Source organism: Palaemon carinicauda, chromosome 35 (genome assembly GCF_036898095.1).
Source record: "Palaemon carinicauda isolate YSFRI2023 chromosome 35, ASM3689809v2, whole genome shotgun sequence".
Classification (NCBI taxonomy): Eukaryota; Metazoa; Arthropoda; class Malacostraca; order Decapoda; family Palaemonidae; genus Palaemon; species Palaemon carinicauda.
This window is the reverse complement of record NC_090759.1, coordinates 19081275-19144276: the sequence shown is the minus strand read 5'-3', so window position 1 is coordinate 19144276 and position 63002 is coordinate 19081275. Positions and strand designations below refer to the sequence as shown.

At 45.7% G+C, this 63002-nt stretch overlaps 1 protein-coding gene across 1 annotated transcript; it reads left to right on the top strand.

Moving 5' to 3' along the window:
• The first annotated feature begins 18600 nt into the window (after positions 1-18600).
• LOC137627649 (uncharacterized) lies at positions 18601-24405 on the top strand. The gene is made up of 2 exons (XM_068358797.1): positions 18601-19533; positions 19600-24405. The coding sequence occupies exons 1-2, from the start codon at positions 19151-19153 to the stop codon at positions 23831-23833; spliced, it is 4617 nt and encodes a 1538-aa protein (XP_068214898.1). The 5' UTR covers positions 18601-19150; the 3' UTR covers positions 23834-24405.
• The last annotated feature ends 38597 nt before the right edge of the window (positions 24406-63002 follow it).

Sequence of the window (63002 nt, the reverse complement as noted above, 5' to 3'; positions counted from 1 at the left end):
ATATATATATATATATATATATATATATATATATATATATATATATATATATATTTGGGCTCAAGTCATGGCATCCTGATGGAAGGTTCCTTTTTGGTAGCTTCCTTGGGTATATAACTACTAAATATTCCCAGAGAATTTAACCACAGGTTATCACAGAATTCTAACTTCTGGAGCGAGTATCTTAAAGGTTTCCCTTTAAGACATCGTATATCAACAGGGGACGCATGTAATAACGCGCCACATAGCTATCTACACCCCACATAGAGTTAACACATCGATGTGTACGGGCGGAGAATAGCTGGGGAGCCGTTCCACAGCTAATCTCATTCGTGGCTACTTTTGGTACTCGAGACGTAAACAAACAGGCGCCATTGCTAAATGACGTCACGTCCTTCCTCATCCTTTGCTTAGTAGCTTGCCTTACTAGTCGGATTTTTCCCTGTGCGTATCTTATCGCCTTGCATCTTAGCCATGTCTCTACCCTCGGCCTCGGCTTCTTCTGGAAAATTGAGTACAAGGTTCCAGTATTGTTTAAATAAGCTCTGACCGTAAAGTAACTTTTACTTTTCGAGATATTTTTGTGGCAGAGCTGTGCCTCGACCGGACCCGCCATTTTATGGCGTCGCTGTTGTTTTGCATGCCTTATTTAGCTAGCCTCAACAGCGTTTTCCGGCCTCATTAACTAATCGATACTATTAGTTATTAAGTCTTCATAGCTAGGAACCTTATATATCGTGTTTTGACGCCTTGTTATCGGTCATCATCTGACCCCATACCAGTTCGCTAGCCTAGCCCCTAGGCCAGAGCGCCTAACATCAGTGTTCATGCATGATATATTTCAGTGATCCTAGGTTTAGTTATGAAGATAGTGGCATTATTTTACAATACTGTTGACTGTGATGCAAGTGTTTTCGCCTTCAGGGACCATATAGGGGATAGGTTAGATAGTGGGCCTTTCTAACCTAACCTACATGTAGGACCCCTATATGCTTCCTTCACCCCCTGCCTTAGGGCATCCCCTCTGTGTAGTCTTGCTCCCCCTACCACGTAAGGGAATCAAACTCATATCAGAGTATCTATCGCTTCTCTGTCCTCCCTAAGGGAATGATCCCCCTTAGGGTTGCGTCCGAGAATGAGGAACGGCATGTCCTTCCTCTATTGCTGGGGCTAGGTCTCCGACCTTTCCTGCAATAGCGATACGTCTTCCATCCTTCCTAGTTCAGGGTGTAACATCCCTGCTCTAGGTTAGGCTTGGGGGGAGTTAGTTCTGTGCCTTGCTGAAACGATACCCATGCACCGTTCTCAGCCAGGTTGCCTTACCTTAGGCTAGGGAGCGTCCTCCCTTCCTTGGTGGCCGCTTTGGTACAGAGCCTCCTCCACAGAAGACCCTTCTTCTTCTCCCCTCCCCACCTATCTCTCGTATGGCCTAGCCTATACTTAGGTTAGTCTATACCCATCTGTCCCCTGTCCTACAACTCCTCCTTAGGGTGGAGTGATAGGGCTACCTTGAGCTCCTGTGTGCAGTCCGCTCTGGTACATATACCCTTCATAGTGTCCTATGGGGTTAGCCTCTAGATGTGTTTTGTACGCAGGGGTTCTCCCCCCTCTTGGGTGTTCCCTAGCCCTCCCTTGGGCTACCCTGGCTCCCGGCTGTTTGCGGCCCCTGCTTCTGGGTGATAGGGCTAGCCTTTATCATGGGTACACCCACTCAGGTGGGATGTCTTTGGGTCCATGGCCGTACCCCTACATCCCTCCTTCTGTCTCTTCACTATCCTGGTGCCGGTCCCTTGCCGCCTCCCCTGTCGGTGATACCCACCTCCCACCCTTGGTGACACATTCCTTGTCCCCTGGGCCGTCAGTCCTCCGTGTGCCGGGGGACTGCCGCCTACCGTCGGCGTCCAGCCGATGACCTTCCCTCATTCCTCATAGCTTCGGTCGTTCGTCCACCGGTCCGGCCCCCGGAGTGCCGGCTTCCACTGCCGGCAGCCCGGTTCTGCTATAGCCCTTTCCTTGTCCCTGTCACCAAGCCGGCAACCTTCGGCTGCCGGAGCCCCCTCCGTTGTGCCGGCGGCCGCCATCCTGGTATCACCCCTGACTTATATATTTGTCTTCCCTAATGCCAGAAACTCTGCTGGAGCGGCCTCCGGCATGCCGTCGGTCTGCCAGAGCCTTCCGGAGGCGTCAAAGCGAGTTGCACTCCTTCTACTAGCTATCATCTCATGCTGATAGCCCTACATTGCAACCAGATGGTTTGACTACATAAATAGATAGGTATTATCTTACCGTTCTATTAATAACCATGCTGTCTTCTTGCATATCACAAATTTCCAGCATGCTGTGTGTATCTTAGCACGGCTGGTTGCCGGAAACCGTTACCCTATGGGATCTTCTACGTTCCCAATTCTATGGTCTGAGTGGCCTCAGTCCAGGTTTTATATCCTTGGCAATTCCCACTAGAATTCCCACTGCCTTCCTGGCATGCTATGAAGGATTCTGTCCTGTGCCCTCGGTCACAACAAATTGCCTATGGATAAGGTTACGGTAACCAGCCGGGCTGGTTCACGGAGTATGTGTCTATCTCCTTCCTTTCCGCCCATTCTCTGAACATCACATTGTTTATACCACTTAATATTAAGTTAAAGATTAATCCTTTAATATTTAACTTTAGAATAGAAGTCATTCTTATGACTCCCCCATACTCATGTTCTCTTTCTCTTACAGGAGGAGCACGTGAAGTGCGACCACGGCTTCTGTGGAGTTAAGCGCCCGCACTTTTATGGGCACACGGCGTGTAGGACTCACGCCCCTTGTGCCAACAAGAGAGGTGATCTGAAGTTTTGGGACCCGCAGAACTGTACGGTCTGCCAGGACCGCCTGGTCGAGGCGTTCAATAACCCTCCCTCAGCGGAGGTTAGGGACGCTTCTCGAGAGAAGCTACGCAAATGGGTGCGTGGCTTCCAGAAGAACGCCACTGGACCATACCTTGCCACTGAAGACTTGAGGGCCTTACTGTTCCAAAAGGCATCCCCAGACTCTGTGGTCCCCAAGGATCAGATCCCCACCGTCCAGATCACGGTGGAACCCGATGTTGTCATGGCCCAGTCCATGCATAGTGTCCCCTGGATACCGACAACGTGGAGCGTATGTCAGAGGCGTCGGAGACAACGGAGAGGAACCTCATGGGCGAAGAATTGGACTATGAGGAAGACCAAGTGGAATACGCTGAGTCGGAGCAAGAGGTCGCTCCGCCTTCCACCACCGCCCCAACTCCTACACCGACGGAAGTATCACTCCCGTCTACCTCCGCCACCCCGGACCCCATCCCAACCAGCGCCCAGGAGATGTTCCGTAAGCTCGAAGCTCTTATGGACAAGAAACTCCGTGAAACACACGAATACATCCGGACCATGGGAAGTTCCAAGAAGCCGAAAAGGATTTCGGTTAAGGCCTCCCGGCATGCTCGCACGCCAACCCCTGGAGGTATGATGAGCATATGCCTATCGCAACGGGCAGGATCTTCGTCAGTGAGAATGTCGGCTCGGTTGCCCTGGAAGAAGTGGAGTTCTTCCCGAGTTTTGAGGCTTATCCGGACTGTTACATCCGGCTTCGATCCGAACCTGCCTCTAAAGAAGAGACCGAACCTAAGGAGGTGATAGTGTTCGATCTCCCGAAGGCCCAGGCTATGCTGGCCAACGCTTTTAAAAGTAGGGGTTTTACCTGCTCAAAGCTTCCGGCGCTGAGCAAGAAGCACCCTACCTACGTCGCACCAGATGATGCGATCCTCCCCTTCATGGAAAAGGCCTTCGCTGCGGTACACAAGGCAGTGGAAGAAGGGAAACCTTGCCCTGCACTGGAGGAGTGCAGACCCTTCTCCCTGATTACTCCCCCCGATGTTCGACACTGGAAAGATGTCCAGCATAATTTCGTGGTGGGGAAACTAGATCCTGACGTTGCTGGACGTCAGTTTAACGAAGACCTCCCGAAACTTAATGACCATCTCCTTCGTTGGGAACAAGACACGATGGAAAGGCTCGCCGCATCCATGTCCCTCCAGGTACAGCTTGACGTCATGGCCGGTGAAACTAGAGTCCCCGACCACTACATGGTGCTTGCCAAAACGCATTTGGCGACTGTAGTTAAGGACTTGTACAGCTTCATGAAGGCTCGGAGAGCCTGTCGTGAATTCGTGTTCTCAAGTGCCATAGTGAGACACGAACCCCGGAGGCTGATTTCCTCCAACATCTGGGGTAAGCACCTCTTTCCCTCTGATCTTGTGAAAGAGATCACCGACAAGGCCGCCACGGAGAACAGGAACCTTCTCCACAAGTGGGGCATGTCGAAGAAAAGGAAATCCTCTCAGGACGACGGCCCTCAGCCTAAGAGGAAATCCTCCAAGCCGAAACCCCAGCAACGTCAACAGAGACGGCAGTTTCCGGGATCCGCTACTCCCCAAGTGGCAGCTCAGCCACAGCAGACCTTTCAGCTGGTCACCCAACCGGTCTTGTCACAGTCGCCGGTTTTCACCCCTGCTTTCGAGCAACAGTCGACTACCATTCGTTCCAAAGGTAGAGGCTCAAACAAAGGTGCAGGCAGAGACGCATCTCGCCGTCCCTCCAGAGGCAGAGGAGGAAGGGGAGCTAGCGGCCGAGGCAGTAAACCCTCGGGACACCAGAAGCAATGAAGTGCTTCCGGTGGGAGGAAGACTCCGCCAATTCCAGGATCGTTGGACCTTCGATCCCTGGGCACACAGCATCGTCAAGAAGGGTCTAGGCTGGAGTTGAACTCAACCACCCCCAACCTTCCAGCAATTTTTCCAACAATCAACTCCCCTTCTGGAAGAATATGTCCTAGATCTCTTGAACAAGAAGGTGATAAGGAGGGTAAAGTCAACCAGGTTCCAAGGGAGACTGTTTTGCGTCCCCAAGAAGGACTCTGACAAACTCAGAGTCATTCATAGCGAACAACAAGTTCAAGATGCTGACTCTCCAACAGATAAGGACCCTTCTGCCTCAAGGTTCCTACACGGTCTCCATAGATCTGGCGGATGCCTACTGGGACGTTCCAATGAACCACCACGCTTCCTCCTACTAGGATTTCGACTCCAAAGGAAAAGCTACGCCTTCAGGGCCATGCCCTTCGGCCTCAACGTGGCCCCTCGGATCTTCACAAAGCTGGCGGACGCCATGGTACAACAGCTTCGCCTCCGAGACGTCCAGGTGATGGCCTACCTCGACGACTGGCTAGTCTAGGCTCCATCGCCCGAGGATTGTTTAAGATCCTGCAACAAAGTTACCCAGTTCCTAGAACACCTGGGATTCAAGATAAATGCGAAGAAATCTCGCCTCTCTCCAGCTCAGAAGTTCCAATGGTTAGGAATCCAGTGGAACCTTCAGTCACATCGCCTTTCCATCACCCAGAAGAAAAGGAAGGAAATAGCAGGGTCTGTCAAGCGACTGCTGGAATCCAAACGGATCTCAAGACGTCAGCAGGAACGAGTTCTAGGCTCTCTACAATTCGCCTCAGTGTCAAACCCAGTGCTACGTGCACAGCTAAAGGATGCCGCAGGAGTCTGGAGACGTTCCGCATCCATCGCTCGAAGAGACCTCAAGAGACGGCTCCCAAACAGACTTCGGCTGCTCCTAAAGCCGTGGTCGGAAGCAACGGCCCTGAAAAGGTCCATCCCTCTTCAACACCCACCTCCATCACTCAACATCCACACGGACGCTTCGCTGGAGGGTTGGGGAGGTCACTCCCACCAAAAACAGGCTCAAGGAACATGGTCTTCCCTATTCAAGACGTTTCACATCAACATCTTGGAGGCCATGGCGGTCCTTCTAACTCTGAAGAAACTCTCCCCGCCTCCCTCGATCCATATTCGTCTGACCCTGGACAACTCGGTGGTAGTCCGATGTCTCAATCGACAAGGCTCAAGATCGCTCCAGATAAATCAGATGCTTCTAACAATCTTCCGTCTGGCAGAGAAGAAGAAATGGCACCTGTCTGCAGTTCACCTACAAGGATTCCGCAACGTGATGGCGGACGCTCTATCTCGAACAAGCCCGATAGAGTCGGAATGGTCTCTAGACGCAAGATCGTTCTCCTTCATCTCTCACCAAGTCCCAGAACTCCAGATCGATCTCTTCGCAACGAGCGACCACAATCAACTTCCTCGATATGTGGCCCCGTACGAGGACCCCAAGGCAGAAGCAGTGGACGCCATGTTACTGGATTGGAACAGATGGTCCAGGATCTACCTGTTCCCTCCCACCAACCTTCTGCTAAAAGTCCTCTCCAAACTGAGAACCTTCAAAGGAACAGTGGCCCTAGTGGCTCCCAAGTGGCCCCGGAGCAACTGGTACTACAACTGGAGCTACAAACCACGCTGATCCCTCTCCCGGGCCCAGTTCTCGCCCAGCAATTACAGAAGTCGACTGTCTTCGCTTCATCATCGAAAGTCAGGGACCTTCATCTCATGATTTTCTCTCCCTAGCCGTGAAGAAAAGGTTTGGGATCTCGAAGAAAAGTCTAGACTTCCTCAAGGAATACAAGACCGAATCCACTCGACGGCATTACGAATCATCCTGGAGAAAATGGGTCTCATTCGTCAAGGCAAAAAATCCTATGGAAATCACCATCGATTTTTGCATGTCCTTCTTCATTCACCTTCATGGACAGGGCTCAGCAGCCAACACGATTTCTACTTGCAAATCGGCCTTGACTAGACCACTAATGTACGCCTTCCAGATTGATCTGTCCAGCGACATCTTCAATAAACTGCCGAGGGCATGCGCTCATCTATGCCCAGCACCCCCACCAAAACCTATCTCCTGGTCTCTGGACAAGGTGCTCCATTTTGCCTCCAGTTTGGACAACGATTCGTGCCCTCTCAAGGATCTGACTCAAAAGGTTATATTTCTTTTTGCTCTTGCTTCAGGAGCCCGAGTCAGCGAAATAGTGGCATTATCAAGGGACAAGGGTCACATTCTGTTTCCAGACTCAGGAGACCTTACCCTCTTCCCGGATCCGACGTTTCTCACTAAAGACGAACTACCCACCAAAAGATGGGGCCCTTGGAGAATCTGCCCCCTGAAAGAAGATGTCTCTCTCTGTCCAGTAGAGAGCCTCAAGGTCTATCTTCGGAGAACTTCTGACTTTGGTGGAGGCCAACTCTTCAAAGGAGAAACATCGGTCAGCGACCTGTCACTGAAACAACTAAGAGCGAAGATCACCTACTTCATTCGCAGAGCGGATCCTGACAGTACACCCGCAGGTCATGATCCTAGAAAAGTCGCATCGTTTTTGAATTTCTTTCAGAGTATGGATTTCGAAAGCCTCAAGAGTTTCAGAGGATGGAAATCCTTGCGTGTTTTCTTCAAGCATTACGCGAAACAAGTGCATGAAGTCAAACATTTCGTGGTAGCCGCAGGTAGTGTTATGAAACCTGCACCTAACTCTGCATAGAACAGTGAGTTACTTGGGACTCTAACTCCTCGGGTGCCTATGTTGACCCTCACGTGATACGTAGTGAATTCAAAGACACTTAGTGTTTTTCATAGACTGTTCTTCTCTCTCAGGTGAAATGTCATAGTGGTAACATGAGTGCCGTATGCCTAGTGCATGATGTGTTTTTCTTTTAAAAGACTAATGTTCCTCTGGAACCCGTGCTTTCTAATAATTTTAAATTTCCTTTCAGATTCAAGAGCGAAGTCTTTCATTACTATGTACATTATAATTTTATTGTAAATACCTTTACATACCTTATTGCATTTATTACCATATTCTGCAATTGTGAAATAAAATTTCTATTTTATTTACTTGTGCGTCTCAATCCGCTCCTACTTATACTATGAAATACATGGTTGTCATAGTTTCATTATCCTTACCCTTTTCCTCTATAAAACAGATGAAGATAATGGGGTCAATCCCTATTATATACTCACCCTTGCTATGTAATATTCCTAACTGAATACTTACTTGCTCTATACCTTCGAGACCAGACTGTTCTCCTTATAATATACAGTGCCTAACCACCACTTGTCTGTTTTTTGAGAATGTTCTTTTACGAATAGCAACCATTCTGTCTTGTCTCCGAGCTCTTCACGTTCTCCCCGCAAGGTGGGTAGCCCTTCAAGAACCACTTTGATCCTCAGCATGGTCCGTTGGGACTTCTCTGCCAAGGGGGGCAGGGAGTTTCAGCCCCACGGTACCTCTTATCAAGATTACCATGCTTACTCTATTCAAAGCCCTCGGCACTTACACTAAAGGGGAAAAATCTACCACGATACATTGATTCTCTGGTATTCTTCCATCAGGACGCCATGGCTTGAGCTCAAAAAACGGATTTTGAGCGAAGCGAAAAATCTATTTTTGGGTGAGATAGCCATGGCGTCCTGATGGACCCTCCCTGCTACTTCGTCCAGCCTTTCAGGTCCCACCCTGTCCTGCTGTATCATGGTGATCGGCAAGCAACTGGCTTCAGGATGAGGACGGACGTGACGTCATTTAGCAATGGCGCCCGTTTGTTTACGTCTCGAGTACCAAAAGTAGCCACGGACGAGATTAGCTGTGGAACGCCTCCCCAGCTATTCTCCGCCCCTACACATCGAAGTGTTAACTGTATGCGGGGTACAGATAGCTCTGTGGCGCGTTAATACATGCGTCCCCTGTTGTTATACGATGTCTTAAAGGGAAACCTTTAGGATACTCGCTCCAGAAGTTAGAATTCTGTGATAACCTGTGGTTAAATTCTCTGGGAATATCTAGTAGTTTATATACCCAAGGAAGCTACCAAAAAGGAACCTTCCATCAGGACGCCATGGCTATCTCACCCAAAAATAGATTTTTCGCTTCGCTCAAAATCCGTTATATATGATTAGAAAGGAATTCTGCCTGTTTAATAGTTGCAGATGTCTAACAAAATTGTTATTGTAATTGCTTCGCGATAGAATCTTAAATTTTATACCCCACTGTGTATAAAGTAAGGAATTTATAGTCATTAGCCTTAAATATCCATGAAATTAAAATTATACTTATCACGGCGTAGACCATTCAATTTTTAAGTAATGGTTAAAGTGATAAAGGCACTGTAAACGGAAACTATCTAAACAAAGAAACTCCATCAAAAGTTGTTTAAAATGAAACATTGTGGGTTTTTACGTTGAAGACTAATGTGTTAATTTTTATTTGAAAAATATTTTGGATTTAACAGTTAATATTTATGAAACTTTGTAAACAAGATTTTAACATCCTTGACTCAAGGACTCTCGAATGTGTTGTCAAATTCGTCAACAGTCGTGATTGCTAGAGCAGTAGAATCATGTTACTTGAAATTATAAGACAGTGAATTATATTTACTTACAAAGGACGGTCTCTAGGGGAATAGCAGGTGAACATTGGAATTAAAGTATGTGTATGTATTGTAGATTAAAATCCGATTTGTATCCCATTGTTGTCTAATAAGTGAATGAATATGGAATGACGGAGGCAAGGGACAGTGACAATGCCCAAGTAAGGAGGACAATACCCTAAAGACTGACAACATAATCACATATTCACATGATCAGCGCCTAATCCCTCTCTACACCAGCCAAGCTAGGACCAAGCCCAAACCACCCATCATTTGCTCACAAGGATGGTGAGGTTGCAGCGACTAAAGAAACTAACGATTTTGAGAGGGATTTGAACCTCAATCTGGCATTCACCAGTCAGGAATGTTACCACATCAGCCGGTATTATTGTACTAACTTTACCCATCAGCCACCACAGCCCTGTTGTCCAATAAGTTAATGAATAACTTAGATCTAGGCCTAGCCATTGTAGAATAATAAGTGAATGAATAGCTTAGATCTCGGCTTAGCCATTGTTGACTAATAGGTTAATGAAAAACTTAAAATCTAGGCCTAGCCATTGTTGTCTAATAAGTTAATGAATAATTTAGATCTAGGCCTAGCCATTATTGTCCAATAAGTTATTGAATAGCTAAGATATATGCTTAGCCATTGTTGATTGAAGAATTACAAGTTATTTCAAAGTATAAAAATTGGTGACGCTGATGTTAGGATTGTGCCTGTTGTGAAAAATTTGGGTGTACTGATAGATTGTAATTTGTCAATGACGGATCAAATAGTGAACACAGTGAAAGTGTGTAACTATCACCTGAGAAAGATAACATTTATTAGAAAATATTTAACAGAGGGCAGTACAAAAATTTTAGTGATGAGTCACGTAATATCAAGGCTTGATTATTGCAATTCTCTGTACTATAAATTGCCCAATACACAACTAAGAAAGCTTCAAAATGTGAAAAACGGGGCGGCTAGACTGATAAAAGGCTTTAAAATTTGGGAGAGAAGAACTACATTGGTTACCTGTTAAGGCTAGAATTGAATTTAAGATTTGTTTTTGGGCTCAAGCCATGGCGTCCTGATGGAAGGTTCCTTTTTGGTAGCTTCCTTGGGTATATAACTACTAAATCTCCCCAGAGAATTTAACCACAGGTTATCACAGAATTCTAACTTCTGGAGCGAGTATCCTAAAGGTTTCCCTTTAAGACATCGTATATCAACAGGGGACGCATGTATTAACGCGCCACATAGCTATCTACACCCTACATAAAGTTAACACTTTGAAGTGTAGGGGCGGAGAATAGCTGGGGAGCCGTTCCACAGCTAATCTCGTTCGTGGCTACTTTTGGTACTCGAGACGTAAACAAACGGGCGCCATTGCTAAATGACGTCACGTCCGTCCTCATCCTTCGTTTAGTAGCTTGCCTTACTAGTCGGACTTTTCCCTGTGCGTACTTTATCGACTTGCATCTTAGCCATGTCTCTACCCTCGGCCTCGCCTTCTTCTGGAAAGTTGAGTACAAGGTTCCAGTATTGTTTAAATAAGCTCTGACCGTAAAGTAACTTTTACTTTTCGAGATATTTGATGTTTTGTGGCAGAGCTGTGCCTCGACCGGACCCGCCATTTTATGGCGTCGCTGTTGTTTTGCATGCCTTATTTAGCTAGCCTCAACAGCGTTTTCCGGCCTCATTAACTAATCGATACTATTAGTTATTTAGTCTTCATAGCTAGGAACTTTATATATCGTGTTTTGACGCCTTGTTATCGGTCATCATCTGACCCCATACCAGTTTGCTAGTCTAGCCCCTAGGCCAGAGTGCCTAACATCAGTGTTCATGCATGATATATTTCAGTGATCCTAGTTTTAATTATGAAGATAGTGGCATTATTTTACAATACTATTAACTGTGATGCAAGTGTTTTCGCCTTCAAGGACCCTATAGGGGACAGGTTAGATAGTGTGCCTTTCTAACCTAACCTACAAGTAGGACCCCTATATGCTTCCTTCATCCCCTGCCTTAGGGCATCCCCTCTGTGTAGCCTTGCTCCCCCTACCACGTAAGGGGATCAAGCTCATATCAGAGTATTTATCGCTTCTCTGTCCTCCATAAGGGAATGATCCCCCCTTAGGGTTGCGTCCGAGAATGAGGAACGGCTAGTCCTTCCTCTATTGCTGGGGCTAGGTCGGAGACTTTCCTGCAATAGCTATATGTCTTCCATCCCTCCTAGTTTAGGGTGTGTCACCCATCTGCCAGATTGGCATCTTAATTTTGTATATAGTTGTAATCTTCTTTTATTGTGGGAATGTATACAGTTCTTTCATGTACCTGTTTTTAACATCCTTGGCTGTGTCTTTAGTTATCCCGTTTTTAGAGTGCTTTGTTTTCCCCGCCTTCTTTTCAGTTTTCTTCGGACCACTTATTTCATGCATAGTTAGTCTCACCTGGTCCTCTACTGTGATAAGTGTCCTATTGGAGTAGCTGTCTTCTTATTCCTCGGTTTTTGTAATGTATTAATGTTCTTTAATATAAGTCTTGAGTGAACCTTAGTGGAATTGGTAACGTGTTTTATATTTGAAATTTAGTATATTAAGGTTATTGATTTTGTTATTTGTGCGGTGCAGGAATGTTTGAGTGTTTTCTGGGTTATTTCGGTAAGAAAGAGATTAACGTAATTATGTAAACTGTTTCATTATTAAAGTGTTAAATTTTGTTCTGTTTTGAAATTATACCTTTCATTAATTATTTTATGTGACCTATGGAACTTATTATTCTCTGAACCTTGGCCATAAAGTCGTCACATAAATTGGGGGCCTAATCCGGGAAATATCTCTTTTACCATATTGAGGATTCATTCAGTTAAACAATTGTCGCCGCAAATAGTGTTCAATATTTTTAGTTTCACTCAAGATTTATTGTAAACATTCTGAATACCTGTTATTAGGGTTAATGATATATACAGTATGTGCGCGCTGTGAAACCATTTTCGTATCATTGGTTATGGACGGTTTGCTCTTTTGGGTAATAACAACACAGTTGTATATTTTTTTCATTTTCGCCCTCACCGAGTCGACGACTCCTCGAGACTCACGAGAGCTATCCGGAAGCTCTTATCCATATTTTGTCCTTATACAATTACAACTACAACTTGTGCAGTCATTTCCCCTGGGTTAGACGATACCAGGATCGCGTAGTTTATACGATAGGTGAGGAATCGTTTAAACCTTTTATTTACTTTATTTTTTCTCTGCGCCGACGTTCAATTTTGTAAGTTGTCATTCAAGTTGTTTGGAGTAAATAACGCTTGTTTAGGACCAACGGGTTATTTCCTTAGTTCCTCCATATCAGCTTGAATCGGGAATGTAAAATTTTTCACTCCCTCGTATTCTTTATTACCTTTTGCTTTCGAATCGGGACTGTCCCTTTTCCCTTTAAACTCTAAAAATAATCGTATTACTTGTAATGTTTGTTTAATTTTGTCGGGAAACTATAAAATCACTAACATTATAATTTTGTATTGTGGATTGTAATGCAAGTACTTGAATGGCAGCAGGAACGTGTTAATCTATTATAATTGTAAAACAGGAATTCAGTTGTTTACTAAAGGAAGTTTTCTTTAAACTTTAACCATGGCTCAATTTAACGTTCAGAAGTTTGCTGCGGATCCCTCTGCTGAGTTAGCTAGTATCCCAAATGCTAAGAAACTAGAGCTTCTTGAGTTAGCTAGTCATTTGTCAATTGCAACTAGGAGTAGTATGCGGAAGAATGAAATTCGCAACTTGATTCTTGAGCATTATATGCGTGTGGGTGAACTAGGCAGTGAAGCTAGACAATATATAACTCGTGAACCAGCAGTACTAGCCCACGAGCAGCAGTTAGAATATGAGCGCATTTCCCTTGAACACGAGAAACTTGCAGTACAGAAATTAAAATCGGAGAGACAATTTGCGTGGTTGGAGAAACAAGCCGAAGAGAAAAGGTTAGAATCTGAAAGATTAGCGGAAGCTCAAAGGTTAGAATCTGAGAGATTAGCGGAAGCCCAAAGGGTAGAATATGAGAGATCAGCAGAAGCTCAAAGGTTAGAGTCAGAGAGACATATGTCGAAACTTAAATTAGAATTCGAGATAGAGAAAGCTAAACTTCAGTTAGCTTTAGATAGAGAGAAAGAAAAAATGAACTATGAATCTTTGTTAGCACTTAAATTTGAACAGGAAAAAGCAAAGCTTTCTAGAGAGAATAAGGAACATGAAATTTCGCTTTTGGAAGCTCAGGAGAAACCCTTTGATTTAGCAAAAAACATTAAATTGGTTCCCACATTTACAGATTATGATCCTGAAGATTATTTTAAGACATTTGAAGAGACTGCCTTGCATTTGGATTGGCCACGCGATCAGTGGGTTTGGCTATTAAGGCCGAAATTAACTGGGAAAGCTGCGAAAGTTTGTAGACATCTCGAAAATACGACAGATTACCAGAATGTTAAACAAGCAATTTTGGATGCGTTTTCAATCTCTGTCGAGGGATATCGTCAGACCTTTCGTAACAAAACTAAGTTCACAACTCAAACCTATGTAGAATTCGCTTCGGAGAAATTAAGGGAGTTTAGGAAATGGGTAAAATCTGCTGCAGTAAATACTTTTGCTGAATTAGAGAATTTGGTTGTACTTGAAGAGTTTAAACGAAAGCTTCCTTTGAACATTATGATGTATTTAGAGGATAGGGAAGAAAAAGACTTGTTAAAGGCAGCTTCTCTAGCAGACACTTACTCTTTAATACATAAATTTGGCAACAGTAAGAGAACCAACCAGAATGTAAAACCATTTCCAGCTAAAAACTCTGAAACTCTGACTGATATGGCAAAAGCGTCTAATGTTCGTTGTAGTTATTGTAAGAAAGACGGTCACACAATTAAAAACTGTCCAGATCCTAAATGTAAAACTTCTTTGCCTTTTCGGAACCCATTTAACCCTTTTCTTAACTTTAAAGGTAAAACGGATGGTCAGATTAAGCCTGTCTCCCATATCCATTCTGAAAAGCCTGTAAATCTATTTGATGATTTTACTTTTGATGGAACTGTAGCTTTGAACTCTGATGGGGATAAATATAAAGTCAGGATACTTCGGGACACAGGTGCTTCGCAAAGTTTACTATTGAGAAATGCTCTCCCTCATATTGAAGCTAACGTAACTAATGAACATGTTCTCGTGAAAGACCTTTCACAAATATCTAAAGTTCCCCTTGCTAATGTTCATCTTGATTGTGCTATAAAGAAGGGTAATGTGCTGGTAGGCATAAGAGATATTGAATTTCCAGTAAAAGGTGTAACTTTATTATTGGCTAATGACCTTGCAGGACGTTTGGTAGTTCCCAACGTCATTGTAATGGAAAAACCTGTAGGTGTAAACATTGAACCTGATCCTGATTGCTCTGTAAATCCTTCCTGTGTTGTCACTCATAGCCAGAAATCTAGTTCGGATGAATCTAAAGTCACTTCTGTAAATTTTGAAGCACGAAATTTCATGAGTAAAGATAACCTTTTTAAAGCTCAGAAGCACGATAACACTTTAAGTAAGCTTCATGACCAAGCAGTTTCTAGAAGTGAGATTAGCAAATCCCCATGTTTTTACTTTGAATCTGATTTGTTAATGAGGTTTTACCGTTCCCCTAAGAGATCTAGTGAAGACACATGGAGCGAAAAGCGACAAATTGTGCTGCCTCTTTCTGTTAGGAATTCTGTAATGGAAATAGCTCATGATGTCTATGGAGGACATTTAGGAATTCATAAGACCTATTGTAAGATTTTGAATAGTTTCTATTGGCCTAATATGAAAAAAGATGTAGCAGAATTTGTTCGCACTTGTCATGTATGTCAGATATCAGGAAAACCGAACCAGGTAATACCCAAGGCACCTTTACAACCGATCTTAGTCCCTGATGAACCTTTTAGTAAGATAATTATAGATAACGTTGGTCCTTTACCAAAAACCAAGAAAGGTAATCAATACTTGCTCACTTTAATATGTCCTACGACCCGATATCCTATTGCCATCCCTCTTCGTAACATTTCTGCTAAGAACATTGCTAATTCTTTACTGAAAGTTTTCACAAATTTTGGTATCCCAAAGGAAATACAAAGTGATAGAGGTTCGAATTTCACCAGTGACCTTTTTGCCCAGGTACTTAAAGAACTAAATATTAAACAAACTTTGTCTGCTGCCTATCACTCAGAGTCTCAGGGTGCCCTTGAGCATTGGCATCAAACTTTTAAGAGTATGCTTAGGAAATTTTGTGTTGAAAGTCAACTTGAGTGGGATGAGGGCATTGATTTTCTTCTGTTTGCTATCAGGGAAGTTCCCCATGAGTCCCTTGGTTTTTCACCCTACGAGATGTTGTTTGGGAGGTCAGTTAGAGGACCACTTTCAGTAATTAAAGAGGAATGGTTGAACACCCCTTCTGAGTCTAGCCAAACCATTCAACAATATATGAATAAACTTAAAAGCACATTAATGCAGGTTAGGAAAATTGCTGGGGAGAAATTAAGGGGTCAACAAATCTTAATGAAGAGAAACTATGACAAAGCTTGTAAAGTCAGAAAATTTAAACCTAATGACCTTGTGTTAGCCTACCTTCCTGTCCCTGGTTCCCCTCTTAAAGCTAAGTTTTGTGGGCCCTATCCCATCATAAAAAAATGTTAACAATAATACATACATTATCAAAACTCCAGATCGTAGAAAACTCACTCAGATCATTCATGTTAATTTACTTAAGGCTTATCACTCTAGGGAAACTGGAAATGGTTCCAGTGAGACGGTTGTTAATCTTAATTTTAAGGTAGAGACTCCAGGAGAGGACAATTCATTGGAAGACCTTATTGCTTCCTCCATGCCACAAACCAATACTGAGGTTCTAAATAACCTGGATCTATTCCTGAACCACCTCTCTCCTTGGCAGTCACAAGACTTAAAGAATGTAATCTCTAGCCATTCAACTCTCTTTAATGATTTTTCCAGGAAAAGTGATTTGCTGCTACATGACATCGAGCTGGTTCCTGGTACAGCACCCATTCGTCAGCAGTCCTATCGTGTGGGTCCTGAGAAGAAGAGCAAAATGAAGGAGGAAGTCGAATATCTTCTCCGGTATGGTCTAGCAAGACCGAGTAAATCGCCATGGGCTTCACCTTGCATCCTAGTTCCAAAAGAGGACGGTAGCTACAGATTTTGTACAGACTATAGAAAGATTAACAATGTTACCATTAAAGATTCCTACCCTTTGCCACTCATTGATGATTTAATTGATTCAGTAGGACAAGCAAAGTTTGTAACGAAGATAGACCTCTTAAAGGGCTATTATCAGGTAGGATTAACTGAAAAAGCTAAGTTAATATCTGCTTTCATTACACCCTTTGGACTTTTTCAGTACGAGGTCATGCCTTTTGGCCTTACCAACGCCCCATCTACCTTTCACCGCCTTGTAAACTTCATCATCCAAGATTTGGAAGGTGTTTATTGTTACCTTGATGATATAGTAGTCACTGGACAGACTTGGGAAGAACATGGGAATAGGCTCAAGTGTTTGTTCCGTAGGTTAGAAGAGGCTGGATTAACCATAAATCTTAAAAAATCTGTCTTTTGTAAAGCTACTGTTACCTACTTAGGCCACATTGTTGGGGATGGTAATGTTAGACCAAAAACTGCCAATGTAGAAGCTGTTCTAGAGTACCCTGTTCCAACCACCAGAAAGTCCTTACAAAGATTCTTAGGGTTAGCCTCATACTACAGGAGATTCTGCAAGAACTTCTCTTCAGTTGCTGCCCCTTTAACATCCCTAACCAGTACCAAAGTTAAATTCAGTTGGAATGAAGAATGTCAATCCTCTTTCGAAGCCTTAAAGCTGTTTCTGATAAACAACCCTGTTCTTAAATCCCCCGATTTTAAAAAGCCTTTTATCCTTCAAATAGATGCTAGCAATGCGGGAGCTGGAGGGGTGCTACTCCAAGAGTCAGATGGTATACTTCACCCAGTCAGCTACACCTCCACTAAGTTCAAGCATCACCAGAAGTCCTACAGCACCATTGAGAAGGAAGCACTTAGTTTGGTACTCACCCTGCAAAAATATGAATGCTACTTACTAGGTGCTGCTGAGGTACTAGTCTTCACCGACCACAACCCCTTGACCTTCCTCGACAAGATGAAGTCCCACAACCAACGTCTACTACGCTGGTCCATTTATCTGCAGAAGTTCCCTCTACAGATCCGCCACATCAAGGGAACAGAGAACATCATGGCAGATGCCTTATCCCGACTGCCTCCTTAACATGATACCTCCTTCTCCAGTCTAGAGTATCGTCAGACTCTCCTCATTGGCCTCTTTTTCTACGAGCCACTCTGTTGGGCTCGTCTTCTAAGGGGGAGGTGTCACCCATCTGCCAGATTGGCATCTTAATTTTGTATATAGTTGTAATCTTCTTTTATTGTGGGAATGTATACAGTTCTTTCCTGCACCTGTTTTTAACATCCTTGGCTGTGTCTTTAGTTATCCCGTTTTCAGAGTGCTTTTTTTTCCCCGCCTTCTTTTCAGTTTTCTTCGGACCACTTATTTCATGCATAGTTAGTCTCACCTGGTCTTCTACTGTGATAAGTGTCCTATTGGAGTAGCTGTCTTCTTATTCCTCGGTTTTTGTAATGTATTAATGTTCTTTAATATAAGTCTTGAGTGAACCTTAGTGGAATTGGTAACGTGTTTTATATTTGAAATTTAGTATATTAAGGTTATTGATTTTGTTATTTGTGCGGTGCAGGATTGTTTGAGTGTTTTCTGGGTTATTTCGGTAAGAAAGAGATTAACGTAATTATGTAAACTGTTTCATTATTAAAGTGTTGAATTTTGTTCTGTTTTGAAATTAAACCTTTCATTAATTATTTTATGTGACGTATGGAACTTATTATTCTCTGAACCTTGGCCATAAAGTCGTCACATAAATTGGGGGCCTAATCCGGGAAATATCTCTTTTACCATATTGAGGATTCATTCAGTTAAACAATTGTCGCCGCAAATAGTGTTCAATATTTTTAGTTTCACTCAATATTTATTGTAAACATTCTGAATACCTGTTATTAGGGTTAATGATATATACAGTATGTGCGCGCTGTGAAACCATTTTCGTATCATTGGTTATGGACGGTTTGCTCTTTTGGGTAATACCAACACAGTAGTATATTTTTTTCATTTTCGCCCTCACCGAGTCGATGACTCCTCGAGACTCACGAGAGCTATCCGGAAGCTCTTATCCATATTTTGTCCTTATACAATTACAACTACAACTTGTGCAGTCATTTCCCCTGGGTTAGACGATACCAGGATCGCGTAGTTTATACGATAGGTGAGGAATCGTTTAAACCTTTTATTTACTTTATTTTTTCTCTGCGCCGACGTTCAATTTTGTAAGTTGTCATTCAAGTTGTTTGGAGTAAATAACGCTTGTTTAGGACCAACGGGTTATTTCCTTAGTTCCTCCATATCAGCTTGAATCGGGAATGTAAAATTTTTCACTCCCTCGTATACTTTATTACCTTTTGCTTTCGAATCGGGACTGTCCCTTTTCCCTTTTAAACTCTAAAAATAATCGTATTACTTGTAATGTTTGTTTAATTTTGTCGGGAAACTATAAAATCGCTAACATTATAATTTTGTATTGTGGATTGTAATGCAAGTACTTGAATGGCAGCAGGAACGTGTTAATCTATTATAATTGTAAAACAGGAATTCAGTTGTTTACTAAAGGAAGTTTTCTTTAAACTTTAACCATGGCTCAATTTAACGTTCAGAAGTTTGCTGCGGATCCCTCTGCTGAGTTAGCTAGTATCCCAAATGCTAAGAAACTAGAGCTTCTTGAGTTAGCTAGTCATTTGTCAATTGCAACTAGGAGTAGTATGCGGAAGAATGAAATTCGCAACTTGATTCTTGAGCATTATATGCGTGTGGGTGAACTAGGCAGTGAAGCTAGACAATATATAACTCGTGAACCAGCAGTACTAGCCCACGAGCAGCAGTTAGAATATGAGCGCATTTCCCTTGAACACGAGAAACTTGCAGTACAGAAATTAAAATCGGAGAGACAATTTGCGTGGTTGGAGAAACAAGCCGAAGAGAAAAGGTTAGAATCTGAAAGATTAGCGGAAGCTCAAAGGTTAGAATCTGAGAGATTAGCGGAAGCCCAAAGGGTAGAATATGAGAGATCAGCAGAAGCTCAAAGGTTAGAGTCAGAGAGACATATGTCGAAACTTAAATTAGAATTCGAGATAGAGAAAGCTAAACTTCAGTTAGCTTTAGATAGAGAGAAAGAAAAAATGAACTATGAATCTTTGTTAGCACTTAAATTTGAACAGGAAAAAGCAAAGTTTTCTAGAGAGAATAAGGAACATGAAATTTCGCTTTTGGAAGCTCAGGAGAAACCCTTTGATTTAGCAAAAAACATTAAATTGGTTCCCACATTTACAGATTATGATCCTGAAGATTATTTTAAGACATTTGAAGAGACTGCCTTGCATTTGGATTGGCCACGCGATCAGTGGGTTTGGCTATTAAGGCCGAAATTAACTGGGAAAGCTGCGAAAGTTTGTAGACATCTCGAAAATACGACAGATTACCAGAATGTTAAACAAGCAATTTTGGATGCGTTTTCAATCTCTGTCGAGGGATATCGTCAGACCTTTCGTAACAAAACTAAGTTCACAACTCAAACCTATGTAGAATTCGCTTCGGAGAAATTAAGGGAGTTTAGGAAATGGGTAAAATCTGCTGCAGTAAATACTTTTGCTGAATTAGAGAATTTGGTTGTACTTGAAGAGTTTAAACGAAAGCTTCCTTTGAACATTATGATGTATTTAGAGGATAGGGAAGAAAAAGACTTGTTAAAGGCAGCTTCTCTAGCAGACACTTACTCTTTAATACATAAATTTGGCAACAGTAAGAGAACCAACCAGAATGTAAAACCATTTCCAGCTAAAAACTCTGAAACTCTGACTGATATGGCAAAAGCGTCTAATGTTCGTTGTAGTTATTGTAAGAAAGACGGTCACACAATTAAAAACTGTCCAGATCCTAAATGTAAAACTTCTTTGCCTTTTCGGAACCCATTTAACCCTTTTCTTAACTTTAAAGGTAAAACGGATGGTCAGATTAAGCCTGTCTCCCATATCCATTCTGAAAAGCCTGTAAATCTATTTGATGATTTTACTTTTGATGGAACTGTAGCTTTGAACTCTGATGGGGATAAATATAAAGTCAGGATACTTCGGGACACAGGTGCTTCGCAAAGTTTACTATTGAGAAATGCTCTCCCTAATATTGAAGCTAACGTAACTAATGAACATGTTCTCGTGAAAGACCTTTCACAAATATCTAAAGTTCCCCTTGCTAATGTTCATCTTGATTGTCCTATAAAGAAGGGTAATGTGCTGGTAGGCATAAGAGATATTGAATTTCCAGTAAAAGGTGTAACTTTATTATTGGCTAATGACCTTGCAGGACGTTTGGTAGTTCCCAACGTCATTGTAATGGAAAAACCTGTAGGTGTAAACATTGAACCTGATCCTGATTGTTCTGTAAATCCTTCCTGTGTTGTCACTCGTAGCCAGAAATCTAGTTCGGATGAATCTAAAGTCACTTCTGTAAATTTTGAAGCACGAAATTTCATGAGTAGAGATAACCTTATTAAAGCTCAGAAGCACGATAACACTTTAAGTAAGCTTCATGACCAAGCAGTTTCTAGAAGTGAGATTAGCAAATCCCCATGTTTTTACTTTGAATCTGATTTGTTAATGAGGTTTTACCGTTCCCCTAAGAGATCTAGTGAAGACACATGGAGCGAAAAGCGACAAATTGTGCTGCCTCTTTCTGTTAGGAATTCTGTAATGGAAATAGCTCATGATGCCTATGGAGGACATTTAGGAATTCATAAGACCTATTGTAAGATTTTGAATAGTTTCTATTGGCCTAATATGAAAAAAGATGTAGCAGAATTTGTTCGCACTTGTCATGTATGTCAGATATCAGGAAAACCGAACCAGGTAATACCCAAGGCACCTTTACAACCGATCTTAGTCCCTGATGAACCTTTTAGTAAGATAATTATAGATAACGTTGGTCCTTTACCAAAAACCAAGAAAGGTAATCAATACTTGCTCACTTTAATATGTCCTACGACCCGATATCCTATTGCCATCCCTCTTCGTAACATTTCTGCTAAGAACATTGCTAATTCTTTACTGAAAGTTTTCACAAATTTTGGTATCCCAAAGGAAATACAAAGTGATAGAGGTTCGAATTTCACCAGTGACCTTTTTGCCCAGGTACTTAAAGAACTAAATATTAAACAAACTTTGTCTGCTGCCTATCACTCAGAGTCTCAGGGTGCCCTTGAGCGTTGGCATCAAACTTTTAAGAGTATGCTTAGGAAATTTTGTGTTGAAAGTCAACTTGAGTGGGATGAGGGCATTGATTTTCTTCTGTTTGCTATCAGGGAAGTTCCCCATGAGTCCCTTGGTTTTTCACCCTACGAGATGTTGTTTGGGAGGTCAGTTAGAGGACCACTTTCAGTAATTAAAGAGGAATGGTTGAACACCCCTTCTGAGTCTAGCCAAACCATTCAACAATATATGAATAAACTTAAAAGCACATTAATGCAGGTTAGGAAAATTGCTGGGGAGAAATTAAGGGGTCAACAAATCTTAATGAAGAGAAACTATGACAAAGCTTGTAAAGTCAGAAAATTTAAACCTAATGACCTTGTGTTAGCCTACCTTCCTGTCCCTGGTTCCCCTCTTAAAGCTAAGTTTTGTGGGCCCTATCCCATCATAAAAAATGTTAACAATAATACCTACATTATCAAAACTCCAGATCGTAGAAAACTCACTCAGATCATTCATGTTAATTTACTTAAGGCTTATCACTCTAGGGAAACTGGAAATGGTTCCAGTGAGACGGTTGTTAATCTTAATTTTAAGGTAGAGACTCCAGGAGAGGACAATTCATTGGAAGACCTTATTGCTTCCTCCATGCCACAAACCAATACTGAGGCTCTAAATAACCTGGATCTATTCTTGAACCACCTCTCTCCTTGGCAGTCGCAAGACTTAAAGAATGTAATCTCTAGCCATTCAACTCTCTTTAATGATTTTCCCAGGAAAAGTGATTTGCTGCTACATGACATCGAGCTGGTTCCTGGTATAGCACCCATTCGTCAGCAGTCCTATCGTGTGGGTCCTGAGAAGAAGAGCAAAATGAAGGAGGAAGTCGAATATCTTCTCCGGTATGGTCTAGCAAGACCGAGTAAATCGCCATGGGCTTCACCTTGCATCCTAGTTCCAAAAGAGGACGGTAGCTACAGATTTTGTACAGACTGTAGAAAGATTAACAATGTTACCATTAAAGATTCCTACCCTTTGCCACTCATTGATGATTTAATTGATTCAGTAGGACAAGCAAAGTTTGTAACGAAGATAGACCTCTTAAAGGGCTATTATCAGGTAGGATTAACTGAAAAAGCTAAGTTAATATCTGCTTTCATTACACCCTTTGGACTTTTTCAGTATGAGGTCATGCCTTTTGGCCTTACCAACGCCCCATCTACCTTTCACCGCCTTGTAAACTTCATCATCCAAGATTTGGAAGGTGTTTATTGTTACCTTGATGATATAGTAGTCACTGGACAGACTTGGGAAGAACATGGGAATAGGCTCAAGTGTTTGTTCCGTAGGTTAGAAGAGGCTGGATTAACCATAAATCTTAAAAAATCTGTCTTTTGTAAAGCTACTGTTACCTACTTAGGCCACATTGTTGGGGATGGTAATGTTAGACCAAAAACTGCCAATGTAGAAGCTGTTCTAGAGTACCCTGTTCCAACCACCAGAAAGTCCTTACAAAGATTCTTAGGGTTAGCCTCATACTACAGGAGATTCTGCAAGAACTTCTCTTCAGTTGCTGCCCCTTTAACATCCCTAACCAGTACCAAAGTTAAATTCAGTTGGAATGAAGAATGTCAATCCTCTTTCGAAGCCTTAAAGCTGTTTCTGATAAACAACCCTGTTCTTAAATCCCCCGATTTTAAAAAGCCTTTTATCCTTCAAATAGATGCTAGCAATGCGGGAGCTGGAGGGGTGCTACTCCAAGAGTCAGATGGTATACTTCACCTAGTCAGCTACACCTCCACTAAGTTCAAGCATCACCAGAAGTCCTACAGCACCATTGAGAAGGAAGCACTTAGTTTGGTACTCGCCCTGCAAAAATATGAATGCTACTTACTAGGTGCTGCTGAGGTACTAGTCTTCACCGACCACAACCCCTTGACCTTCCTCGACAAGATGAAGTCCCACAACCAACGTCTACTACGCTGGTCCATTTATCTGCAGAAGTTCCCTCTACAGATCCGCCACATCAAGGGAACAGAGAACATCATGGCAGATGCCTTATCCCGACTGCCTCCTTAACATGATACCTCCTTCTCCAGTCTAGAGTATCGTCAGACTCTCCTCATTGGCCTCTTTTTCTACGAGCCACTCTGTTGGGCTCGTCTTCTAAGGGGGAGGTGTCACCCATCTGCCAGATTGGCATCTTAATTTTGTATATAGTTGTAATCTTCTTTTATTGTGGGAATGTATACAGTTCTTTCTTGTACCTGTTTTTAACATCCTTGGCTGTGTCTTTAGTTATCCCGTTTTCAGAGTGCTTTTTTTTCCCCGCCTTCTTTTCAGTTTTCTTCGGACCACTTATTTCATGCATAGTTAGTCTCACCTGGTCCTCTACTGTGATAAGTGTCCTATTGGAGTAGCTGTCTTCTTATTCCTCGGTTTTTGTAATGTATTAATGTTCTTTAATATAAGTCTTGAGTGAACCTTAGTGGAATTGGTAACGTGTTTTATATTTGAAATTTAGTATATTAAGGTTATTGATTTTGTTATTTGTGCGGTGCAGGATTGTTTGAGTGTTTTCTGGGTTATTTCGGTAAGAAAGAGATTAACGTAATTATGTAAACTGTTTCATTATTAAAGTGTTAAATTTTGTTCTGTTTTGAAATTAAACCTTTCATTAATTATTTTATGTGACCTATGGAACTTATTATTCTCTGAACCTTGGCCATAAAGTCGTCACAGGTGTAACATCCCTGCTCTAGGTTAGGTTTTTGGGGAGTTAGTTCTGTGCCTTGCTGAAACTATACCCATGCACCGTTCTCAGACAGGCTGCCTTACTTTAGGCTAGGGAGCGTCCTCCCTTCCTTGGTGGCCGCTTTGGTACAGAGCCTCCTCCATAGAAGACCCTTCTCTTCTCCCCTCTCCACCTATCTCTTGTATGGCCTAGCCTATACTTAGGTTAGTCTATACCCATTTGTCCCCTGTCCTACAACTCCTCTTTAGGGTGGAGTGATAGGGCTACCTTGAGCTCCTGTGTGCAGTCCGCTCTGGTACATATACCCTTCATAGTGTCCTATGGGGTTAGACACTGGAAGCGTTTTGTCCGCAGGGGTTCTCCCCCCACCCCCTCTTGGGTGTTCCCTAGCCCTCCCTTGGGCTACCTTGGCTCCCGGTCCTCTGCGGCCCCTGCTTCTGGGTGATAGGGCTAGCCTTTATCTTGGGTACACCCAATCAGGTGGGATGTCTTGGGGTCTGTGGCTGTACCCCTACATCCCTCCCTCTGTCTCTTTCACTATCCTGGTGCCGGTCCCTGCCGCCTCCCCTGTCGGTGATACCCACCTCCTACCTTGGTGACTTATTCCTTGCCCTCTGGGCCGCCAGTCCTCCGTGTGCCGGGGGACTGTCGCCTCCCGCCGGCGTCCAGCCAATGGCCTTCCCTCTTACCTCATAGCTTCGGTCGTCCGTCCACCGGTCCGGCCCCCGGAGTGCCGGCATCCACTGCCGGCAGTCCGGTTCTACTATAACCATCCTTGTCCCTGTCACCAAGCCGGCAACCTTCGGCTGCCGGAGCCGCCGCTCCCCGCCGGAGTGCCGCCGATGTGCCGGCGGCCACCACCCTGGTATTACCCCTGACTTATATATTTGTCTTCCCTAATGCCAGAAACTCTGCTGGAGCGGCCTCCGGCGTGCCGTCGATCTGCCGGAGCCTTCCGGAGGCGTCAAGGCGACTTGCACCCCTTTCTACTAGTTATCATCTCATGTTGATAGCCCTACATCGCAACCAGATGGTTTGATTACGTAAATGGATAGGTATTATCTTACCGTTCTATTAGTGACCATGCTGTCTTCTTGCATATCACAGATTTCCAGCATGCTGTGTGTATCTTAGCATGGCTGGTTGCCAGAAACCGTTACCCTATGGGATCTTCTACGTTCCCAATTCTAGGGTCTGAGTGGCCTCAGTCCCAGTTTTATATCCTTGGCAATTCCCAATAGAATTCCCACTGCCTTTCTGGCATTCCATGTCGAATTCTGTCCTGTGCCTTCGGTCACAACAAATTGTCTATGGATAAGGTCACGGTAACCAGCCAGGCGGGTTACACGGAGTATGTGTCTATCTCCTTTTCCGCCCATTCTCTGATCATCACACTTAATATTAAGTTAAAGATTAATCATTTAATATTTAACTTTAGAAGAGAAGTCATCCTTATGACTCCCCCATACTCATGTTCTCTTTCTCTTACAGGAGGAGCAAGTGAAGTGCGACCCCGGCTTCTGTGCAGTGAAGCGCCCGCACTTTTATGGGCACACGGCATGTAGGACCCACGCCCCTTGTGCAAACAAGAAAGGTGATCTGAAGTTCTGGGACCCGCAGAACTGTACGGTCTGCCAGGAACGCCTGGTCGAGGCGTTCAATAACCCTCCTTCAGCGGAGGTTAGGGACGCTTCTCAAGAGAAGCTACGCAGATGGGTGCGTGACTTCCAGAAGAACGCCACTGGACCGTACCTTGCCACTGAAGACTTGAGGGCCTTACTGTTCCCAAAGGCATCCCCAGACTCTGTGGTCCCCAAGGATCAGATCCCCACCGTCCAGATCATGGTGGAACCCGATGTTGTCATGGCCCAGTCCATGCACGAGTGTCACCTGGATACCGACAACGCGGAGCGTATGTCGGAAGTTTCGGAGACAACGGAGAGGAACCTTATGGCCGAAGAGTTGGACTATGAGGAGGACCAAGTGGAATACACCGAGTCGGAGCAGGAGGTCGCTCCGCCTTCCACCACCGCCCCAACTCCTACACTGACGGAAGTATCTCTCCCGTCTACCTCCGCCACCCCGGACCTCATCCCAACCGCCCAGGAGATGTTCCCTATGCTCGAAGCCCTTATGGACAAGAAACTCTGTGAGACACACGAGTACATCAGGACCATGGGAAGTTCAAAGGAGCCGAAAAGGATTTCGGTTAAGGACCTCCCGGCATGCTCGCACGCCAACCCCTGGAGGTATGCTGAGCATATGCCCATCGCAACGGGCAGGATCTTCATCAGTGAGAAGGTCGGCTCGGTTGCCCTGGAAGAAGTGGAGTTCTTCCCGAGTTTTGAGGCTTATCCGGACTGTTACATCCGGCTTCGATCCGAACCTGCCTCTAAAGAAGAGACCGAACATAAGGAGGTGATTGTGTTTGATCTCCCGAAGGCCCAGGCTATGCTGGCCAATGTTTTTAAAGTAGGGGTTTTACCTGCTCAAAGCTTCCGGCACTGAGCAAGAAGCACCCTACCTACGTCGCACCCGATGATGCGATCCTCCCCTTCATGGAAAAGGCCTTCGCTGCGGTACACAAGGCAGTGGAAGAAGGGAAACCTTGCCCTGCTCTGGAGGAGTGCAGACCCTTCTCCCTGATTACTCCCCCCGATGTTCGACACTGGAAGGATATCCAGCATACCTTCGTGGTGGGAAAACTAGATCCTGACGTTGCTGGACGTCAGTTTAAGGAAGACCTCCCGAAACTTAATGACCATCTCCTTCGTCGGGAACAAGACATGAAGGAAAGGCTCACCGCATCCATGTCCCTCCAGGTAGAGCTTGACGTTATGGCCGGTGACACTAGAGTCCCCGACCACTACATGGTGCTCGCCAAAACGCATTTGGCGACTGTAGTTAAGGACTTGTACAGCTTCATAAAGGCTCGGAGAGCCTGTCGTGAATTCGTGTTCTCAAGTGCCACAGTGAGACACGAACCCCGGAGGCTGATTTCCTCCAACATCTGGGGTAAACACCTCTTTCCCTCTGATCTTGTGAAAGAGATCACCGACAAGGCCGCCACTGAGAACAGGAACCTTCTCCACAAGTGGGGCATGTCGAAGAAGAGGAAATCCTCTCAGGACGACGGCCCTCAACCTAAGAGGAAATCCTCCAAGCCAAAACCCCAGAAACGTCAACAGAGACGGCAGTTTCCGGGACCTGCTACTCCCCAAGTGGCTGCTCAGCTACAGCAGACCTTTCAACTGGTCACCCAACCGGTCTTGTCCCAGTCACCGGTTTTCACCCCTGCTTTCGAGCAACAGACGACTACCTTTCGTCCCAAAGGTAGAGGCTCAAGCAGAGGTACAGGCAGAGACGCATCTCGCCGTCTCTCCAGAGGCAGAGGAGGAAGGGGAGCTAGCGGCCGAGGCAGTAAACCCTCGGGACACCAGAAGCAATGAAGTGCTTCCGGTGGGAGGAAGACTCCGCCAATTCCAGGATCGTTGGACCTTCGATCCCTGGGCACACAGCATCGTCAAGAAGGGTCTAGGCTGGAGTTGGACTCAACCACCCCCAACCTTCCAGCAATTCTTCCAACAATCAACCCCCCTTCTGGAAGAATATGTCCTAGATCTCTTGAACAAGAAGGTGATAAGGAGGGTAAAGTCAACCAGGTTCCAAGGGAGACTGTTTTGCGTCCCCAAGAAGGACTCCGACAAGCTCAGAGTCATTCCAGACTTATCCCCCCTCAACAAGTTCATAGCGAACAACAAGTTAAAGATGCTGACTCTTCAACAGATAAGGACCCTTCTGCCTCAAGGTTCTTACACGGTCTCCATAGACCTGACGGATGCCTACTGGCACGTTCCAATGAACCACCACGCTTCCTCCTACCTAGGATTTCGACTACAAAGGAAAAGCTACGCCTTCAGGGCCATGCCCTTCGGCCTCAACGTGGCCCCTCGGATCTTCACAAAACTGGCGGACGCCATAGTACAACAGCTCCGCCTCCAAGACGTCCAGGTGACGGCCTACCTCGACGACTGGCTAATCTGGGCTCCATCGCCCGAGGATTGTTTAAGATCCTGCAGCAAAATCACCCAGTTCCTAGAACACCTGGGATTCAAGATAAATGCGAAGAAATCTTGCCTCTCTCCAGCTCAGAAGTTCCAATGGTTATGAATCCAGTGGAACCTTCAGTCACACCGCCTTTCCATCCCCCAGAAGAAAAAAAAGGAAATAGCAGGGTCTGTCAAGCGACTTCTGAAATCCAACCGGATCTCAAGACGTCAGCAGAAACGAGTTCTAGGCTCTCTACAGTTCACCTCAGTGACAAACCCAGTGCTTCCTGCACAGCTAAAGGAAGCCGCGGGAGTCTGGAGACGTTCTGCATCCATCGCTCGAAGAAACCTCAAGAGACGGCTCCCAAACAGACTTCGGCTTCTCCTCAAGCCGTGGTCGGAAGCAACGGCCCTGAAAAGGTCCATTCCTTTTCAACACCCACCTCCATCACTCAACATCCACACGGACGCTTCGCTGGAGGGTTGGGGAGGTCACTCCCACCAAAAACAGGCTCAAGGCACATGGTCTCCCCTATTCAAGACGTTTCACATCAACATCTTGGAGGCCATGGCGGTCCTTCTAACGCTGAAGAAACTCTCCCCACCTCCCTCGATCCATATTCGTCTAACCCTAGACAACTCGGAGGTAGTTCGATGTCTCAATCGCCAAGGCTCAAGATCGCCCCAGATAAATCAGGTGCTTCTGACAATCTTCCGTCTGGCAGAGAGGAAGAAGTGGCACCTGTCTGCAGTTCACCTACAAGGATTCCGCAACGTGACGGCGGACGCTCTATCCCGGACAAGCCCGATAGTATTGAATGGTCTCTAGACGCAAGATCATTCTCCTTCATCTCTCACCAAGTCCCAGAACTTCAGATCGATCTCTTCGCAACGAGCGACAACAATCAACTTCCTCGATATGTGGCCCCGTACGAGGACCCCAAGGCAGAGGCAGTGGACACCATGTCACTGGACTCGAACAGATGGTCCAAGATCTACCAGTTCCCTCCCACCAACCTTCTGCTGAAAGTCCTCTCCAAGCTGATAACCTTCAAAGGGACAGCGGCCCTAGTGGCTCCCAAGTGGCCCCGGAGCAATTGGTACCCCCTGGTCCTGGAGCTGCAACCCACACTGATCCCTCTCCCGGGCCCAGTTCTCTCCCATTAAGTACAGAAGTCGACTGTCTTCGCTTCATCATCGAAAATCAAGGACCTTCATCTCATGATTTTCTCTCCCTAGCCGCGAAGAAAAGGTTTGGGATCTCGAAGAAAAGTCTAGACTTCCTCGAGGAATACAAGACCGAATCCACAAGACGGCAATACGAATCATCCTGGAGAAAATGGGTCTCATTCGTCAAGGCAAAAAATCCTACGGAAATTACCTTCGATTTTTGCATGTCCTTCTTTATTCACCTTCATGGACAGGGCTTGGCAGCCAACACGATTTCTACTTGCAAATCGGCCTTGACTAGACCACTGATGTATGCCTTCCAGATTGATCTGTCCAACGACATCTTCAATAAACTGCCGAAAGCATGCGCTCGTCTACGCCCAGCACCCCCACCAAAACCGATCTCCTGGTCTCTGGACAAGGTGCTCCATTTTGCCTCCAACTTGGACAATGATTCGTGCCCTCTCAAGGATCTGACTCAAAAAGTTATATTTCTTTTTGCTCTTGCCTCAGGAGCCCGAGTCAGCGAAATATTGGCATTATCAAGGGAAGAGGGTCATATCCTGTTTACTGACTCAGGAGACCTTACCCTCTTCCCGGATCCGACGTTTCTCGCCAAAAACGAATTACCCACCAAAAGATGGGGCCCTTGGAGAATATGCCCCCTGAAAGAAGATGCCTCTCTATGTCCAGTAGAGAGCCTCAAGGTCTATCTTCGCAGAACTTCGGACTTCGGTGGAGGCCAACTCTTCAAAGGAGAAACATCGGTCAGCGACCTGTCACTGAAACAACTAAGAGCGAAAATCACCTACTTCATTCGCAGAGCGGATCCTGACAGTACACCCGCCGGTCATGATCCCAGAAAAGCTGCATCGTCTCTGAATTTCTTTCAGAGTATGGATTTCGAAAGCCTTAAGAGTTTCACAGGCTGGAAATCTTCGCGCGTTTTCTTCAAACATTATGCGAAACAAGTGCACGAAGTCAAACATTTTGTGGTAGCCGCAGGTAGCATTATGAAACCTGCACCTAACTCGGCATAGAACAGTGAGTTATTTGGGACTCTAACTCCTCGGGTGCCTATGTTGACCCTCGAGTGATACATAGTGTTTTAAAAAACACTTAGTGTTTTTCATATACTGTTCTTATCCCAGGTGAAATGTCATAGTCGTCACACGAGTGCCGCATGCCTAGAGCATGATGTGTTTTAATTTTAAAGACTGATGTTCCTCTGGAACGAGTGCCTACTAATAATTTTGAAATTCTCTTTCAGATTTAAGAGCACGTCTTTCATTACTATGTACATTATAATTTGTTGTCAATTGCTTTTATATATTATTGCATTCCATTAATATATTCTGCAATTGTGAAATAAAATTTCTATTTTATTACTTGTGCGTCCTAATCCGCTCCTACTTATACTATGAAATACACGTCTGTCATAGTTTTATTATCCCCTTCTTCTTATGGCGATGAAGATTACTAAGGTTTCAATCCTTATTATATACTCACCTGTGCAATGTAATATTCCTACACGAATACTTACTTACTTCATATCTTAGAGACCAGACAATTCTCCATTAACATACAGTGCCTAACCACCACTTGTCTGCCCTTGAGAATGTTCCTATATGAATGCCAACCATTCAGTCTTGTCTCCAAATTCTTCAGGTTCTCCCAGCAAGGTGAGTAGCCCTTCGATGACCACTTTGATCTTCGTCATGGCCCGTGGGGACTTCACTGCTAGGGGGGCAAGAAGTTCTCTTCCCTACGGTTCTTCTATTAAGATTACTATGCTAACCTGTTCAAAGCCCTCGGCACTTACACTAAAAGGGGAAAATCTACCACGATACATTGATTCTCTGGTATTCTTCCATCAGGACGCCATGGCTTGAGCCCAAAAAACGGATTTTGAGCGAAGCGAAAAATCTATTTTTGGGTGAGATAGCCATGGCGTCCAGATGGACCCTCCCTGCTATTTCGTCCAGTTTTTCAGGTCCCACCCTGCTCTGCTGTATCATGGTGATCGGCAAGCAACTGGCTTCAGGATGAGGACGGACGTGACGTCATTTAGCAATGGCGCCCGTTTGTTTACATCTCGAGTACCAAAAGTAGCCACGAACGAGATTAGCTGTGGAACGGCTCCCCAGCTATTCTCCGCCCCTACACTTCGAAGTGTTAACTCTATGTAGGGTGTAGATAGCTATGTGGCGCGTTAATACATGCGTCCCCTGTTGATATACGATGTCTTAAAGGGAAACCTTTAGGATACTCGCTCCAGAAGTTAGAATTCTGTGATAACCTGTGGTTAAATTCTCTGGGAAAATTTAGTAGTTATATACCCAAGGAAGTTACCAAAAAGGAACCTTCCATCAGGACGCCATGGCTATCTCACCCAAAAATAGATTTTTCGCTTCGCTCAAAATCCGTTTTGTTGACTCACAAAGCACTTACAAGTGATAAGCCTAAATATCTTCGTGATTGCTTGGTCCCCTACCCTCAAACTCCTAGTGCTGCTGTAAGAGTTAGACATGCTGATGACCCATACAGACTATTCGAAATTAGTGTGAATCATGCAATAGGAGGAAGAACATTCAGTTATGCTGCGCCGAGACTCTTTAACGACCTTCCACTTGATGTAAAGAATAGCAAAAATGTGGCAGCTTTCAAGAAAAACCTGAAGACTTATCTCTTTGGAAAGTGTTATAATAGTAATCAGAAAACTATGAAGCCTGAATACAAAAGCTAGCGAATAACTGAAAAGATACAGATAAAAATATAAACTGGAAAGTAATTATTTTCACATATCAAGGCCCGCCTGAACAGACTCTTAGTGTCTGATGGAGGGCGAGAAATAAACCCCTAGAAGTAAAAGTAAAAGTAAGTAGCCATTGTTGTCTAATAAGTTAATGAATAGCTTACTGGTATATCTAGGCTTAGAATAGGTTTTTAGGGTATTAAGTAGAGTGTAGCCAATACGGTATTATTGTACTGTATTACAGGGTAATGTAACCTAAGGAAAAACTAATTATTTTCTATAGAAAAAGGTCTGCTCTCTTCGAAAATTACATTCGTTTCTGTCGCAAATGAATAGTTTTAGAAATATATATGTGTTAACGTATCATTGCTAATGTTAGCGAAGCGAGTCAGTGGCGGAACAAGAATTATCATATTTAGCGTTGCTAACGTTAGCAGAACATTGCTAATGTTAGCGTGCGCAGCTCAACATTACCGTTTGCCAGTTCAAACGAGCTTGATGTTTTTATTTTCTGGCAAGCGAACTGAGCCCGCGTCGGATTAAGAGCCATTATATTTAAAAAAATTTACAGAAAATATATGTTTTCCTGGGGGTGAATGTAGTTTGTTGGGACAGGGTAAGTTAAGAGTAGGGCAGTTTAAGGATACGGCTCCTAGGTTAGGTTAGGTTAGGTAAGGTAGGAAACATTCGATTAGGTGATGTTCTTGTGTCTGTAAAATGCGGTTTTTCACTCTGTCCCAACAAACTACAAAGGCTCCGTTTCCTGTAGTAAATAACGTGATTCAACCGGTTTTCACCTTCATTTCAACCGCAACAGCATATTAGCTACTTAAAGTTAGTCGAATGGTCGTTCTGTTTGTTTGCGGTTGAAATGAAGGTGGAATTCGGTTAAATCACGTTATTTACTACAGGAAAACATATATTTTCTGTTCGAAAGGATAATCTGTAATACAGTAAAACTTTACCACCAATACATACTGTTTGCTGATGGCCAAGTGTTTTGCGGAAAGGCTTTTTCTATCCTTAGCTTAGCTTACCTTAAGTCTTAATCCTGTGTTGTTTGCTCCCCAACCAGTTTCACTTCTGGCAAGGTAATGCTAAATCCTATTTCGTAAATTGGAAAACTAGCTTCATATTATTGTATTATAGAGCAAGATGAATTGCATGGGTTCACCTTATAAGAAAATCAATTTGACTAGTAATTAAAAGGTTTATTCCTCTCCCAACTAACTACATACACTCCAAGACATAATTTGGTTCTATTTTACATTAACAAAATTTTTTCCAAACGACTTTAATTAACATTTGTTCCGTAACTGAAATACAAACTACGCTATTTAATATGGGTATTACTTTCGGCGTAGCTGAAATGACGAGCCATTAGAATTTTAACGAGGGATTACTGCCCCCTCGCTAGTTAGCGAGGGGGTAGGGATGGTTAGCTCACTTTACTTTTGGCTCGGGTGATGAACAGACGTGTCTGCTCCCACCCTCGCTTTGACAGTCTTTGATCTTGTTTTGCTTTTTCTTTCCATGCGGAAGTGTCCTGGATTACCTGACCGCCCTTGTGGTACTTATATGTCGGCGGTTGAGACGGACCCTCACACCTTATGTCCTTTTTGCAGGGGCCAACGGTGTGATAGAGACAAAGTGTGTGGTGAGTGTAGGGAGAGGTCTACCTCCGAGTGGGAGAGGTTTTCCCGGCGGCAGAAGAAGTTGTCCAAACGGGATCTTTCTCCTTCAAGGGTTTCCTTGAAGAAAGAAAATCCCAAGGACTCTTCTTCCGTAGCCCGAACCTCCTCCGAAGCTCCCACTCGATCGGTCTCTTCCGAGAGGCTGTCAAGTGGTAGCGTAGGCTGTACTTATGTTGACCAACCTCAGGGTTCAGGAGAGGGAGTTACCTCCCATAGCAAGGCAGCTCCTCCTCCTCCCCCGGGGGAGGATATTTCTGATAACGTGTCTAACAATGATTTGTTGCAGCTTTGGGCTTCCTTGGGGCTTCAGGGTTCCCCCTCTAAGGAAGCTCTGTTTGACATAATCAGGTTGGGGGCTTCTGTCAAACAGTCGCCGGCGTAGCGGAGGTCGACCCTCTGTTTATCGTCGACGTTGTTGTGGCAGAGGCTTCCGACGAGTTAGGTCAAACCTCTGCTTTGGTTGATGTAGCTGAAGGCTTAGTTCCCCCCTGCGAACATCCTTCGAGGGAGGAGCTAAGTCCAACGGTCTCTCCTGCAGGTGATTCTCCCCCTCGGGGGAGTTCACTAACAGAGATTCCTCTTCGGAAGACTGATGATGGTCTGCCTGCTGCCCCCAGAGGACGTATCAGACGGAAGGCTCGCCCTTCTCTTCGCCGTAGAGGCCTTCCTTCTCCCCACAAGGGAGTTAGGAGGCGCCTCTTTGGTTCCTCGTCCTCGCAGTCCCCCGCAGAGGATTCTCCTCGCCGTGCACCGACCATTACAGCTGCATCCCTGGACACCTCTGCTGATCGTTCACGATATCCTTCGCCTGCCAGACCTGCGGACCTACCGTCTCCGTTCCTGGCTGCTGACGCGCTGTAGACGCCCACGCACCCCGTTATCCAACGGGCACCGGTCCCTTCGGGGCAAAAGGGCCTTTCTGACATTGTGAGTAAGTCCCTTAAGCGCCAGGTTGCCCCTGCACGCCCACGTTCTCCTGCGCAATTGCGCGCAAGGTTCGCCTGCTGTTCCTGAGACTTCACTTCAGAGTCATCCTGTGCCAGGGACAACGCGCCAGTGATCTCCTGTTATCGAGTCTACTCCTCAGGGCTCTCCTACTCGCCAGTGCTCACCTGTGCGCCAGCGCTCACCTGTGCGCCAGCGCTCACCTGTGCGCCAGCGATCTCCAATTGCAGAGTCTATGCGCCAGCGCTCTTCTGCTCGCCAGCGCTCACCTGCGCGCCAGAGATCTCCTGTACGCCAGCGATCTTCTCCTCGCCAGCGCACATATGCACACCCTCATCCAGATGCGCGCCACGCGCGCCCATAATCTCCAGCTCGTTAGTGCTCCTCACCTGCGCGCCAGCGCTCACCTGCGCGCCAGCGCTCACCTGCGCGCCAGCGCTCACCTGCGCGCCAGCGCTCACCTGCGCGCCAGCGCTCACCTGCGCGCCAGCGTGCCATCGCACGCAGTCCCCATCGCGCGCACCTGTTGCAGCCCTTGCTGTGCGCCCTGCTAGAGGTCTTCGAGATCCTGCACGCCCACGCGCCCACGAGCAATCACGCGCGACACCGATCACCTGCGCGCCCACGCGCACCTTCACATGTGCCAACGCGCCCACTCGCCCAAGTGCCATAGATCGCCTGCGCGCCCACGCGCCCCCTCGCCAGTGCGCAGTCGCTCGCCTGCGTGCCATGCGTGCCAGTGTTCACCTGCGCGTTATCGCTCGATCGCTCTCCTGTGCGCCATTGCTCTCCTGCACGCCAGCGCTGGCCCGCGCACGCCCTTGCCCTCGCCCTCATCTCTGTGCGCACGGGCCAGGGAAAATCCCATCGCGTGAGCGCCAGCGCAATTCCCATCGAGATTCCTATCGGGATTCAAAGCGCGAGCCCCCGCGCGAGGCTATGGAAACAAGAGCTTCCAGGTCGTCATCTTCATGTTTCCCCCCCCACAAGCGCAGAACAGTGCGCTCGCAGGAGGAGGGGAAATCTCCGGATAGGTCCAGGAACCAACCACCTTCTTCCCTTTCCTTTCAGGCAGGACCAGTGGTAGTTTCTACTCCGAAGGATCGCCCGATCCCCTTCCCTTCAGAGGGAGTCTCGGACAGCGCAGCTGTCAGTAAGCAGCCATGGTTCGGGTCCCTCATCAGAGCTGTCGTGGAGGCTCTCAAACCTGCCTTCGCTGAGATGGGCCTCAAATCAATGGCAGCTCCGATCCCACTGAAGAGGAAGAGAGGAGTAGAAGTCGTGGTAACTTCTCCGAGGGCCAAGCTGGCTCCTAGGAAATCCTTGAAGCAGGCTTCTTCCCCCCCCCCAGACTTTCTCTCCCTCTCCTGTGGACGAAGACTTTCCGTCCTTGGGGAAGTCTACCGAGGTGAGGCGTTCTCCCATCGCACCAATGGAAGAAACCCTACCTCGCGCAGAAGGATCGTCCAGGGTTGGGGCGGAGAGGAGCCCTCAGACTTCGTTGTTGGAGACCAGTATTCGTCCCAGGAGGGAACTGAAGGACTCCAAGACCATCCCCAAGTCATCCTCGAGGATTCGTCTAGAGTCAACGAGACCCACGGAGAACGTCCACGTGTCCCCCTAAGAAGAGCCTTTGGGGACTGGAGACTTTGCTGCCAATTCTCCAGGAGGAGAGCCACAGGAGTCAGAGCATGCCTTCTGGCAGGTTCTGACCCTGATGAGGCATCTCAATGGGTTCCCGGACCCTGAGAGTGCCCCTCGTGAGGGCAAGGACACGGTACCTGTTACCTTGAGTGCTGCCCGGTCCTCCCTTGGTCCCTCATCCACGCCTATCTGTAGATCCAGTGGGCAGTGGTTAGGAAGCCTGAATTAGTTTCTCCCCTTCCTTTCAGCACTCTTTCGGGTGTTGGGCGTTGAGGTAGTATAGCCTCTTAGCCCGGCACCCATTTTGTTTTCTTCTTGTGTGTTGTACTCTGCAGACTGCCGGCCTAGTGGCCGGCAGCCGGGCAGTTGGTGTTCTCTAGTTCTCTCGCTGCTGGCCGGCGATGGCTACATGCCTTTGCCGGACGGTCTCCTCACTCGTCTGCCGGCCGCTAAGAGTGGCGGCTGGCAGCCGGGTGCTACCTAGCGTGGCTGCCGGCCGGCATGGGTTGTTTACCTCTGCCGGCCGGCCTTTACCTCGCCCTGTCTGCCGGCCACTAGGAGTGGTGGCCGGCAGCCGGGCGCCACCTAGTGTAGCTGCCGGCCGGCACAGACATCGGAACTAGAGTTCTGCCGCCTTAGAGTTCTTAAGTTGTATACGTGAGACCTACCTGTGCCGGCCGGCACGCCACCCCATATACTGTATCAGTATTCCCCTGTATAGCATATACTGTGGGGAGAGGCTATGATATAGTAATGTTACAACACTGTGTTTTCTAACATGCTTGTGTTGCTTTGTGCAGTCACTTGGTGTTGCCTTACAGAGATTGAAAGAGAGTTCTTTCTGTCTTTAGCCAGTATGTTAAAGTCACACCTTAGGTGTGAGCTACACCTGTTTCCCTTGGGAAACATTTACTTTGGTTATTCTAGCAAAGACTAACCATTTGATTTTAATTGCTGGAAGGCTACAGCAAGTGACTGTGTGGGAAACACAAGTGTGTGTCTTTCCTTTAAACTTTGTACATGCTTGTATATACATGTGAATTGAAATTCACCTGATACTCATGGAAATTTTCTTCTTTTACAGGAGGAACATCCAAAGTGCGGTAGCGTCTTCTGCAACGTCCGCAGTAAGAACTTCTGCGGGCATGATTCGTGTAGGAGGCACGCGGCTTGCGCAGCCTCCAAGGATGATCTCCGTTACTGGGACCCTCAGGTATGTTCAGTGTGTACTAAACTGCTAGCTGAGGCCTTTGATTCCCCTAGGTCGGCGGAGTCAAGGGATGCAGCGAGGGAGAAGCTTCGTGTTTGGGTAAGGGGTTTCCAAAAGAATACCTCTGGACCTTATCTTCCAAGTGAGAAGATGAGGGCGTACCTCTTTCCCAAGGCTTCTGCTGACGCTGTCTTCCCCCAGCCTCGGCCGGAGATCCCTCTCGTCCAGATCCCTGTGGATGCTGAAGTCGCGGATGCCATGCAAGACATTCAGCTGGAAGACAAGATGTCGGACATGTCCAAACGGGCGGAAGAGGACCTCCTCGCAGGGGGCGAGGACGAGGATCAAGATCCGAACGTCGTGGAGGAAGAGGATGCCGTGCCATCGGACGCTCCGGTTCAGGTCCCTGAACCTATCCCCTCTACTTCGTCCGCTCTTCCACCAGAGCTGTGACAAGCTCTCTCCTCTATTGTTGACATGATACAACAAATGCAGAAGGAGAACAATCAGAAGGCAGCTGCAATGGAACTACAGATGCAGAGGATTGCAGCATAACGCAGGCCTCAGAAAAAGCTCAACGTGAAAGACCTTCCTGTGTGCTCGGATGCCAACCCGTGGAGGTATGCCGAGCACATGCCGATGACGGTCAGGAAGATCGTCATGTCGGAGAAGCTGGGTTCAGTTCCCCTTGAGGAGGTGGAATTCTGGCCCAGCAGAGCGGCCTATCCGGACTGTTACGTCCGTCTGAAGAAGGAACCGGCCTCGAAGGAGGAGACAGAGCCGAAGGAGGTGATCGTCTTGGATCACGCCAAGGCTCAAGCTTCGCTGGCGTCTGCAATGATGGAGAGGGGCTTCTCGAACTCGAAAGTTGCTGCTTTGAGTAAGAAGCACCCTTCCTTCGTATCTTCTCCGGCTAGGGCCTTCCCCTTTCTGCAGAAGGGGTTCGCTGCCGTTCTGAAGGCAGTCGAGGCTGGCAAACCATGCCCCTCCTTGGAGGAATGCAAGCCTTTGTCTTTAGCCTTGCCGATGGACAACAAGGACTGGAAGGACGTCCATCTTACCTTTTCGGTTGGGAAGTTGGACGCCGATATCGCAGGTCGGCAGTTCGGCGAAAACCTCCCTAAGCTGTCTGAATTCCTTCTGCGAAGGGAGCTTGAGACAAAGGAGCGTCTGGCAGCCTCGATGTCTCTCCAGACAACCATGGAGACAATGGCAAGCGACCCCAAGGTCCATGAAATGTTCATAGTGGTGGCCAAGACCCATTTGGCCACGGTGACAAAGGACCTCTATAGCTTTGTCAAGGCGAGGAGGGCCTGCAGGGAGTTTGTGTTCGCCTCGGCTACAGTGAGGCACGAACCGAAGAAATTGATCTCATCCAACATCTGGGGCAAAGATCTCTTCCCCAGTGATGTAGTTAAGGAGGTGGTGGACAAGGCAGCCACGGAGAAGAGGAATCTTCTCCTTAAGTGGGGCCTGTCCCTCAAGAGGAAATCTTCCCCCAATGAGGGTCCCCAATCGAAGGGGAAGACGAAGAAATCTAGGTTTTCTCCCCGCCCAGCCAAGCCTTTCAGACCGCAACGTCAGCAGCAGCAACAGTCAGCTTTGCCTCCGGTGCCCCAGATGGTAGCCCAGGCCCCGACCACCTTCCAATGGGTGCCCCAGGCCGTGTCCTCGCCATCCCCGGCATTCAACCCAGTGTTCGAAGGGCAGTCTACTACCTTTCGAGCAAAGCCTAGAGGAGCAGCCAGAGGCTCGTCTAGACGCCCCTCAAGGGGAAGGGGATCCAGAGGTGGTCGCGGCCAAGGGGGAGAGACTGCAGGGCAGCAGTCAAAGTGAAGTGATGCCGGTAGGAGGGAGACTACAGTACTTTCGGGATCGTTGGACCTTCGATCCCTGGGCCCACAGCCTGCTCAAAAATGGACTGGGTTGGAGCTGGTACAGCACTCCGCCCCCGTGCCCTCGATTTTTCCAACACTCCACCCCCGTTTTGGAGGAGTACATTCAAGAACTGTTGGAGAAAAAGGTGATTCGGAGGGTAAAGTCCATCAAGTTCCAAGGGAGGCTGTTTTGTGTTCCCAAGAAAGGCTAGGGGAAACTCAGAGTCATTCTGGACTTGTCGCCACTCAACAAGTTCATAGTGAAACACAAGTTCAAGATGTTAACGTTGCAACACATAAGGGCCTTACTGCCCAAAAGGGCATTTACCGTCTCCATCGACTTGTCAGACGCCTATTGGCACGTTCCAATCAGTCGCCGTCTCTCCCCCTACCTAGGATTCAAGCTACAACGAAGACTTTACGCCTTCAAAGCAATGCCTTTCGGGCTAAACATAGCCCCAAGGATCTTCACGAAGCTTGCGAGCGCAGCGCTCAAACAGTTACGCCTAAATGGGATCCAGGTGGTAGCTTACCTGGACGATTGGCTGGTGTGGGCAGCATCCAGGGCGGAATGCTTGCAGGCTTCCCTACAGGTGATTCAGTTCCTAGAGTATCTAGGGTTCAAGATCAACAGAAAGAAGTCTCGTCTTTCTCCATCTCAGAGGTTCCAGTGGTTGGGAATTCACTGGGACCTAGTGTCACACCGATTCTCCATCCCGATGTCGAAAAGGAAGGAGATAGCGGGGTCTGTCAAGAGACTTCTAGATTCCGAGAGGATATCAAGACGCGAACAAGAGAGGGTTCTGGGCTCTCTTCAGTTTGCGTCGGTAACAGACCCGGTGCTAAGAGCACAGCTAAAGGATGCAGCCGGAGTTTGGAGATGCTTTGCATCAAACGCGCGAAGGGACTTGAGGAGACCGGTTCCGCTTCGGCTACGTTCTCTTCTCAGACCGTGGTCTCAGGCCAGTCGTCTAAAGAGGTCGGTACCTCTTCAGCCACCTCCCCCGTCAGTGACGATTCGCACAGATGCTTCAAAGGAAGGGTGGGGAGGTCACTCTCATCGAAAGAAGGTCCAAGGGACCTGGTCCAAGCTATTCGGGACCTTTCACATAAACTTTCTAGAAGCTATGGCAGTACTTCTTACTCTGAGGAAAGTTTCCCCGCGTCACTCGATCCACATAAGGTTGGTACTGGACAGCGAAGTGGTTGTGAAATGTCTGAATCGGTGGGGATCGAGGTCCCCACCTCTCAACCAGGTGATGTTGGCCATATTCTGACTGGCGGAGAAGAAGAAGTGGCACCTGTCGGCAGTTCACCTTCAAGGAGTCCGCAATGTGACAGCGGACGCTCTATCCAGGGTTACACCGGTAGAGTCGGAATGGTCCCTAGACGCAGGATCATTCTCCTTCATCTCGAGTCAAGTCCCAGAACTGCAGATAGACCTCTTCGCGACGAAGGACAACAAGAATTTGCCATGATATGTGTTCCCGTACGAGGACCCCTTGGCGGAAGCAGTGGACGCGATGTCCCTCGATTGGAACAGATGGTCCAGGATCTACCCTCACAACCTTCTGTTGAGGGTCCTCAACAAGCTGAGGTCCTTCAAGGGGCTAGCAGCGATAGTGGCCCACAGGTGGCCGAACAGCGTGTGGTTCCCTCTGGCTCTGGAACTACGACTGAAGTTTCTGCCACTCCCGGACCCAGTTCTGTCCCAACGAGTACAGAAGTCGACTGTCTACACTTCATTACAGAAAACCCGGACCCTGCAGCTCATGATTTTCTCTCCCTAGCGGTGAAGAAGCGGTTCGGGATCTCGAAAGACAGCATTGACTTCCTGGAGGAATATAAGGGCAAGTCTACTAGAAGGCAGTACGAGTCTGCTTGGAAAAAATGGGTGGCGTTTGTCAATGAGAAGAATCCGCATGAGATCTCGACGGATTTCTGCCTCTCCTTCTTCATCCACCCCACGGACAGGGGCTGGCAGCTAACACGATTTCTACGTGTAAGTCTGCTTTGACAAGGCCCATTCTGTACGCCTTCCAGGTAGATCTCGCTAACGAAATCTTTAATAAGATCCCGAAGGCCTGCGCCAGACTTAGACCTTCAGCTCCTCCAAAGCCTATTTCATGGTCTTTAGATAAAGTCCTTCATTTCGCCTCATTACTGAATAATGAGGAGTGTGCACTGAAGGATTTGACTCAAAAGGTTATCTTCCTTTTTGCACTCGCGTCCAGGGCCAGAGTTAGTGAGATTGTAGCCCTCTCGAGAGATGAGGGCCGCGTTCAGTTCCTGGATGGGGGAAAACTGAACCTGTTTCCGGACCCTACGTTTCTCGCTAAGAACGAGTTGCCCACCAACAGGTGGGGTCCCTGGAGAATCTGCCCTCTGAAAGAAGATGCATCTCTATGTCCCGTAGAATGCATAAAGGTCCATCTTCGTAGAACTTCAGACTTCAAAGGGGGTCAACTGTTCAGAGGAGAAACATCGGGCTCGAATTTATCTTTGAAACAACTCAGGGCGAAAATTACATACTTTATTCGCAGAGCGGATCCCGACAGTTCACCCGCAGGTCATGATCCGAGGAAAGTTGCTTCATCCTTAAACTTCTTTAACTTTATGGATTTTGAACACCTTCGTTCATATACTGGCTGGAAGTCTTCCAGGGTGTTCTTTCGCCACTATGCTAAGTAAGTGGAGCAGCTAAAGAGGTCTGTGGTAGCAGTTGGTTGCGTCGTTAACCCTGCTGTTTAACTCTGCGAGAAACAGTGGATTTAATTGGGACTATTAATTCCAGGGTGAGTGTATAGTTATATGCGGTGCTATAACTGGGAGTGAGGGCACCGGGTGCCCACAGTGACTGTTCCGTCTTTAAGGTGAATTTAGCATAAGTACAGACATGTGTGCCGAGCGTTTTTGACGCTAATGTCAGTGGCTAGTAACATGGACTCTTAACTTTGATACCTTGGTACGTGAAAAGAAACATATATCTGTTTACTACCGTACTTGTGGTAACCATGTCTATTTATTGTTTGTCAATAAACTTGTTCTTGGGAACCTTTTGTCTCCTTCACCTATGTCAATTTCTTATCAGTTATTGAGCATTCAGCCTATGTACGTTAATCGGGGATATCTATAATAGCCTGTTCCTTGATGCAAGCCTTGTTGCATTGGTTTATACTTTCCTTAGTGTAAAGGGCTCCATCCTTCTCAGAGGATGGTAGCGGCAGCAAATTTATTCTTACACAGATATAAACCTTTTGTCCAACTCAGTTTCGACCATGGGGTTGGTCGATATATCCTTTTCATGCTGTAGTTCCTTACAGACTATGCTTTACTTCATATAGGGTGAGACCACTATATGGGCTTGCCAGTGATTCATACATAGGTATGTGTACTCTTCGTTCCTTCCCAGAGTCTAGTAGGACTCTTCCCTGTAGGGGGCAGGAAGCGCTATCATGGTTTATGGTTAGTGAAAAGATGTATAACGGTAATATCTTAGGTCTCTCAGTCGAGTTGACTAGGGAAAAATTTCTGAGGAGTGCGGCACGTTTTGAGAATCCACAGATATAGTAATGCTCTGGTACACTTCCATCAGGACGACATGGCTTGAGCCCCAAAAACGGATTTTGAGCGAAGCGAAAAATCTATTTTTGGGTAAGATGGCCATGTCGTCCTGATGGACCCGCCCTGCCCCTTTCCCTTAAAAAAAAAAAAAAAGGGGGGAAAGGGCTGTAGGACCCCTCCCTACTTACAGTATCTGTAGCACCTCGTGTATCGCTACAAGGAATACAGATGGCGCCGCAAGCGGCGTAGGGCACGCTTACGAAACGGGGAGGAGAGATGCCTTACGAACGGCTCCCCCTTTCTTATCGTTCTCGTTTTCTTGCCATTTGACCCCTACGAAGTGTTAACTCTGTTCGGGGTACAGATTGCCATGTGGCGTGTCAAGAATACGTCCGCTGATATTTTGCGATATCCCTGATTCTTTTATTAGGGATATTCGCTCCAGGAGTTAGAATTCTGGGTACCTTAAGGTAAATTCTCTGGGAATATCGCCGTAGTTGTAATATACCCTAGGAAGCTACCTTAGAGGAACTTCCATCAGGACGACATGGCCATCTTACCCAAAAATAGATTTTTCGCTTCGCTCAAAATCTGTTTTTTGGGCTCAGGCCATGTCGTCCTGATGGAAGTTCCTTCATTAGTAGCTTCCTAGGTATATTTGACTACAGTGATATATCCCAGAGAATTTACCAAAGGTATCCAGAATTCTAACTCCTGGAGCGAATATCCCTTAAGATTTAAAAGGAATATCGCGTAATATCAGAGGACGTATTCTTGACACGTCTCATAGCTATCTACACCCCCAATAGCGTTTCAGCTTCGAGGGGAAAAGTGGCAAGAATATAGGAGAGTCGTTAAAGAGGCGACACTCCTACCGTACTGTAAATAGTGCGCCAAATCGCCACCGCGCGGCGCCACCAAGCCATTCTTTCTCTTGTAGCTTCGTTGACAAGTGTTATCCTGTGTTATCTTTCGCTATTTTGGAGTAATTTGTCGCTATGATGTCTTCACCAGCCTCATCAGCTTCTGGAAAGTTAAGTAATATCTTTGAATTGTGTAAATGTAAGCTCTTGCCAGTTTTGCTCTTCGATTGAGATCGTAATTAACGTAACAAGAGCTGTTGCCAGCCGGATGGCTTAATGGATGCGGTCGTTCTTCTTGTACATTTAGTTAGCAAGAACGACTTTCCCGGCATTATTTGCATTAATAACTTTAGCTATTTAGATATTTAGCTAGGGATTTTTATATTATGTCATTGTTGTTGTGGATTTGGCTATTTATGATCGAGCCTCACGAGTGCTAGGCTTCCTAGCCTAGGCACCTACACACTTCATGCATGATATAACCTTCCTGGTAAAGTTTTATTGAAGCTCTGGCAATATTTTATACAATTAAGATTTGTTCCGTAACCGAAATACAAACCACGCTATTTACATTGGGTTTACTTTCAGCGTAGCTGAAATTGACGAGCCAATACAGTAGAATTTTAACGAGGGTTAACTACCCCCGCGCTAGTTAGCAAAGGGGTTGGGGAAGGGGTAGCTTGCTACCCTTCCCCCCCCCCCACACACCGGTGAGTTGTCTCGCTTCACTTTTGGCTCGGACGATGTGCAGACGTGTCTGTCTCTCGTCCTCGCTTTTGACAGCCTTAATCTTTTTTTTGCTTTTCCTCAGACTTGTGTGTTTGGAAGTTGGCCTCGCTCTTTATCACTATTATGCGCAAGTGCCCTGGACTCTCCGGCCGCCCTTGTGGGACCTTCATGTTGGCGGTCGAAACGGATCCCCACACACTTTGCCCGCAGTGTCGAGGTCAACGGTGTGATAAGGAATTAACTTGTAGTGAGTGCAGGGAGAGGTCTACCTCCCAGTGGGAGAGGTTTGCCTGGCGTCGTAAGAAGAAGTCCAAGAGAGACCTTTCTCCTTCAAGGGTTGCCTTGAAAGAGGAAGGCTCCAGGGACTCTTCTTCCGCTGCCCAAACCTCCTCCGAAGCTCCCGCTTGGCTGGCCTCTCGTGAGAGACTGCCGAGTGGTAGGGTAGACCCTTGTTCTGTTTCCCAATCTCGGGGTGCGGGAGAGGGGGTCGGGGCAGGATTTTGATTCTCATTATGATGACCCTAATGCTGTGTCTATGATGATCTCTTTCAGCTTTGGGCTTCCTTGGGGCTTAAGGGCTTGCCCTCCAAGGAAGCCCTGTTTGACCTTATCCAGTTGGGGGCCTCTGTCAAACAGTCGCCGGTGATAGCAGAGGTAGACCCTCTGTTTATTGTCGACGTGGTTGTGGCAGAGGCTTCTGACGGGTCTGGTCAAACCTCTGCTGTGGCTGATGTTGCGGACGTTGCTGAAGGCCCTCCTCCCCCTTCCGAACATCCTTCGAAGGAGAAGGTGGGTCCCACGGTCTCTCCTGTGTGTACGCCTCCCCCTTGGGGGAGCGCACTGACAGAGACTCCTCTTTGGAGGACTGACAACCCGATTGACCTCCCTCGTGGCCGCCTTTGCCGTAAGGCTCGTCGTCCACTTTGCCGCAGGGGCCTCCCGTCTCCCTATAAGGGAGTCAAGAGGCGCCTCTTCGAGTCGTCTCCACCTCCTTCCTCTGATGAGGATTCTCCTCGTCGGGAGCAGTCCGTAGCAGCCACGTCCTTGGACCTCTCCGGTGATCGCTCGCGATCTCCTACGCCTACCAGACCTTCCACCTCCGGCGCAGATGCGCAGCAGGCGCCCTCTAATCTCGTCATACGACGGGCAACGGTCCCTTTGGAGCAAAGGGATGTCTCCCACGGTGTGGGGGCTTCCCTTGCGCGTCAGAGTTCCCCTGCACGTCCAACTGACTCGCCCTCTTAATGAGAGAATGCCTTGATGAAGTCATTGAGCTTCAGCACGGCATTTCACTCCCGTGCTGAAACTTGGTGACGGGCATGAGGGCTCTCGAACTTGGGGAAATTACTCCCCCAGTTCGAATCTAAATTTCTCTCTTTCTTATCTTTTTCTTCCTCTTTATATTGCTTCAACCTTCTCCTAATATTATAAACTTTCTTTCATGATGCTGTCCTAACCCCATGGGTAAAATTTTCCATATGTATGTGTTTTTTTTACATATATATGTATGTTTATTATTATTATTATTTTTTTCTTTTTTTTCTTTTTATGGCATGGATGTTTCTACGTCTGTTATTGCCACTTGGGCGGATGTTTCTACATCCGGTATTGCTGCCTGCTTTGATGAATGGGAAAGGGGTCACGGTTGGGAGGTGTTTGTGCTCAAAGCTATATGTGAGAGTATTGGAGGATCTCAGCCATCCCGAAGATGGTTTGGACCTTTTTGGCGGAACTATTCTCAAGTGTTGGGTCTTCGGAATCCAGGGGGATCCAATGCTTGTGGTAGGACTCTCGGCTTTTGGCCAGAAGCCCGTCATTACAGATATGGGGAGGATGATTCCATAGTTTCTTGGTCTCAGTCCTAACAGGCGGGTTTAGCTTACACCTGTGCCTCTATATCTGTTTTGATGCTATCCTTCGGGTAGGGTATGGAGTGGACCATCTGGGAAGTATACTCTCACTGTGCCGGTAGTGGAGAGTGCAAATTTCCTTCCCAACATGTGATGCCTTGATGTTCTCAAGCAGGTAAATGAAACTATTCAAAAAATCAGTCTTCTCTTTTCTTTATTCTGATGGATTCTTGTGACAATGACCCCACCTCCCCTGGATATGCTGACTCGCCCCCGGCACTGTTGACGACCTCTGGCAATTCATTTAAAGAAAACTCCGTTGACGACTTAGGAACTAAAAAGGACTGTTCTTTAAACATTCGGAAAAAGGATAATTTGGGCAACACAGGAAAACTGAATGTCCTGCACGTTACCCAAATCCCATTAGAAGCTAATTATGATGTGCTACATAAAATATATGAGTGTTACGGATCAATAAAAGAAATTAGAATGAAACTTCAAGATGATAATTGGGAATCTTGGTTATCATTTAATTGTCACGAGGAAGCATTTAATGCAAGCCGTAATATTGTTGATATTAAAGTAGGTAATATGAGTGTTAAGGGTGCTCTGTGTGATGGGGCACCTAAAGATCTGGATGTCTACAGACCAGCAGACTGGGCTGATAAAGATAGAGGCAGATATACCATCCCAAAGAAAGCCAAAATCACCAATGTGGCTTCTTGCTCAATCTGTAGAAGGTACGGAAAATTACTTCAAGATCTGCAAATTTCTTCAGAGGAAGGTAGGTACGATCGCACGTGGAGATATATCTCGATTTGGGAAGAAAAGTTACTTGATAAAGGCCAAGTCATACACACAGTCCGTTATATTGTCCAATTTGAAGACAGTAAATGATGATATAAAATTGGACATCAAACCCCCATCTAAACTTTAGCTATGGAAGGGGAGTGGTTTTTTATAGGGATCTGTATGAATTTACTGAAGAGGAGATATTGGCTATGTGTCCTCTATCAGTGTGGAAAGTACATAAAGTACCTGGAAAATCAATGATTGTTCTTACTTTCCAGGATGCGGATGTACCTTTCCAAATAGACATAGAAAACGAATGGATCAGAGTTCAACCTTTTAAGCAGAAACCACTGCAATGTTATAATTGCTTTAAATTTGGACATCCTTCCAAAGTTTGCAATAATGAAAAAATTTGTAATACTTGCTCCAATATTTACCATGGGGAATGTACACTTGAGGCAAGGTGCTTAAACTGCAACTCTAATCATAAATCTAATGATAGGAGCTGCCAGTTTTATAAGTTAGAAGAGGCTGCCCTTAATAAATCAATTATTGAACATGTAAGCGTGGGGATGCCAAGAGATTATTAAATAAATCTAATACTTATGCAAAGACATTAAAAACAGGAGAAAAAGTTCCTCGGGAATCATCTCACCCATCTACTACTGTAGGTAGTTCTCGAAAAAGGAATTCACCATCTATTGATAAAGTGCTGCATAAGACAAGAACATCTCCTCCTAAAGATTTATCATTGAGTATCAACAAAAAGACATTGCCCACCACTATCAAACCTTTGTCCCCCATTGCAAAGGATAGTACTAACCTCTCCCAGGCCATATCCTTGCCTGATTTAATGGAGATTCCACCTGACACCAAGTTATCAGGTGTACCTGTAGCGGGAAGGTACAAAAACCTGGTAACTCGCAACCTATTAATCGTAAAAGAGAGAGACCTCCATTTCTCTCACCCTCTTCCATAAGAAATACTAGAATTATGACATCAAATAAATATGATGTTTTGTCTGTTGATGTTGGCGATCAACCAGAAGACAATTTAAATGAATCAGAAATTCAAGTTGAGGTCCACCATCCCCCTCAACAAATATATAAAAAAGATACAAAGAAAAACACCAACGTAAAACCCAACTTAACAAGACCATCTCTGAAGAAACCTACAGTTAATAATGTTAGAATAAAAACTGCTAAAGGGAAGACCTCATCCAAGATGTCTTCCCGAAAAAATCCATAGTTTTCTCCTCAATTTTGCAATGGAACTGTCAGGGTTTAGGGGCGAAATTTGAAGAACTTAAGCTCCTAATTCATGAACATTGCCCCATAATTGTATGTCTACAGGAAAGTATGCTTGATGCTAACACACCTAGTCCTCGAGAGTATGTTAGCTATAGAACACCATATAATCATCAACAGGGAACCATGGTGGAAGTCTCATGTACGTTTGTCGAGATGTTCCCCAAATACCTATGTCTATATGTACAACACTGCAGGCAGTGGCTGTACAAATTGATATAGGAAGAAAATATACAATATTTTATATGATGATTTAGCAGAGGTCATTCATCAACTCCCTCAACCATTTCTCTACCTGGGAGATATGAATGGTAGACATCCTTTATGGGGTGATATTTTAGCAAACACAAGGGGCAATATTATCTCATCAATTGTGGAGAATGAGGATGTGGGACTTCTTAATACAGGAGAGCCCACACACTTCCATGTTCAGACAGGTACCTTGTCATGCATTGACCTTTCAGTTGCAAGCTCTAACTGCCTTCTTGATTTTGATTGGAGGACATTAGATGATTGGCATACTAGTGATCATGCACCAATCATTATAAACACCAACAAGGGTCCGCCTTTGCAAAGATCACCACGTTGGAATCTAGACAAGGCAGACTGGGTTAAATTTTCCGAGCTAAGTGAAATCGAAGGGAGAGCAGAACAGTTTGAAAGTATTGATGATGCCATAGACCTACTGAATGGAACTCTTCATACAGCAGGAGTCAGTTCAATTCCCAAAACAACAGGGTTATTCAAACGACGACCAGTCCCGTGGTGGTCTTCAGAAATAACTGCACTCCACAGAGCCACAAGAAGATCTCTAAACACGATTGCGTAGACGCAAAACTGATGAGAATTTAATTATGTACAAGAAATGTAGAGCACAGTTTTGTCGTGCCATGAAAGAAGCAAGGCGCCAGTCATAGATGTCTTTTGTTTCCTCCATTAACAGTAGAACACCACCATCTTCTGTGTGGAGGAAAGTAAAAAAGATAGCTGGCAAATTCACCCCCAACCCACCACCAGTGTTGAAGGTGAATGGCCAGTATGTAACTGAAGCAAATGAAGTTAGCAATGCCTTGGCTAATCATTTTTCAAATGTATCCAGCAAGTGTGAAGGAGCCCCTGGTCACCAGTATAGGAGCACTGAAGAAAAAAAAAATTTAAATTTTGCAACAAGAAGGGAAGAGTCGTATAATTCTCCTTTCACTGAAAGAGAATTTGATTCCGCACTTACTCATTGCAATGATACAGCCCATGGACCCGATGGAATTCCATATGCAATGATTAAACATGTACATTTTTATACAAAACTATTTATTATAAGTATTATTAATAGAATATGGCAGGATCATAGTTACCCAAGTGTTTGGGAACTAGCCATTATTTTAGCCTTTTTAAAACCCGGTAAAGACAAGTTTTTAGCAGCAAACTATCGTCCTATTGCATTGGCATCTTGTTTATGTAAAATCATGGAGAAGATGGTCAATGCAAGGCTGATGTGGTACCTTGAAAAGAAAGGTATTTTATCATCGATTCAATGTGGATTCCGAAAAATGCACTCAATGACTGATGTGTTGATACGACTTGAGTCTTCTATTTGTGAAGCCTTTGCTTCCAAACAGCACCATGTTACAGTATTTTTTGACCTTGAAAAGGCATATGAAACCACATGGAGATATGGTATACTTAAAACCATTCATGAATTGGGATTGAGAGGAGAGCTGCCACTATTTATTCAGGCATTTCTTTCACGTAGAGTTTTTCAAGTGAGGGTTGGGGATACTCTATCAGAGAGTAAGTGCCAGGAAGGAGGAGTTCCTCATGGTAGTGGGCTGAGTGTAACCCTTTTTGCACTAGCAATTAATGGGATATCCTCAGCAATTTCCCAGGATGTTCTCTCAACATTATTTGTGGATGATTTTTCAATATCATTTGCTGTCACTAGAATGGCAATGGTTGAGAGAAAAATCCAACTCGCTATTGATATAATTATCCAGTGGGCTGACATGAATGGATTTAGGTTCTCGACAAGTAAAACTACCATTGTCCATTTTTGTCGTATCCGGGGAGTACATCCAGACCCGGATATATACATTAAAGGTCAACGGATACCATGTGCAAGAGAAGCTAAATTTTTAGGTTTGATATTTGATTGTAGGCTTACATGGGTTTCTCACTTAAAAGCGTTAAAAGCTAAATGTGTTGAAGCTCTGAATATCTTAAAAGTATTGTCCCATACATCATGGGGGGCAGACCGCAATACTATTTTAAAATTATACAAGGCCTTGATTTTTTCCAAAATTAGTTATGGTTGTGAGGTATATTCTTCAGCCACCCCAAGCCGGTTAAAAATATTAGGCTCGATACATCATGCAGGTATTAGATTGTCTACTGGAGCTTTTAAACCCTCGCTTATCCTAAGTCTCCTTGTTGATGCTGGAGAGTTACCTCTAGACCATTACCGAATGTCTTCCATTATTCGGTATTGGTTTAGATTGCAAAGACTCCCTAACTCTCTAGCCTTTCAGACTGCCATCCTTGTAAGACACGCATCATACTTTGAGTTGCACCCAAAATCTCCTCAACCTTATGGCTTTCGGGTGAAACGATTATTAAATTGTCTGGATATAATTAGAAATAAGGTACTTCCATTCAAGGTATCATCAATGCCTCCATGGAAGTTACCAGAGATATCTTTTTGTAAATATTTTATTGGAGATAAGAAGAATATGTCAGACCTAGAAGCCAGGTGTCTTTTTAATGAATATGTTAAAGAACATAGAGGATCAACTTTTATCTATACTGATGGCTCCAAATCTGATGCTGGCGTTGGATTTGGAGTACATAGTAATGGTTTTAATTGTAGAAGTGCACTTCCTCTGACCGCTTCCATATTTACTGCCGAACTGTATGGCATATTAACCGCTATTGAGAAAATAGCGTTGGAGAAGGAGGGTAATTTTACAATTTTTAGTGATGCATGGAGTGTCCTTCCAGCTATAGAAGTTTTTAATTCTAATAACCCTTTAGTTTTAAAGATTTTAGAATGGCTTCTTATTATTGGACGGAGAGATATAACAGTTCAATTTTGTTGGGTTCCAGCACATGTAGGTGTGTGTGGGAATGAGAAGGCAGATTCACTGGCTAAGAAGGCTGCATCCGAGTTACTGCCAAGAAGGTATTCTATTCCCTGTAATGATTTCTTACCTGACATCAAGAAATTGGTTTGAAATAAATAGCAACAGCAATGGGATAGTCAAGATGGCAATAAAATGCGAGAGGTAACAAATGACATATCTCCTTGGAGGTATAATATGATGCCCCAAAAATGGGAGACGTCTCTTTGTCGTCTCCGTATTGGTCACACTCGGTTGACACACGAGTTTCTGCTGAAGGGCCAACACCAACCGTATTGTGACGACTGTTTAGTACCTCTAACAGTAAGGCATTTGTTGACCGAATGCCCCAACTATAACAACTTAAGGAATATATATTTCTTTGAGGCTTGAGGTGAGGGTGGCAGGTTCATCCTTGCCAAGATTCTTGGAAATGATGTGTCCTACCATGCAAGTGGCATTTTTAGATTTATTTCAGAAGCAGGTCTTCTGAAAAATATTCAACTTTTATGACATTCAACTTTTAATTACTTTAACTGAATACTTTTTTATTTTTTATTTTATTTTATTTTTTATTTTATTTTATTTTTTATTTTTGTATACATAAATTAAATGTTACCGGCATCAATGACCTCAGATGTCAGGATGCTTGAAAACTTTAAATCAATCAATCAAACCAACTGACTCGCTGCGCCAGCGCTCACCTGCTCGTCAGCGTTCGCCTTCTCGCCAGCGGTCTTCTGATCGTCAGCTCTCCTGCTCGCCAGCGCTCTCCTGTTAGCAGTCAACACCCTCCTGTTCCTGTTGCGCACACGATCTCCTGCTCGTCAGCGCGCACCTGCGCACCTTGTTCCTGATGCGCGCTGCACGCCAAGGCTCGCCCACGCGCCCTAGATCTTCGGATGTGAATGCGGGCAAGGACCTGATTTCTCCTCACCCACGCGTTCCTGTTCGTCCATCTTCGCCTGCGCAACAGCGCGCACGCTCTCCAGCGCGCACTTCAAGAGTTCCTGCGCCTGCATGCCCGAGTGCCTGCGCGCCCGCGCGACTTCATATCCTGAGCCCGTCCGCGAGCGTTCGCCATTGCGCGTCGCCGCGCAACCTGATCCTGCGCCCCAGCAGTCTACGCGTCGACACCCTCCTGCGCGCCAGCTATCTCCTGCACGCCAGCGTTCTCCTGCACGCCAGCGATCTCCTGAGTGCCCGCGCGATCCATCGCCTGCACGCAAGCGCTCTCCTACGCGCCAGCGCCACCTTGACCTATATTGCCATAAGTCTCCTACGCGCACACTCGCCAAATCGCCTGTGCGCGGACGGTCGCCTGCGCGTACTACGCCCCATCGCTCGCCAACGCGCCATCACGCGCCAACGCGTAATCGCTCGCCAACGCGCCATCACGCGCCAACGCGTAATCGCTCGCCAACGCGCCAACGCGCCATCGCTCGCCAACGCACCATCGCTCGCCCACGCGCCACAGATCTCCAGGCCGCCATCAATCTCCTGCGCCTTGCCGTTATCCTGAGCAACAGCAATCTCCGCTTCCCTCACGCGCTTTTTCACCTACGCGCCAACGCGTCCCCTCGCCCGCTCGCCCGCGCGCCTGCTCGTCCATGCGCCCGTGCTCCAACAGCCTCCCGCGCTCGATTCCTTGAATCCTCCTCCGCGTGAGCGCCAGCGCGACCCCCGCTCTCGCCGGGTTCCGCAGCTCGTGGCTGCGGCAGGGGCGCGTGCTTCCAGATCGCCGTCAGGATCGCCACCATGCAAGCGTAGGTCTCTCTTTCAGGACCAGGAAGAGTCGTCAGAGAGGTCTAAGCAACATTCTTCACTTTCTTCTTTGCAGGTAGGCCCCGTTGCGTCCACTCCGAAGGATCAGGCGATCCCCTTCCCTCCAGCGGGAATTACGGACACTGCATCCGTATCTCGTCAGTCTTGGTTTGGTCCTTTGATGAGAGCGGTGATGCAGTCTATGAAGCCAGCCCTCTCTGATCTGGGACTCAAGCCAAGGACAGACTCGCCCCCGCTGAAGAGAAGGAGAGGAGTGGACTTCGTGGTGACTTCTCCCAGGGAGAAGTTGGCTCCTAAGAGGTTCGTCAGGAAGGCCCCATCCCCTTCGCAGTCTTTTTCTCCTTCTCCTGCGGACGACCCTCTTAATGAGAGAATGCCTTGATGAAGTCATTGAGCTTCAGCACGGCATTTCACTCCCATGCTGAAACTTGGTGACGGGCAAGAGGGCTCTCGAACTTGGGGAAATTGCTCCCCCAGTTAGAATCTAAATTTCTCCCTTTTACCTTTTTCTTTTTCTCAATATTACTTCGACCTTATCCTAATTTCACAAACTTTCTTTAGTCTTGCTTTCCAAACTCTATGAGAAAAATTTCCCTCATTATATGTGTATATATTATGTACATATATTTATTATTTTTTTTTCTTTTCTCCTATGGCTTGGATGTTTTTACATCCATTGTAGCCCCGGCGGGGATGTTCATACATCCTTTATTGCTGCCTGCTTTGATGAGTGGGAGGAGGTATCACGGTTGGGAGGTGTTTGCATTCAAAGCTATATGTGGGAGTATTGGATGATTTCAGCCATCCCGAATATGGTTTGGACCTTTTTGGCGGAACTATTCTCAAGTGTTGGGTCTTTGGAATCCAGGGGGATCCAATGCTTGGGGTAGGACTCTCGGCTTTTGGCCGGAAGCCCGACATTATAGATATGGGGAGGATGATTCCATAATTTCTTGGTCTCAGTCCTAACAGGCGGGTTCAGCTTACACCTGTGCCTCTATATCTGTTTTGATGCTATCCTTCGGGTAGGGTATGGAGTGGACCATCAGGGAAGTATACTCTCATTGTGTCGATAGTGGAGAGTGCAAATTTCCTTTCCGACGTGTGATGGCCTAACATTCTCGAGCAGGTACATCAAACTAACTCTTTTCTCTCTCTTTAGTATAATGGATTCTTTAAGGAACGAACCCTCATCCCCTGGATACACTGACTCTCCCCCGGCACTGTTGACGACCTCTGCTAATGTGATAAGGGATAGTTCTGTTGATGACCTCGGAACGGGAAAGGACCATTCTACTGATATTTCTAAATCGAGTAATTTGGGTAACACGAGGAAAATTCGAATCCTCCATGTTACACAAATTTCAATAGAAACAAATTATGATGATCTATGTAAAGCATTTGAATGCTATGGATGCATAAAAGAAATAAGGATGAAACTTGAAGCTGAAACTTAGGATTCATGGATATCTTATAGTAGTTATGACAAAGCATTTAGTGCAATAAGTAATTTGAATAATATTAAAATTAATAACTTGAATGTCGCGGCTGCTCTCCGCGATAAGGTACCAAAAGATTTAGATGTGTAAAGGCCTGCCGATTGGTTGGAAAAAGACGCAGATTTAGTCATGCCCTCCCAGAGAAATCCAAAACCACCGATGTGGCTTATAGCTGAATCAAAGGGGGTTACAGGGAATTATTTTAAAATATGCAAATTGATTCAGAAAAAAGTAAGAACTATTGCACGACGCGATATATCTCGTTTCAGAAAAAATAGTTTCCTTATCCATGCCAAATCCAGTACACAGTCAGTAATATTGTCCAATATGAAAATAAGTAATGATGACATTAAGTTAGATGTCAAACCCCACCTAAATTTTAGCTACGGAAGCCGTAGTTTTTAACAGAGATCTATATGATTTTACAGAGGAGGAGATACTGGCCATGTGTCCATTAAATGTATGGAAAGTTCATAAAGTCCCAGGTACATCAATGATAATCCTTACATTCCAGGATGCTGATGTACCTTTTTATATTATTATCGAAAACGAAAGGATTAAAGTAAGACCCTTCAAGCAGAAGCCATTGTAATGCTTTAATTGTTTTAAATTAGGGCACCTGTCCAAAGTTTGCAAAAATGAGAAGATGTGTGGTATTTGCTCCAAATCTTACCATGGAGAGTGTGCACTTGGAGCCAGGTGTTTAAATTGCAGCTCTAATCACAAATCCACAGACAAGATCTGCGAGCTATATAAGTTGGAGGAAGCTGCCCTCAACAAATCAAACTTAGAACACATAAGTGTGACCCATGCCAAAAGACTATTAAATAAATCAAATACATATGCTAAGGCATTAAAAACAAACCAACCTAGCACTGCCAATAGCTCAAAAAAAAGTATAGTATCTGACAAAATGTCAAATAACGAGGTAACCATATCACCTCCTGAGGCTTTACCACGGTGTATTAACACTAGGTCATTGCCCATTGCTGTACAGCCTTCAGCCGCCATTACAAAAAGTAATACAAACCTCTCTCAGGCCATGTCCTTGCCTGATCTGATGGAGGTTCCACTTAAGACTAACTTACCTGATGCACCTGTTGTGGGAAAGGTGCAAAAACCTCGAATCCCACCATCTATTAATCGCAAAAGAGAGAGTCCTCCATCTCTCTCTCCACCCTCCATTAGAAACGTTAAGGTTATGACATCAAATAAATTTGATGTTTTGTCTGTTGATGTTTCTAATGAACCAGAAGATAGTGAATAAATCAGAAATTCAAGTTGAGGTCCACCATCCACCTCAACAAATAGATAAAAAGAATACAAAGAAAAACACAAATGTAAAACCCAACATAACAAGACCACCTCTGAAGAAACCTACTGGTAATAATGTCAAATTAAAAACTGCTAATGGGAAGACCTCATCCAAGATGTCTTCCACAAATAATCCATAGTTTTCTCCTCCATTTTGCAATGGAACTGTCAGGGTTTGAGGGCAAAATATGAAGAACTTAAGCTCCTAATTCATGAGCATTCCCCCATAATTGTATGTCTACAGGAAAGTATGCTTGATTCTAACACTCCTAGTCCTCGAGAGTATGTTAGCTATAGAACACCATATAATCAACAAGCAGGGAGCCATGGTGGAAGTCTCATGTACATTCGTCGAGATGTTCCCCAAATACCCATGTCTATACGTACAACCCTGCACGCAGTTGTTGTACAAATTGATATAGGGAGAAAATATACAATATGCTCTCTGTACTTACCTCCAAATGATAATATCTTATATGATGATTTAGCAGAGGTCATTCAACAACTCCCTCAACCATTTCTCTTACTGGGAGATATGAATGGTAGACATCCTTTATGGGGTGATGTTTTGGCCAACACAAGGGGCAATATTATCGCATCAATTGTGGAGAATGAGGATGTGGGACTCCTTAATACAGGAGAGCCCACACACTTTCATGTTCAGACAGGTACTTTGTCATGCATTGACCTTTCAATTGCAAGCTCTAGCTGCCTTCTTGATTTTGATTGGAGGACATTAGATGATTGGTATACTAGTGATCATGCACCAATCATTATAAACACCAACAAGGGTCCGCCTTTGCAAAGATCGCCACGTTGGAATCTAGACAAGGCAGACTGCGTTAAATTTTTCGAGCTAAGTGAAATCGAAGGGAGAGCAGAACAGTTTGAAAGTGTTGATGATGCCATAGACCTACTGAATAAAACTCTTCATACAGCAGGAGTAAATTCAATTCCCAAAACAACAGGGTTATTCAAACGACGACCAGTCCCTTGGTGGTCTTCAGAACTAACTGCACTCCAAAGAGCCACAAGAAGATCTCTAACTCGATTGCGTAGACGCAGAACTGATGAGAATTTAACTATGTACAAGAAATGTAGAGCACAGTTTTGTTGTGCCATGAAAGAAGCAAGGCGCCAGTCATAGATGTCTTTTGTTTCCTCCATTAACAGTAGAACACCACCATCTTCTGTGTGGAAGAAAGTAAAAAAGATAGCTGGCAAATTCACCCCCAACCCACCACCAGTGTTGAAGGTGAATGGCCAGTATGTAACTGAAGCAAATGAAGTTAGCAATGCCCTGGCTAATCATTTTTCAAATGTATCCAGCAAGTGTGAAGGAGCCCCTGGTCACCAGTATAGGAGCACTGAAGAAAAGAAAATTTTAAATTTTGCAACAAGAAGGGAAGAGTCGTATAATTCTCCTTTCACTGAAAGAGAATTTGATTCCGCACTTGCTCATTGCAACGATACAGCCCATGGACCCGATGGAATTCCATATGCAATGATTAAACATTTACATTTTAATACAAAGCTATTTATTTTAAGCATTATTAATAGAATATGGCATGATCATAGTTACCCAAGTGTTTGGGAACTAGCCATTTTTTTAGCCTTTTTAAAACCCGGTAAAGACGAGTTTTTAGCAGCAAACTATCGTCCTATTGCATTGACATCTTGTTTATGTAAAATCATGGAGAAGATGGTCAATGCAAGGCTGATATGGTACCTTGAAAAGAAAGGTATTTTATCACCGATTCAATGTGGATTCCGAAAAATGCACTCAACGACTGATGTGTTGATACGACTTGAGTCTTCTATTTGTGAAGCCTTTGCTTCCAAACAGCACCATGTTACAGTATTTTTTTGACATTGAAAAGGCATATGATACCACATGGAGATATGGTATTCTTAAAACCATTCATGAATTGGGATTGAGAGGAGAGCTGCCACTATTTATTCAGGCATTTCTTTCACGTAGAGTTTTTTAAGTGAGAGTGGGGGAAACTCTATCAGAGAGTTAGTGCCAGGAAGAAGGAGTTCCTCAGGGTAGTGTGCTGAGTGTAACCCTTTTTGCACTAGCAATTAATGGAATATCCCCAGCCATTCCCCAGGATGTTCTCTCTACATTATTTTTGGATGATTTCTCAATATCATTTGCTGGCACTAGAAAGGCAATGGTTGAGAGAAAAATCCAACTCTCTATTGATAAAATTATCCAGAGGGCTGACATGAATGGATTTAGGTTCTCGACAAGTATAACTACCATTGTCCATTTTTGTCGTATCCGGGGAGTACATCCAGACCCGGATATATACATTAAAGGTCAACGGATACCATGTGTATCGGAAACCAAATTTTTAGGTTTGATATTTGACTGTAGACTTACATGGGTTTCTCACCTAAAAGCGCTAAAAGCTAAATGTGTTGAAGCTCTGAATATCTTAAAAGTATTGTCCCATACATCATGGGGGGCAGACCGCAATATTATTTTAAAATTATACAAGGCCTTGATTTTTTCCAAAATTAGTTATGGTTGTGAGGTATATTCTTCAGCCACCCCAAGCCAGTTAAATATATTAGACTCGATACATCATGCAGGTATTAGATTGTCTACTGGAGCTTTTAAAACCTCGCCTATCCCAAGTCTCCTTGTTGATGCTGGAGAGTTACCTCTAGACCTTTACCGAATGTCTTCCATTCTTCGGTATTGGTTTAGATTGCAAAGACTCCATCCTTGTAAGACACGCATCATACTTTGAGTTGCACCCAAAATCTCCTCAACCTTATGGCTTTCGGGTGAAACGATTATTAAATAGTCTGGATATAATTAGAAATAAGGTACTTCCATTCAAAGTATCATCAACGCCTCCATGGAAGTTACCAGAGATATCTTTTTGTAAATATTTTATTGGAGATAAGAAGAATATGTCAGACTTAGAAGCCAGGTGTCTTTTTAATGAACCTGTTAAAGAACATAGAGGATCAACTTTTATCTATACTGATGGCTCCAAATCTGATGCTGGCGTTGGATTTGGAGTACATAGTAATGGTTTTAATTGTAGAGGTGCACTTCCTCTGACCGCTTCCATATTTACTGCCGAACTGTATGGCATATTAACCGCTATTGAGAAAATAGCGTTGGAGAAGGAGGGTAATTTTACAATTTTTAGTGATGCAAGGAGTGTCCTTCAAGCTATGGAAGTTTTTAATTCTAATAACCCTTTAGTTTTAAAGATTTTAGAATGGCTTTTTATTATTGGACGGAGAGGTATAACGGTTCAATTTTGTTGGGTTCCAGCACATGTAGGTGTGTCCGGGAATGAGAAGGCCGATTCACTGGCTAAGGAGGCTGCATCCGAGTTGCTGCCAAGAAGGTATCCCATCCCCTGTAATGATTGCTTACCTGACATCAAGAAATTGGTTTGCAATAAATGGCAACAGCAATGGGATAGTCAAGATGGCAATAAAATGAGGGAAGTAACAAACGACATATCTCCTTGGAGGTATAATATGATGCCCCGAAAATGGGAGACGTCTCTTTGTCGTCTCCGTATTGGTCACACTCGGTGGACAAATGAGTTTCTGTTGAAGGGCCAACACCAACCGTATTGTGACAACTGTTTAGTACCTCTAACAGTAAGGCATTTATTGACCGAATGCCCCAATTATAACAACTTGCGGAATAGATATTTGTTTGAGGCTCGAGGTGAGGGTGGCAGGTTCATCCTTGCCAAGATTCTTGGAAATGATGTGTCCTACCATGCAAGTGGCATTTTTAGATTTCTTTCAGAAGCAGGTCTTCTGAAAAATATTTAACTTTTATGACATTCAATTCTTATGATTTTAATTGAATACTCTTTAATTTTTTATTTTATTTCATTTTTTATTTTTGTATACATAAATTAAATGTTACCGGCATCAATGACCTTAGATGTCAGGATGCCTGAAAACTTTAAATCATTCATTCATTCTCCTGCGGACGAGGCCTTTCCGTCTTCAGGAGAGTCCAGCGAGGTGGGGACCTCTCCCTCGGCACCAAGGGGAGAGACCCCTCCTCGAGGAGGAGAAGCAACTCGCGTGGAAGGTACCTTCCAGACCTCTTTGCTGGAGTCCTGTATCCCGCCCAGTAGGGAACCCAAGGACTCAAAGACAATTCCGCAGTTGTCTTCGCGGATACGTCAGGACCCAACCAGACCCCGGGAGAATGTCCACGTGTCTCCCCAAGAAGAGCCTCTGGGGACGGGAGACTTAGCTGCCAGTCCACAGGGAGGAGAGCAGCATGAGTCTGAGCACACCTTCTGGCAGGTCTTGAATCTGATGAGGCAGCTCAACAGGTTCAAGGACCCGGAGATCGCCCCTCGTGAAGGCAAAGACACGGTCCTGGACCCGGTCTATGGTACTCAGAAGCCCCCGAAGGCCAGCGCGGCTTTGCCCTGGTCCTAGGGGGTGAAGAGTGCCAGAGACAAGGTCGACGCTCAGCTCTCGGACCTCGCCTCCCCCAGCCGTTCCTCTGCCGGGAACAGACTCCTCCCACCTCCTCGTTTACAGCAGAGGATTTATTTTGAGATCATGGGGGAGTCCAGCCTAGCTCTTTCCCTCCACCACTCGGTGGAAGAGCTTACAAGTGGAGTTCCGCTTGAGAAGCTTTCTGCCCGGCAGGTGACATTCTGGGCGTCGGAGATCCTGAGCCAGGAGAAGGTCGCGATGTGTGCCATGCAGGCCATTTTGTGGCTGGATGTCTGGCTGGGATCTCTGGGCATCCTATTGCGCTCCGAGGACTTGTCTAAGGAGAGCAATAGGAAGGCCCTGGAGACCATCCCCCTCTCGGGCACTTGCTCCATCGAGTTCCTGGCCCACCAGGTTACCAACCTGTGGGACAACTCGGTCTTGAAGCGTCGTGATGCGGTGACCGAGAAGTTCCACCCGAAGGTCCCCGCCGTGGATGTCTGCAGGCTCAGACACTCCTCCATCCTTGGAGGAAGCTTGTTTGAGCCCAAGGACGTGGGACGCACAGCCGAGAAGTGGAGGAAGTCTAACCAAGACTCGCTCCTCCAGAGGGCCCTCGCATCTCGGCCCTACAGGCCTCCAGCTCGGCAGCAACATCAACAGCAGCCTCGCAGGACACCGAAGCAGGCTCCGGCAGCTAAGACGAAGGTGTCTAAGCCTCGGCCCTTTCCTGTCAAGGACAAGAGGGGCGGTAAGTCCTCCAGGGGAGGCAAAACTCCTAGAGGGAGCGGCCGTGGCCGTAAACGCTAGGAGTGGCAGTCCCCCCGCGTGTCCACCTGTGGGGGGATGCCTACAAAGTTGCGTGCACAGGTGGCAGCAACATGGGGCCGATTCTTGGACGGTCTCCGTGATCGGCCAAGGTTATCGCGTCCCATTCACGACATTTCAACCTCCCCTGACAGCGAATCCAGTGTCGTTGAGCTCCTATGCCATGGGATCGGCAAAGGGGCTGGCCCTTCGGGCAGAAGTCGAGACCATGCTCAAGAAGGATGCTCTCCAGGAGGTTGTCGACGGCTCCCCAGGCTTCTTCAGTTGACTCTGTCTTGTGAAGAAGGCGTCTGGAGGCTGGAGACCCGTCATCGACCTCTCGGCTCTGAATAAGTTTGTCAAGCAAACTCCGTTCAGCATGGAGACAGCGGACACGGTCAGACTTGCAGTGAGACCGCAAGACTTCTTGTGCACACTGGATCTGAAGGACGCGTACTTCCAGATACCAATCCATACATCTTCCAGGAAGTACTTGAGATTCAGCCTAGACAACAAGACCTACCAGTTCAAGGTACTGTGTTTTGGTCTCTCCACAGCACCTCAGGTATTCACTAGAGTGTTTACCCTGATTTCGTCATGGGCGCACAGGAACGGCATCCGTCTCCTCCGATATCTGGACAACTGGCTGATCCTGGCAGACTCGGAGTCGACCCTTCTTCGGCACCGATACAGGCTTCTGGGACTTTGCCAAGATCTAGGGATCATGGTAAATCTCGAGAAGTCCTCTCTGCAGCCATCTCATCAACTGGTTTATCTAGTCATGTTATTAGACACCAATCTCCACAAAGCCTTTCCATCAGACGACAGGATAGCAAGGCTGAGGAGGGTGGCAGAACCCTTCCTCAGGCGGGAAGAGCTTCCAGCCCAATCATGGTTGCGTCTTTTAGGTCACCTAGCCTCCCTGGCTCGTCTGGTCCCGAACGGCCGTCTCAGGATGAGATTCCTGCAATGGTGGCTCAAGTCCCGGTGGAGTCAGGGCTCCGATTCCCCGGACTCTCTGGTCCCGATAGGACCCACGGAACAGGCGGACCTGGCGGTGGTGGCTGATCGACGAGAACC

Coding starts and splice junctions, on each gene's coding strand:
- LOC137627649 (XM_068358797.1), top strand. CDS start 19,151: ATGGCTCAATTTAACGTTCAGAAGTTTGCTGCGGATCCCTCTGCTGAG. Junction 19,534..19,599: donor AGATTAGCGGAAGCTCAAAG/GTTAGAATCTGA, acceptor AGAAGCTCAAAG/GTTAGAGTCAGAGAGACATA.